This window comes from Micropterus salmoides, unplaced genomic scaffold (genome assembly GCF_014851395.1).
Source record: "Micropterus salmoides isolate LMB-PRFRI ecotype aquatic unplaced genomic scaffold, ASM1485139v1 Ms_hic_scaffold_5, whole genome shotgun sequence".
In the NCBI taxonomy this organism is placed as follows: Eukaryota; Metazoa; Chordata; class Actinopteri; order Centrarchiformes; family Centrarchidae; genus Micropterus; species Micropterus salmoides.
The window spans coordinates 14,488,039-14,560,127 of NW_024044237.1; the positions used below are offsets into that span (position 1 = coordinate 14,488,039).

Sequence of the window (72,089 nt, forward strand, 5' to 3'; positions counted from 1 at the left end):
CAGACTCTTGGGAGTTTTCCTCAGTTCTGTCTGTTTACCAGGCTTGTCAGTTGTCAGATCTTCTTTTGCGCTTGTTTTTTTTTTTTTTTACAGTACAGTAAAATGTCAGTAATGTAACATGTTTCCACCACTGGGGGTTCATACAAACATTCATGATTTGGTTAGCCCAATGTTTGAAACTAGTTCTTCACAGTGCAACAGTGCATGGAAGCATAATGAAATAGACTATAAAGTATGCCTCTAAAGAAAATACTATTACACCATTTAGGAGTTGTGTTACTTGCCTTTATTTTTGTAAATTAAACACTGTCATTCAAATAACTTCATCCTCCACTGATTGACTGACACTTTCATTAGGATAGATGGAGCTGGCCACAGCAATTGCAAGACACTCCCTGCTGCTGCCCAGTTACAAACATTTTTTAGCACGTTTTGTCGAGGTTGTTTGTACATCCCACTGTATATGACTGCAATATGGAGGCTTCTTCAAAACAATAAAAATGTGTTTATTTCCCTTCACAATGTAAAGGGGCTGAATGGGCAATTCAAGGACAAAGATGAATATTTCTTTGAAAAACTTTATCAAGTGTATATTATTTTGCAGAAAGCTTCATTTTTGTCTCTGCCAGATACAGTCAAACGTCCTTGCTCCTAGCACATTATCCAGTATATACCATGAGGTCTTATCTTGCCATTTTCCATAGTGTTGCGGGAAGCTTTATGGCTGTTGCCACTAGAAAAGATTAGTCACAGCAGAGGTGTTGCAGTGGCACTGAGCTGCTGGCATCACTAGGGAGATCCACAATGTAATGCCTATTAGCACTGTGCAGTTAATTTGATCTTCTCTTTACTCCATGAATTAAAGTTTAGAAATATTGTTTGCTTGAAATTTTTTGCATATGAAAACCCTCAAGTCTCAAATTCACGTTACCGACTTATCCTTGCTGCTTCCATGCATGTTTATTAATGCACAGTAAACTATTTAAGCTGGACCAATATTTAAATTTGTAAATGAGATATTTGTTTTTTTCTCCATATTTTTTAAATGATTTGCATGAGTGAGTACAGATTTATAATCCAATGAATATCTTCCCCAACATATGCATAAAGGCGGGAAATTTAATTGAAGAATTCCTATCAAAAAATATTTCTTTCTGTGTATGCTTAGTCTCATTTCTGCACTCCAACTGCAGTCACCAAAAATCACTTCATGTTGATGCCCACCCTAAAGGATTTCGGCTATCAAATAAAGCTAAACTAGGTACTTGTGAATGAACAAATGCACATTTCAGATACATACATAATAGACATGGCAAATAATAAAATGATAAAATATTGTGCTAAAATGTTTGCGGTGGGGCTGCCAAAGCGGAACATCAGATTATGGGTTTTTGTTCTCTCAAGTGTTAATAATGACAGGAAGTAGATGCACTACTTTAACTGGCCTATGTGGCCCAAGCTAGCTAATGTAAAAAAAAAGAAAAAACATCGGCATTAAACATTGTTTTAAAGTTCTCAAGACCAAAAGTCTACATCGGTGGGGAGAATATATGCTGCAGCTCCTGAGGGAACAGGTGTCTGTTGGGTGCAACAAGTGAAACAAATCAGTCAAGTTCCGAGGCAGAGATGCTAACACTTCAGCGGCTAGCGTTGGTCAGGTGCAGCAACCGCACCTCCTCCTCACCTCACCTCCAGGCCGTTTCTCTCCCCGGGACTGTTGAACACCACAGCCTCCATCCTACTGACGCCAGACCAGGTCTATTTACAACAAGCCCGTTTAAAAGAAAAGTTAAAAAGGCACTTGAAGTGAGTGCATTATATTGGGAGAAAGACTAGCTGGAGTAACGTTACAGCCCCGAGGAACGTTTTGACACAGAACATCAGGGAGCCGTACTTCTCAGAGGGAAGGGCCCAATAAGTGCAGCTGACCTTTGAGACACATGTTGGATGTTATCCTGAAACACTTCAATATTGACACCCACCAGCACTCATCTTTTTTAATAGTGAGTAAATCTTTATCTTCTAACTTACACGTTATTTTGTGAATTGTGCACACGTCCTTCTGACCGCTTTGTATGACTTGGCAGCATAATGTCGCTGTCCATGGTGTTGTTACTGTAAGAAGCCAGTGGTGCTTTGAGGCGACAGGAGGCCTGCTGTATTTGGTGTGTTGATGCTTGACTTCGATGTGTATTTAATACTTAGTTGTGTTGGTCTGAGTCCCGTTGATTGCCCAGTGATTTGGTTGTTGCAGTTGATGTGTGTGGAAGGCCCATCAACCGATCTGTTGTTGACCTAAAGCTAATGTTAGCCTGATGCAAGCTGTTATTGAAACTTGTGCTGAAACAGTTGTATTGCCAACAATTGTCTCATTCTATCAATAATTTAACAAACAAAATTTCAAAATATTTACTGCTCCCACCACTGAAATGTGATGATTTCCAGCTTTTTCCCACAATTTATATTTTTGTTAAATGAATATCTCATCTCAGATAAAGAAAGCAAGATGAGGATGTCACCTCGGATTTGGGATCTTGTGATGGTAAATTTTTTATAAATAATTAGGCTAGATGTTGCTGCACTGGACACATGGGTGATATACGAATTGTATGTTCTTGTCTGTTGGGTAAAAAGATCCACAATGATATTTGGTATCCTGTCCTACCAGTGGGAAGTGACACAGATCTGCTGTGTTTATATATTCCAGATATTCCAGTAAGAACAAAACTAACTCAGTCATTGCACCAGGGAGATCTCAACAGCATACACTATCTTATATTTAGGGATCCAAGCAGCGAAGCCCTATTGTTTTGTGTTTCCAAGATTAAAAGTTTAAGGTGCACAAACACTTTTAAGCAGAGAAACATAAGAAGAAAGTGACATGGGATCCAAATAAAATAGAGAACATAGACTTAATATGAACTGAACTTGTCACCAAGTCTGACTTGGTCACCTGGGGATTTGAACCCTGGAACTTCAGATCTCGAGAGTAGGTGACTTACTAACTGCCTAACTGTTTCTTTCTTTCTTTCTTTTTCTACTACTGAACAAACAAAATTGGCAGGTAGATTGCAAATTCCACCCACTACTCAGGCAAAAAAAAAAAAAAAATTGTATTATATTATATACTATTGTAACCAAACTTGACGCGTCTGTTCAGTTGCTTCGAGATGGTCCGAGCTTCGCTGACCAGTCCTGGGATATTCTTCCACTATGGGGTACTACACTTGAAGAAAGTTTATACCTCATAATTCGCTGCATGGATTCGTACAAAATTCGGTTTGTTCGATCTAATCTCAGTTGATGCATAAAATCCGGTAATGATTGCTCAAAGTGGCTTATTACAAGGAATGTAAATTTCTAGACATTTCTCAGTGCAAACTTCAAAAAATTTAAGAAAATCATCCGTACATCCTAGAGAGCAGAAATATTTTCAGCACATCCACTGATTGACTCACTGCAACCTATGGTCAATTCAGAAGTCAGTCACTCTCTATTTTTCAGAATATGCTAAATCAATTAACATCTTTATCTCCACAAGTCTTTCTTCAAACGCTACTAAAATCAACACAGACATTGTCTAGATGGCTGATATCAAGTGTTTCAAAGGGTTTTTAGATCCGTCAAACGGTGAGTCTGCAGTTATGTTCAGTATCTTGCTAAAACTTGTACAGTATGCACAACATTTTCTTTATTGCTCAGTTTTGGATCAAATGTCATCAACCAACATCTTGACTCTTGTAAGTGTTTTAAATTCAAATTGACAAAAATAGCCGGGTCTGGCACATGTGACGTCACTACCTCACCTTGTGAGAAGTTGTGTGGAAGCAGCCTCTGGTGGCCCAGTTAATAAGTCACCTACTCTGGAGATCTGAAGTCCCAGGGTTCAAATCCCTAGGTGACCAAGTCAGACTTGGGGACAAGTTCAGTTCATAGTAAGTCTATGTTCTCTATTTTATTTGGATCCATGACACTTTCTTCTTATGTTTCTCTGCTTAAAAGTGTTTGCGCACCTTAAACTTTAAATGTTGGACACACAAAATGTCACAGGTGAGTTGAACATGTCACCCAGCTATATTTCAAATTAAAGCTGCACCAATAGGCCTATAGCAATGCTGTGTAACGAGAATGGTCAGTGGATATTGTACAGGAAATATGTGAACACAGAAATAAGTTGAATGATACATTGCTATACTGCATTTTCTGTTTGCAGCAAAGCACTGTCCGAGAATACATCATTCAGGCAAAATATCTATATTTACTCAGAAGCATGTTATCGACATCAAAGCCTACAACATCCTGCTCTTAAAATAAGCCCCATTTTAAAGTGCAGAATTCATGTGTCTGAGCAAACATATGGTAGTTTCACACAGTTATTCACTCTGAAGCTGCAGTGCCTTGCAGCTCTGGGTAAAAATCTCCCAAGTAGAACATACTGACATGATTTCAAATAGTCCTTCTCTCTTGCTCTCTCCGGCTGCTGCCGTCCTCGCTGCGAGCAGCTTAGAATGTGAATGTGTTTTGTGTTTGTTTTGCCAAGGGAGAAAACGCATGCACTCCACAGTATGATCTGAAGGAAAGGAGACTAAGACGGGTCCAGCACAGATCTATAATTGGGATCTGTTCTTGGATGTTCGAATGCCTATCCTCCAAAACCCTTTCCCTTCCTAATGGGAAAAGAGATCATGGATACATGTTTTTAGATTCCGCAATGCAGAATTCCTCCTAGTAATACCACAAAAAGCTTTTATTTTTATGACTGCATATGCACTATCCTGTGTATTAAAAAGTCTATCACACATTTATAGTGTGAAAATATACAGCCCGACAGGATTGGACGGACATCAGTAATGCTTACAATTCCTCGTTTTTGTGCTGTCGAGTCCTGGTTCCTGCGCTTCCATTGATTATCCCATTATTGGAGACACCAACATGGAGCAGCCTGTGGTGCTAATGGCATGCTCCCTCATTCATACGGACACTGAGAAATGGTAAACCATTACAACATGCAGCTCCTCAGCATAGCCTATCACTGCAGCCACATATTTGGCATCCATCCTCACCAGTAGACGCATAATTGTAGTCGAGGGAAAATGATAGGGCTTGTTAACATTTTTTAGAGGAATGCCCATGAAAAACAATAGTAGTTGTGATAAATATCTCAAATAAGGTCACCATTAAAAATGAATGAGTCTGATGGGATGCCCCTTTGTAATGTATATCCTTGTCGTGGCTAAAACCAAGGCTGACATTTATCACCTCAGAGAGGATAAAAAGTTGGGATCTCAGAGGTCCGTCTTACACTCTAATCGGTTTGGATTTCCAGAGATCCCCAGGCTTTGGCTGACTACACTCAGCAAGGCTGCAGAAGTGTGTAGAAAGCAAATGCAGAGGAGTGAAGGAGGCACAGAGAGAACAAGAAAGGTTGAGACAAATAAATGAAATGATGATAGATGACAAGGTCAGATCATTATTGGAGTAAGCCAGAAAAGGTTAGAGGAAAAGAGGTAAGAGAAGGAAAGAGAGAACTTGTGATTTAAATATATTTTTCTTCATTTAGTTGTTATTGTGTGTTTCAGAATTCCTCCCTTGTTGGAAATCAAACATTCAACAAGCGAAATGAAATTTCATGGTCCACAGATATTTCAAGTTTAATACCATCTCATCACTTTGTTATTGACAGTTGAAAAGTTCCCCTTCCTTGACCTTCACTGTGTAGAATTATGCTTCTGCAGTGTTTCACACATGAAGACAGTTTTATAATTAATTAATTGAATTCAGTTCTGGACGATGAATCAAATTTTATTTACAATTACAATTTTGGCTTCCAACAACGATTAGGAAAACAAGATAATCGAGATAAAACCATTCACAGTGATGCTTGTGTTATAAATCCAACTTTTCCTTTACAGCGGTGGCTCTCGCCCTTCCCTAAGAGCCCAAACTCACTCTCAGCTAAGCTGTGATGTTTAGTTCAACTCGAACCAAGATGACGGTGGTTATAACTGCTATAACTTGCAAGTCACCATTATATGCTTAAGCCTGAAGCATTTTACACTGCATAAATTAGCATAATGGATAGCAGACTTTTTCTACTAATAGCTTAACAAATTACAAATGTATTCTTATTTATATTTTTGTTACTCTCCATTGGTTTAAGTAATTGCAACTCCCGACAGACCACCATGGTTGAATTTCAGTGTTATGTAATGTAATGAGTTGTCATCTACTCAAGTAGTTCACCTGTCCCTCCTTTGCTGTGTTAGTAAATGCATTCTGTTTCCACAGTCAGTGAGTTTTGTGTTAATTAATCGTGATCTCAATATTGACCACAATAATGGTGATTATGATTTTTGCCAATAGTCAAGCAGACCTACTTAAATCTGTGTTTACTATGCTTCACACAAAACTATTGTGGGATTGTTGATTTTTTGGATAGTTCGCATACTTCACCTAGTTTTTCCAATGTGAGTATTTTGAAAATGCTAAATAGACTTAGACTGCTTTTTGTGGCCAATAATGACATATTTAAAAATTTTTTTAAAATAACTTAAATTTAGTTATAAATGAAATGTGACCAAGAGATAAAGAGACAGGTGAAAAATAAACTTGTGACACTGTTTTTAAATTACCTCACTGCTCACTGGAACTGCTCTACTGCAATGGCTGTTACCTATCGGCTGACATACACGGTGATATATCTATGTCCCCCTTTACACCCGTGTTTTGGGTTACTAGATTGCAATATAGTTTGGTAGCAACAAATTGGCTAGTGCTTGACCACATGAAAGTACAGGTGTGAATGCACTCAATCTGTAAACTACTAAAAAACTTAACTTCACTTTCCGGCTGAGCTCTTCAGCGCACCGCTAAAGAAAGTGGAAAACATGGGTGGATAATCGATGGAGGAAAACAAATAAGTGGAAAGCCCACTCAGAGACTGTTCAGAAAGTTACTGTACAGTAGAGCGATAGAGGATTATATAGGATAAGTCCGATGCCGATTTCGATATTTGAGGATTTTAAAATCCGATATGCCGATATTCCCCCCCCCCCTTATTTTAAGAAACGCATAACATAAACAAAGATTATCCCTAATATTTGTTATGTTGAGACCCTACCAAGATACCATGACATAATGCAGTATAAAAAGAAACTTTTTTATTGTTATAAATAGTACTTTGAACAAAAGCACAACAAAATATGTTAAAGTTTTAATAAATAAGAGTCAAATGTATAAAACTACAGAAAACATTTTACAAATATCTGATTTGTTACAAATTATTGAGTACTACTACAAATTAACATTAAATCAAATAGTGTATGTATTGTGGTGGCCAGAGAAAAAATACCAATCTACTACTACTACTACTACTACTACTACTACTACCATATATCAAATCTCATGTCACTGCTATAATATTAAGGGTAAACAGGGCTCTCCGGAATAGGCAAAAAGTTATTTATATATATATATATATATACATATATGTGTATATGTATATATATGTGTGTGTGTGTGTGTGTATATATATATGTATGTGTGTGTATATGTATATATATATATATATATTTGTTTTTGTCATGAAATAGTTATTACCTTGCATATAATCTGTCACAATTACTACTTTCTACTATGTAGCATATTCACATCTAATTTGTCCCTTTAACAGCACTGTTAATTCTAGCCAAAGCTGCGAGAAACCATTTCCTAACCACCACCTAGCTCTAAAACATGTCATCTATGATACGGTGACCCAGAGGAAACGCTGCCTTTAAATTCATCTAATACTACATGACTATCTACAACGAAGACCTGCAACTTTGAGATTTCATACTAACGTTTCACATTCAAAAGGGCAGCTAGCTAACTTTGTTTGGCTGGAAGCCGTGTTAGATAGGCCTACTTGTTCAAGCTCATGTTTATTTACATATCCCCTCTCTTTTCTGACGTACCGACTGTAATACAAGCGGCTCGCAGATACAGTCCCCTCCAAAAGTATTGGAACGGTAAGGCAAATTCCTTTGTTTTTGTTGTTCACTGAAGACATTTTGGTTTAAGATCAAAAGAAGAGTCTGAGAGGAGTTCAGAATTTCAGCTCTCATTTCGTGGTATTCACATCTAGATGTGTTAAACAACTTAGAACATATCACCGTTTGTATTAGACCACAAAGGAATTTGCCTTACCGTTCCAATACTTTTGGAGGGGACTGTATATTTAGAATACGTTAAACAATATAGTTAGTTTAACCACTCATTAAAGTTATCACTCCCCTACTGATAAAAAATGCATTAGCCAGCTAATGGCCAATTTAGCAACGTTAGCTGCTGTTAGTGAAGAAAATAAAGTAATGAATTAGAGAGAAATAAGAGGACCATTCGCTAGAACTGTTTCAGAAATAAATCTACAATCACGTTTGTCAGCGGCATGACCGCCACTCACCTATTGTTACTGTAACATTAAACACACTGCTGTGAGCCTGGAGGGGGAAGTGAAAAACGGGAGGGTTAGGAGGTATGGTAAGAGGAAAAGCGATGAGGGCTACTTATATTATTATTTAAGTCATGTAATTGACGTGACAAATGACTAACTCAACTGGAACACTGAGTGTGAGACCAGGAGCTGCTCTTTGTGGCTCCGGTAGACTGCGGCAGAGACATTTTGGAGGAGACATGCCACTCAATCGCATCCTCAATACAACTCTATGGGGAAACCCGTAACGACAAAGATGGCGGTTATCCCGCCCCTCCCGCTAGAAAGCCAATCGTCTGCTTTTAACAGCCAAAGCGGGAATCATATTTCAGCCAATCGTGTGGTTCCACTGACGTAAGGGTCTGTTTTACTTCTGCTGCACACAAGCGGAACAGAACGTTTTGTACTATTTTCTGACGTTATTTCATCACTAAATCCACTACTGAGAAGGTTTGAGGCAAGAAATCAACTGTGTAGATGTCGAATATTGGCAGTTTTACAAAAAATGATGGCGGATCTAGAATGTGCTCAAATATTTTGTTGGAGTTGTGACACTCCGCAACCGTCAGCGGGGGGAGCTAGCAAACCAGCCTTCAGGGGGAAGCTAACGAGCCGGCCAGCCACATCAGCTCACATAGCCCTCAGACACGCAGACCACTGCAGCCAACACAGCAGAGTCCAGAAACAACGGCAGAGTAAAGACCCACAGCTGTATGATAGTTTTCATTACATTCTGAGTAATTTTGTAAGATTTTAACTTAAATCAAGAAACATCTTGATGATGTATAGAAAAATGGTGATGTACAAAAAAATCTGGTCTTGTGAAACTTCGGAAAAAATTATCAGAAATATTAATATTATTATATAGTTATAATAATTAGAGCAGGTGGCATCTGTGCTGGGGGTATTGCACAATACCAGCAAGAACGCATCGTCTCAAACCGTCAGCAGTGTTTTGTGCGCTCGTGACATTGCAAGTTCATTATTCCAAGAACGACTAGCAAGAACGTTCTCCCCAAGAACACAAGTCCATTCTTTGCATTCTTGGTTTTGATAAACATTACATTTATTCTTTTATCCAAAGCGACTTACAATTGCTATTTATGTTGGAGGTCGCACGCCTCTGGACTAGGTCAGGGACACATTGAACCCGGGTCTATCCACTGTCCCATCATCACCCCACCCCAGAAAAACCCTTTGACTGCAGTCAGCAGATGTTTTGTTCTGTGGTGCTGCAGTATTGTTAACAGAGGAGCTGCAGAGCGCCCTCTGGTGGACAAACTATGCAACACTGACATGAGGGAAGGATCCAACTCTCTGTTTCTCTTTCTAATAGTCAGTTAAACGCTGATGCAGATATATCTGCAAGTAGCTTATACCAGCAGATGATATCTGCAAAACGATAAATCTGTCGGGCTCTACTATACAGTCTATAGTTGTAGTGCAGCTTTTGGAGCTGTGCAAACGAGATTAGGATGTGACATTCGGTTGTTTGAGCTTGTCAGAGCGATCAGATCTCAGTTGGATCTTAATGTGGACACAAGAGACACTTATTAATACCAGTTGTAAATGTAATCAGGTAAAAATCATATCTACATACAGTCTGGATATAAGTCTTATTTTAATGCAAGGTGTAAAGGGGGCCTGTGATAGCATAAAATCGGCTAATATATCTGGCTGGGGTTGTGGTTAAGCGAAACGCATTTACATCATTGTTGCATTTTTTAAAATAGGCTGCAACTAACACTTATTTTTTATCATTGATTAATCTGATAATTATTCTCAAATTGATAAATCATTTTGCCTTTTAAAAAGGTTAGAAAACAGAAAATGTCACCATTTTTTTACAGCTGAAATTAATCAAAAAAGCGCCAGTCCATTTTCAGTTGATCAACTAATCGATCATTCTAGCTGTAATACTGTTAAAATTTCTTTGTAACTAAGTATGTATAAAATAAGGTCATTACATATTTAAGTTTAGTTTATCCCGTGTGTGAGGTACAGTAATCTGGGAATGAGAAACACAGACAGAACACAGATTGAGCTGGCTCACAGATGAAAAGAGAAGCACTTCAGTGTTTGTGTGCCTATTTACCATTTTACTGTAAAAACTCCAGAGTGGCCAGTGACAGCGATGGAAAAGCTGTCACAGTATAAAGGCACCAACCCTTCTTCCGCAGCACTATTTATAGCTGAGCGCGTGCAAATGTCAATAATTTATGCTGACATGTATAAACACTGCTGTCACATTAATAATTGTGTTGCTAAAATAGTCACAGAAAAATTGCAAAGAGTAAAATGTCGTAAACATGGAATGCTTTTCATAAGTGTAAATCATATAATCTTGTGACGGTTGATGTAAGGCTGAGACGCATAAAAAAGCATTCTCCAAAACAGTTTCAGCTTAATAAACATGAAACTGGTGACTCTGGTAAATTATTTTAAATGCATGTAGTGGTATTGGTCAAAACCAACAACTGACATGCTGTGTATCAATGACAAATTCTTATAAAGAAATTTAGATGCCATAGTAGATACCTAACCGACCTTCTATGTGCTTGGAGCTCTGCGTGTCCTGTTTTACAATGGGCACATGAAGAAAAGCATAGCAATCAATATTTCCTGCGCTAATTGAAGTGCTTTTTATCTTGTTGGCCTTGCAGTGCGGTGTGTTTGTGTGCATGTGTGTTTGTGGGGCACTTATACATATCTATATTCATCCGCATAGCTGTCCATTTCTCTTTGTCTGCCCTGTCCTGCCTTTAAACTCTGTCAGCTTGTGGAAGTGCCTGCCTCTTTGATCAATATTTATACCAGACAGCAATTTGGACCCAGGTCACGAGGTTCTGCACTAGTTACAGTCAACTGGCGGTGAAGGCAACTCATGGATCACATCACAATAAATAAAAAATTTAAAATAACGAATCATCCTCTTCTACCTCTTTTTGATTTCCCCTGAGAGAAATCTAAGTATATAGAGATAACCATGTCAGAAGTTGGTAAATGTATCCCAGATGACTAAGAGACACTTTGGTTTTCTCAGGCAGAGACGCAATCTGTCGCAGTGTCTCGAAACAAAATTCAAAAATCAATACAGGGAGACACTGCAAAAGGATATTGCTGTTTGACAGTCTAATTCCTTTTATCAAGAGAAAGAGCAGGCCTGAATCTTAACAATTAATTTAACAAACGGGGCCTCGAGAGATTTGAAATCTCTAGGGTCTGATCAAATGTCTGTGGTGAAGAAAATGACAAGGACATAAATGGAGACACTCGTATTTTATTTAAATGTCATTAACTGCTGATGTGTCCACTCCTAAATGACAAAACAAGTAAGGGCACTGAGATTTAAAACTTCATCAAGCCCCCGCTCCCTGGGTCTCGATATGGCATTAAACGCGGCTGTGACTGTCTGCTGTGAATTCAAATAAGTCTACAGTATGTGAGTGGAGTTTCACACGAACCTCTCTGTAGATGTTCTGTCCAACAATCACAACTTTCTCTGCTAAATCTTCAAAACCTTCAAGGCAGTTGCATAGCAAATATCAAGTTTGCCAACCGGGAAATTTCGTGTGAGGCTATGCTTATGTGTGGTAATCTTCCAGACTTTCAAGTGCAATCACTCTCCACTGGAAAGTCCTGCTACTTCATTTGACACGGAGTGTTACACTGGACCCGCTGCTAATTATGTTGGCCCAATGATTAACATTTAAAGGAAACACCATCTTCTTCAGTCAGGGCAATAGTTGCATCACAATAGAGCAGAAGGAGTTGCCAAGATGTTTTATTTTCTGTTATGTGGTTTCTCTGTGATGTATAATTGTGTGTTTTGTGTGTGTGTATTTCTGTTCTTAAATGCGAGCAGTATTACACTACCTGGAGCAAAGCTGATGTTGGTCCACCTCCAAGAACACAGTAAGAAATGTATGCTTTATCTAAGACAGGCTTATCGTTTACAGCTGTAGCATTTTTATTTCTTATAAAACTGAGAAAAAAATATAATTGATATATAAATTCTCATGGAGCAGCCATGCTACCAAGTGTCTTCTGAAGAAAGGTTATTCTGTGTGGAAAAATTTTCTTGCTTGCACCTGATTTAATAACTATAATTAGGATATTATAATGTAATAATGTAATGTAAATGCTTGAATGTGCGTATTTAGAGTGAAGTAAGCCTAATCCATCATTTTAGCTTTACAATCATAGACTCTAAAGCATGGGAAGCTGAAACAGTTAAACCCTTTCTGACTATTTCACGTCACAATATATTTGTCTTATGATCTCATCCAAGGATTTCCAGTTTATTTTTTGCCACCATATTATAAGGTTGTAACAATGGATGCACATAAGCAGAGCATGCTGAATCTCTCTTTGTGGATCAAGATGGAGCTAATGAGTATTGTCAAGATAAAGAACACTGTGACAATAACATAATGACCACAGTTCACAGAATAAATAACTGTAAATCTACAATTTGCAACACTAGTAATTATTCTGTGCGATAAAGGCATTGCAGTGCTTTGGCAAGGCAAAAGATCGACATCACATTTTAGGTAGGCTCATATGGCGTAATCAGGACTGGACAAGACAGCATACAATTACATGCATAAATTATATGTCTCAACTTAGTTTTATGTGTAGCTGCTGTGCTGAAACCATTGTTTCTAGAGGTCCATTGTTTTCCAGAGTTAAACTGGCATTCACAGTTTCAAGAAAGGACCTGTAAAATTCTGATTCACATTATCTTTGTTTCCACATGCAGCAAGTGGAGAATTCCGTCTCCAGTGCTGTGCTTTCACCACATATTTCTTTTTGATGCTAAAGGAATGAGAATCTCCATTGTAAGTTTGTGTTTTTAATTTGCCAAAAGGTTCATACATGGAAGAGGTACACTGAGGTTACACGGAGCGACAGAGTTTCAAAATATTCCAACTCTAAACTCAACTTTGCAGAAGCCCCCCAAAAAATAAAAATTAAAAACTGGCTGCATTAGTTTCAAGGCAGCTCTGTGATGCATGAAATAATGTCCTATGGCATGTTGCTGAGCTCCATCCCCAATGGGAACAAGTACTGAAATAGCCACCGAGCTCCAGTGTTCAGGCACCCATCGTCTCTAAGACTGGGCAACCCGGTCGCAACTCACATCTCCGTGTTTCTTCATCTCATGCCATCATACAATGTCTCTTTCATACCACCCTTTTATGTTTGTTATGTAACACATCTGTACAATGCTTTTCACTTTACAGCAGCTCCTCTGGGTCTCCCCGTTCGCTTTGCTAACTCTACTTCTTCTGCTACTCTGAACCCACATGCTGTCTGTTTTTAATTGCTGATGTTTGAGCAGGTTGGAGGGTTACATTGAGTAATAGATTCTGGGCTATTAAGTTGACCAGACTGTCACAAGGTGACAGGTCTTGTTTGAAGTAGGTACAAACATTCATATTATAAGTAAATGCCCACTCTCAATGGCTACATTCTGCTCTTTGGTGTACTGCCATTTATTTACTGCTAGAAGAGGTCTGCAGCCTAACAAATGCCTTTACTATGAAATCTGTACCGACTAGTTTCACATCAGACATGACACAAAGATCCAATTCTCACTGCACTGTGTGAGTGTGAGACAAACAATGGCTTATACGTTATACTGTGTGAACCTCCAGAATTTTATTCTGTGTATGCTCAGGTTCTTAACATCTGTGAGACAGTTTATGTCACTATAATTGAAAGTAACTTGGTCACATGAAAGCCTAACCATACACATCTAGCATAGCCCTACTATCATTTATGGCAGTTGTAAAATAGCAAAATGCCTTTTTTTAGGGAAAATGTAAGCATCGTGGTTTAACTGAATTGTACTCCAGCATCTCACTGCCACATATATTGCAAACCCAAAGACAAATCTATAGTAGGAATGGATTATCGTTCACACATGGCTCCTTAAGTAATTTGGTTACTTCCTAGCTCATTCTGTTTGCTGGAATTCAATGGTGACCAACAAACAACAAAAGCAGACTCACTCTGCTTTGTGTGTGTGTGTGTTTGTGTTATATGAGTTGATTTATTCTTTGATAGAGACAGGTTATATTGTAGATCAGAACAAAATGTTTTTCCTTTGCTCTGTTTAGGTGGCAACATCACCTGCATTTTCTTTGGTGTCTATGATAACTAATTGGGGGGAAAAATCTGAGACCTGTCCATTGAGATCCCTTTTGATATCTCTTAGCTAGACGAGATGAGCCCTAGGCAGCAATTAAGTTGTAAACTTAGCTTACCTTGGGAGGAACAAGGCGGAGTACACGGTTTGAACTCTACACCAACAATTGACATATGGGAGATGAGTTTAAACAATTTTAAACCCTGCTGACAGCCTTTCAAAACATTTCTGTCTGTGCTTTACTTCATCACCTCAGGCATGTGCATGCCAGCTACTGGATGGGGGTCATTGCTTGAATTCATCTATTCAAGCTAGTGAGACAGTGAGGCACACCAATGAGGGCTCTGCCTGCTAAAAGAGAAAAGGGCTCCTATACATATTAAACACAGCCCTGAAGAACGCTGTGTTAATGTCAGGTGTTCCCTGCGGTGCAGCAATGTCAAGAGCATCTGGCTCATTTCAGGGAAGAGGGGCAAAATTTTTCTTAACATGCAGTGTGGCACAATGTCACAAATTAAAGGGATAACATGTGCATTTTTACCTCAGGTATGAGGAAATAGCACTAGTTCTTTGGTACCCATATGCAAGATGGATCCTGATGAATAGCAGAAAGTAGACTTTGCAGCAAGAGTGAAGAATTGTCTTGTGCATGTATTTCACAGGAAATCAGGCTCTTGCCATTATTTAATGTTAAATTCTCAGCGTGCTTATTTCAATTGACCTGAAGTATATTGTTGTTAGAGTAGACTGCATTTTTACATTGATTTTTGTGAGGGTTAAGACAGCATATGATGGAAATCATCTTCAGAGACTGGATTTTCTAAGACGGATGCTACTAACAGGTTATTTTCTTGACTGATCGATACTAATACTAGTATACTAATACTAATAGATTAATTGTAGTGTCTATAACATGTCAGAAAACAGTGAAACATTCCAATTATAATTTCCCAGACGGCAATTGGTGTCTTCAGTCTCTTTGTTCTGTCTGATCAACAGTCCAACACTATATGATATACGTATGATGGCCATGTTGATTATTGCTACGGTAAGAAGTATGCACGTCACATCATAACCACGTACTGAAGATTATAATAGGAGATTTTAAAGAGATATGGACTGGTTTAAAAAAGACAAGCATAAAATGATGGAGGTTAAAATGGCTTTGCGTAATTTATGCAAATAAAGATTTCTAGGCCTTTTGTCAGCCCCCATTAATAAGTTACTATTTGGTGTAATAATGATATCCCTGTGAAGGATAAGGCCCGCAGTTGTCTTATGGAAACACAGAAAATCCCTCGAAACCTCAAATGGTTGTCTTCAGCTGACAGCTCTTCCCGATTAATCAACTGATAAGGACGTGGCAAAATGACAGTGACATGATGAAATTGCTCAAGGTTTTATCAAAAAAAGGTTTTTGAAAGAATCTTTTTTTTTTCTTGATTACAGTCACAGTCAGCAATCCCCAGCTTGGAGACAAAACAAAGCGATTCTTAATTTCCAGCAGTTACAAATGCCAGAACCCAAGGCGCATGGAGGAGGCAGATAAAGTTGTTATTGGCAAATGTCCTTGGTGCAAGCAGAGTGAGCGCTCAGTAATCCCACTGTGTTATTAGTCTCCCAGGACCCTGGGACTCTGCGTTACTATCACAGGCTGGTCCCATGTAGATAACACCAGCTCCTTTCACCCTCACATCTACTCATAGCTAAATTGACTGCAATTATCAGGACTAGGGAGCTTATTATTGCCCTCTTTTATTTACACACACACACACACTCCCTACACAAGCCCCAAAGTTTTTAATGGTGGGAGATGTTGGACATTTCCTAACATGCCTTAATTCTCCATTAAATCCTCTGGAAGAACTACATTGATCTCATCTGCCTTTCCCCTAAGCCTTAATTGACCATGAAGCAATCAGGTATTGTATAGTTTGCATTTTCAATTCCTTGTTGACCAATCAAGAAAGTTACTTGGATGAACTTGAGGTTAATTCACATATGTCTCAGTGTTAAACATAAGATAATATTCTATAGTATATGCACAATTGTTCACACTGTTTTTTTCAAATTATAAATGTATTAAGAAGTTTCAGTTTATAGTAACACCTGCATGTTTTATGTTGACATTTGCTTCTAATATTTACAGCATCTGCTACTTCTGTGTTTATTCAGTCACTTAAAGATTTCACTTAAAGGTTAAGTGTGTAAAATTTAGTGGCATTTAGAGTTGGGCTGAAACGATCATCGATTAAATCGTTTAATAAAATGCATCGACACAAATTCTTGGCGTCGATGCTTCGTTTAATCCATATAACTATTTAGCACAGTGTTTCGCACGGACATTTATTACTGTCGCACATCACGCTTACGCTGTGAACAGGACGTGATTATAATGGAGCTGTTTGCAAAGTGGAGGAAGAAAGAGAAAATAGCGAGGGACAAAGAAGAAAGTGTCCAAAATATCAGATTATTTCAAGCTAAAGAAAACAACAACTCTGCAACAGCCTCGGCAACAGCACAGCAAATGATCAGAAAGCACCCGGTGTTCTGCCAGTGGACCACAGACAAGGTAACATTAACACTAACAGCAACTTTAACATTTAACTGAAATCAAGATTGATTGTTGAGTTGAAGGCTAGCCAAAGTAATCCGCAGTCCTCAGCTGTAAATGTACACACGTGCATTTGTTGTTCTTCTTTTTGAGTTGTACCAATTTTAGTACACGTGCTACCTCACAGTCATGAGTTAACTGGGTGTCGGGGAACTGCACCTTTTTACTCACCTGCAGCTCTCTCTGTAGCTCAGACAATCCCTGCTACATGCGTGTACTAATCCATACTTTCATCCCTTTTTCTTTGTCTTTATAATTGCCATCTTTATAATAACAAACAACAGCTGTTTCGTTTGCAGGATCGCTCATTTCAGAATCAGAATCAGAATCGCTGCCAAGCAAAAGTACTTCTTAAACGACTCATCGATGAATTGTTGAAATAATCTATTGAAGCTCCGAATACTAAAAGCATCGTTAGCTGCAGCCCTAATCTAGAGGTGAGGTTGCGAATTGCAACCAATTGTCCAGTCTACCACTACCCCTACCTTTTCAAAGAGTGTAGGGCAGCTACGGTGGCTGACACAGCACAAAAGGTGTTGTCTTCTGAGACAGCAGAGAGTAGCCAGTCAAGAAATGAGGTTTCTTGAGGTATATATTAAGAAATTATATTTACTTAATTATTCAGTTATTGCGACTTGGCCACTGACAGGTAACATGGAAAATGTAAGCCAAGAGTGTGGAACACTATCACTGTTTCTGCACCACAGTCCAGTCCTGATGTCTATTATTACTTCTTCTTCTTCGGAAATATGAATTCAGCGTGTGTCTACACTGCCTGAATTCAACCAGTAGAACAAGAACGTAGTGGCAAAGCACCTCTGTAGCGCTGTCTGTTTTTAGCTACTATAGAAACATGACTACGCAGCGTGGCGATGTCCATGGAAGGGAGGACCTGCGTTATGTAGATATAAACGGCTCATTCTAAGTTAGTAAAAACATAACGGTTCATTATGTAAGGTCTTTATACACCACTGAAAAGTGATCAAAGGGATGTTACCTTTGGTCACCTTCTGTAGGCGAGGCCTGTAACCTTGCTCTCACTCAAAAGCTGAAAATATGAAGTGGCCTGTCAGTAATCTGAAGTCTAGGAGGGCATCAGGAAACCAGAAGGGAAAAATATTAAAACTTATCATTTGTGACACGGCATGTGTCGAAGCATTTTCAGTCTCATTTGTATTCTGATTTCCCAGAGGCTTTTCTTTCCATTCATCCAAGCATGGCAGCTGAAAGGCTAAATAAAAATGAGGCTTATCCATATGGGTAAACTGACATACCATTGGACCTAAAGCAAAGTACACTGGAAAATAATTTGTTGAAGAAATGGTAAACATCAATATCCTCAGGGGAATATCACATAGTGCACTGTAAAAAGTAAGTCATATTGATAAACATTACTTAATAACCAAAAAATGTTCAATCAAGTCTGTCACCATATAATCGTACTGACTTGCTAGATAGTCGTCTGTTATATCGAAGAAAAACAGACATATATTATGTATGAGCTTTGTCATGATTAGTGACCAATCTGGCATGCAAGTTCAAGACAAAGCACAAAATAATCTCTGTTTCAGTATTGCTGAAATAGAGTGCCATCCCGCTTTACTACACTAGGAGCCGGCTGACTGTGGGATGCAATCGGTCTCAAAGCCGTCCAGCTGAAAAATGGGCACTGTTGAATTCTAGCCAAAAAACATTCAAAACACTGACATTCTATTTGCATAAAAGCGTTATCTCAGTAATGGGATATTCATCAAAGACATCACTGAATTGGGATATATTTTAATGAAACAGCGTGCATTCATACATTATTAAACATAGACCCTCCTGAAAAGGTGGGTCTCAAGTTTGCCGTTGGCTGTGTTATTCAAGCTGACCTTTTGAAAATTTAATCTCTGATTACTTTGAATGGAAATATATTGAAAACAGTGTATAGGTCTAATCTGCAGATCGCATTTGAACTCACAGCTTTACATTTGGTGTATGGAAATGTGACATATTGTGTTTCTCATATTCCATGTTGTTGTTTATTTGGCCAAATAGGCAATTTGAAAATAAGTCTAATACACACATCTTCTGCTGACCTGTGAGAGTAAATATCTGTGCATGGCCCATACGCAGGACTCTTTATTTGTATGGCTACTGTGTCATGTTTTACAAAGAAATAGAGAAAAGAGATCAACTTCATTGATAGAATTTGGAAAACATGAGATATTAATACCCATTGGTCTGTTTTCTGGCTTTCCAATATCTGAGCACAGCATAAAACAGAGAAGATTGTGCAAAATTGTGGGTTAAAATGAATTATTCAACTGGATGTCTAAAAACTTGCGATCTTGCTGATACAACATGTGAAAGGACTTTCCGTAACTGTTGAAATATTCATGCAATTAAACACTACATGCGGAGTACAGGGTTGAGAGGAAGTTAAGCCTCATATGCATCAGTGACACTTGTCCACAGAAATCTTCCTATTTATTTATTTATTAGTTTATTTGACAGGGACATTGTACATTAATTAACATTGCTGCAAATGCACCAGAATTAGCCTAGAAGGCTATTTTTCATCCGTTGTCCCTGGAACGTCCTATAGGAGATGTTACTCACCGCAGAATACATTTCTAAGCATGACACATGCACATTGTGTATTTTTATTAAAATAAATGCTCAGTCATTGCTCTGGGCATACAAGGGCTGTTAATTGCCCAGTCTGAGCATAAATTGGACCATTCTGATATCCAAGACATTCTCCCCATAGGTGTAATTAGATGTGCAGCTGCCAAAGCATCCCCTATAGAGAACCTGCCATGGGTAACGTTTCTTCCCATTGGATGCCTGACGAAAGATAATTGGTATAATGTTCATGCCCAGTGTTGTGAGCTAATTAAAGCTAGGGGCATTGGCTATCAGATCTCACAAACTCCATAGCAGATGTCCACTGGTCTACGAAATGTTCTAAAGTGACATATTACTTTTATTTACAATGTATGATTCATTCTTTCTGGCTGTCTCTTGTTGGTAACTCTTGGTCAGGATGATTTGGCGATTGTAACAGTGTGATTATTAATTAATGTAGTTGTTGAATTTTTATGGTTGCTTTGTAACATCCAAAATCAACATTATATTGTCAGTGGTGGGTGTTCTTTGAATCACAGGATTTCATTGTGTTTTGTGTGAGGACAAGTTGCTCTACAGAGCTCATTTCGTCACTATGTTGAATACATACAAAGAAGATGAAAGAAGAAGTAGTAGTAGTTGTTGTCTGGTTAATTATAAGTAAGACAAAAAGTGCAATTTGGACAAACAGAGGACCACACGTTTTAATTAGCACAAGAGACGACAGAATGTGTCAGCCACCGTAGCTTCTACGTGCTTGTAAAGGAACGAGTGGGCAGCGACATCGGCCAATTCGCAATCCTGACCACTAGATGGCACTAAAATTTACACACTGAACCTTTAAGCAAATACATATTACATCACATTTTATAATGAAGGTATTGTTTTAAACATATAAATTTCAGCAATAAATTGTCAACAATGTTGCAGTGGATAAAACCCAGGCCGTTGGTGTTAGAGATTCGAGAGTTAATTCCCACTCCAACACATACACCATTGGGTCCCTGAGCAAGACACTTAACCCAGAGTTGCTCCAGAGGTTTGCGACCTCTGACATATAAAGCAATTGTAAGTCGCTTTGATAAAAACGTCAGCTAAATGAGTAAATGTAATAAATTGTCCTTTCAGTATACATTTTTTACTTAATTACAAAATAAATATTGTTGGAAGGGCACAGAATTTCATTTTGGCATTTCCGATATGGCACCCCCCAATGGTACCAACCCTCTTTTGATTTTAGATGCCATCCACTTTGATCACATGTATTTTAGTCAGTGGTCAGAAATTTAACAGATATAACTCCAGCACCTCCCCTTGTGAACTGATTTGCTTTAGTACAAGCATAGTGAGCTGTGTTTCTAGAGTTTGATTAAAGTTAATGCTTTTGTATCCTCGTTTAAGAAATGATTCACAGAAATGAAAATAAAAACAATAGAGAGTGAATTCAGTTTAACCTCCGTGGTATATTTAGAAGACCATTCAGGAAAACGAGGTGCTAGGTTGTAATTGTGTGAGAGTGATTATAGCTTTTATTTTGAGGCATGTTTCGCAGAGAATGAAAACGAAACACCATTACCCGGCCACGACTGGACTCTTGTCATCAGCTGGATAATTGTCCACGGGTTCATGATCTCTCCACAGTGCTGACGGAATTAATTCTGGAAATGAAAATCGCTGCACCTCCCACATAGCACCCTTCTACTGAACCACCTCAGCATTAATTCTGAGTTTGAGCTCTCCTACCCAGAAAGACCTTTCCACTCACATCTGTTCATCATTTTAAGTGGAGTTTCTTCCAAACACACACAGCAGCGTATATCCAGGTATGATTTACACTGATCAAACACATATTTCTCTCGCTACATGAATGCTAAATCTTATCATAGGAGCTGTTGTGATGGTAAATTAAAAACAGGGAAAGGGGAACATATAACGTATATATTATGATACAAAGATAGAATGTCTGTTTGGTGTCTTATTTACTGCTAAGTAACACTTTGCAGTGTCTTTGCTATAATTGTACATTTTCATGTACACTGTTTATAAATCTTTCTTCCAGGAAATAATACAGCATTAGTGTCACAACCTAAAATGGCTCATAAATATTTCTGTTTTCACCTTTAAAGGTGAAGAAAGTCTCCTTGTCTGCTCTCCCCATTATTGAGGTGATGGTAAAGTCTTAGGGGACGGAGAAGAAGGTCTAGGACTGATACCTGATGGGGGTCAACTCCAACAGTCCAGCCTGATAGCAGGACTGATGAGTACAGCAGACTGAATACTGCAGCAATCTGGCCTCCTCCAGACGGGCTCCATGGACATCTGCAATGAGATCTCCATTACTCCGTTAAACTGTGTCTGAGAACGCAACCTCACTATTATGTCAATGTCAGGGGCTTAATGCTGATTCATACAGCCGCACAAATCCCGGCTTAACCTCCAAGCTGGAAGACCACTTTCAGCGGCAAACTGCATGGGCAACTTTATGTCTAGAAGGAGAGGCAATATGATTTTGTTTTGATAGCAGAGACAAGCAGACATCCAGATACCTGTGTTGACGTACACAAACAGACAAGCACACAGACTCGTAGGTACAGAATGGTGACCATGCATCTTTCCGCGCTTCTTAAAATATGAGTACTGTACCCAACTGTCCATGATTAAAATATACCAAGAAATAATGGAGGCAACATTTATCATGGGACTTTAATTCAGCTGTCAAATTATTATTTAATATGTTCAGTGCTACAGAGTTTCATACACTATCCAATGTCGAAGAAAAAGCCTGAAACAAAATCATCGTCCTTCCTCTAAGATAATAGAGGGAAATCTGAGTCACCATTGTTGAAGTGAGCCTTATGTGCTGCAGTGCACCCCCACCCTGGCCTGGCTGGTTGGGCACTAAGAGCCGCAGTGTTCCTGTAAGAATGAGTATTAAGCCATAGTGGGGCGGAGGAACTGGCAGTGGGGGTGTGGGGGGTGTTCAGCTGCAAGACCTTGTGTGCCGCCCAGTGGTATCAGCCTTCTTTTACAAAAACAAGCCAAGCAAAAGTGGTCAGTTACATTTTTTAGGAATTAGCAGGCGTAAAAGTAAAACAGATTCATCAGCTCCTTTTGCAGGAGCTCTTCTGACTTTGTATTGACTTTTCCTAATTTCCTCATTTGGAACAGAAAATGCTTTACAAATGAGATGTGATGTACATACATAAAGTGTTAATGCTGCCATGGTTTGACATTTTGTTTATCATACAGCGCTATCAACATGCCAGGGCAGGTGGTGTAGATTTTGGTGTTACCTGTGACGTTGCAGAGCTGGTTTGACGGGTTTTGTCGCAGTGTCTTTGAGGCATGGTGCAGGAAATTGCATCATATCTTCTGTGAATCAACAGGCTACAATCTCGCTGAAAGAGTGTGTGTGGAAATGGGTAGGTGGTGAGAGAAGTGCAGTACAATAATCAAAAACCCAAAGGTGGTCGATTGTCTCTGGACAATGTCTAGTGGGGTTTATTTGAAGAAATTGCAGTTTGGTGAATGAAGTGTTCTCCTTGAAAGACTTGGCCTCTTCATCATAACAGCCACTTCCTCAACCCAGGGCATGAGATAAGCATCAAACTTTGAAATGTGATTTAGCTTTTGGAATTCATTATAAATCTGTGATAAGGACTCTGGGTGGCCCAGTTGCTGAGCAGTTGTGTATCATCAACAGCTTCCTCTGCTCCTCAGTCACTACCCCTTTGCCCTTGGGGACGTTCTGGTCTGGATCGGTCTTCTTTGATGGAGATGAAAATAAGAAAAAAAACCTGCACACTGCATTCTCTTTCCCAGTTGCTCTTGTATTACACAGACATGACAATGTTTCAACCACAAACTGTCTTCCTCAGGTGTTGGTCGTAACGTTTTCATGTTCATGTGGAATAAAAAAAGAACTGGAAACAAAATTCAGTTCGTCTCCTCATGCATATCATTATTAACCCTCAGCACCTATGGCTAAAAACTTTTGAGTCAACTGTGATTTGAAGAGCCCAGATCTAAACATTAATTTTCCACGCTGCAGTTGAAATCATTAGTCGATTAATCAATTAGTCGACTGACGGAAAATTTTATTTTATCTATTTAGATTATTGCAAAGCTGAAAGCAAAAATGCCGTCTTTACCTGGCCAAACCTTTTTTATTTCTTGGTATTGTATACACTTTGTCTTGTGGAGGATGGAAATCAAGTCAGGATTGTTGGAGACAAAGTGACCAACCAAGTTTTAGACCTCTAGTAGCTCTATGGAGTTATTTCTCTATGAGTGAGCACCTCTTTTGTTTGTCTTGTGCAGGCACACAAGTACACATGTGCGTGGATGCAGGTGATGCAATACATAGTCCCACTAATCTACGTGTGGCGGTAAAACGCCGAGATATTGTGCAATATGGCAACAAAGACAGGGAAGAAGACTGCAAGCTGATAAACATGGATGTTAGCAATGCTGGATTTGAAATACTTACAATATCAGCTTTGCAATTTTTATTTGAGGACGGACATGCACTTTGCACACGTGTTTGTTACTTTGTTGGTGTTGGCAAGAAATCTCAGCAGAGCCCCTTTTAAAGAGTGATTCCAGTTATTTTGAAAACATATTATTTTCAGTTATTTTCAAGACGTTTTATGGGTTTTTTGTTACCACAACGATTGTTTTCTGTATTGCATCGGCTTTATGCAGCTCTAGTTTGCCAGGTGCAGTGCTTTCAAACACACAGCTGAGACAATCTTCAAACACTGTCTGATTAAGTAATTAAAGCATGTTCTTTGAACACAATGAAACACTGACTTTGGAGTTCCACAGCTTTGAATATCTGTGATTGAACTATTATCACATTTAAGTTATAATGGTTTAAGTGTTGCACACCCACTTCATTGTCTACTTTGACTACCTGCTTACCGACACATTCACATCAAAGAAGAATGAGATTTTGTTGTTTCAACTTTAAAGTGTACTTTCATTGCAACCCCCACACCAAAACACACTGTGTATAATATTAGTGTGAATATTAATCACAATTTTGCTTTTTAATATATTTCTCTGCCATCATTTCACATTGGCTGTTAACATGAATGTGGAACAAGCTGGTGTTTAGCATGTAACATTTAGCATGTTAGCATACCAACATTAGCATGTTAAAATGTTAGTGTTGGCATTGGGATGTTGTATTTGCATTGGCTAACCTGATATAGGCAGGCCAGGTTGCTGCGCAACCTTCATGTTGGAAGAATATGTGTTAATAACTTCTGGGGTTCAGCTGTTAGAGAGAGTAGTATTGCTTTGACCCTGTACGTGGAGAGCAACACTCCCAGTGAACTGGAGCTGTGAAAAACACAATTCTTCTTTCTGTTCCCTAATTGCTATAGCCCTTACCTCAACCCTTTAAATGACCCACAAATAGCATAATCATAACAATGTTTCAGCCCCCCCTCCCCCCTTATTTTAATACATTAACTGAGTATGGCAGTCCCTTAGTAGTCTCAGTGATCACACATCTATAATTGTGTCTGTTAGCTACTTTATTTCCTCTTACTATAAGCAGCCCGCCAGTATCTGGACACAGAAGTCGGATCAGAATTAACATTCATCGCTTTATATCCAGGATAAATTTAAACCAAGAGCAGATGCACCTTGGGAATACCAGCTCTCACTTACCATGACTTAATTTCTTAACAGGTAATACTGAGGGATGTAATTTCTTTGAAATGATTTTCAGATTTATTATGACACACTCTTCCTCAGATAAGAGTTCAAGAACGTGGTGTAAAATGACTGCCTGTTGGTCTATTACTGATGTCTATCTACAAAGCTCAAATTGCAGAATCAAAGACAATGAAAGATGGCCTCCCTAGATAGCGTGGGACGTGAGTTGAACTAATCTGCTTTGACAAAAAAGATTGGTAATATTTTCTGACATGAATGTTGGCATGCACATTTTGATTACTTTACATTTCCAGGATGCATTAATGAGAGCTAAACCATTGTCATTTGATTTATTGGTTTGATTTCCAGTTTCTACTTGAAGGGATAACCACATAGCATAGAGAAAAATCTCCTATGCATTGCATGCATTGTATAAGGCCACTAAGAGCAGCAGCTATCCTCTTAACAGAGTGTCAAATGAACCCATAAGAAGTGGCTCAGCAAGCACAATTGGCACTAAGACATGGTTTATCATAGGGCATGTGCTGCAAGGTGATGGGGGTCTTGGTATTGGCATAAGCAAACCAGAATGGAACAAAGAAGCATCCACGCAAAAAAATGAAAATTGGCAGTGATTCCACTACAGTGAAGGAAACAGTGAGAGGTGCCAAAACAGCTTCCTAAGCTAAGCAGGGATGTATGAAGTGGGAATGAGTGGAAAGAAAGATGTTTAGTTGAAAATAGATGTGATTTTTTTGTTAATTTATGCAAGATTAAATTAGTTGGTATTGCAGTTGGAATAATAGCATCCTGAAAACCCCAGATGTCCTTCGTACTTGCTGAACCTACCAATACATGTTTACATGGTCAAGTGAAATATTGTACACCCCTCCTGATGCAATACATGTACTTTTGTACTTCCATATATTGTGACTTTCTGTGCTGCTGAGCAGGTCACTTCATGCAAAATATTCCCCCAGCCTCTGTTAATTCTGTTTTTGAACTATTGAATGGCTGTATTTCAGAACAAGCCATCTGTTCCATTAATGTGTGATTGGCAGTAAAATACTGTTTCTGAAGTTTTGAGTTCAAGCCAGGAGGGTTTGCCGACCCATTAAAATGTGATTGCTCGTTCACTACAATGGCGTTTTGGAACAGCTGAATGGAAACTTGAAAAGCAGCAGGATCAGCCATTTTATTGGCTGTTCGGACATGAGACTGACATTGTGTTTGAAATGAAGAATCACAATCCTGTGGACTCTAGCTGTAAGTAATTGTGGTGTGCTGTAGGTGCTGTAAGTATTGTTTTGATCGGTGCCATGAGCTGGTATAGTAGCTGAGTATGTGATTTCAGGTACTTCACGTTGAGCCTTCTGCATACTCCTGTCCTTGCTTCTCTCAGCAAAGCTAACGCAGGTGTGTACGCAGGTTTCTTACTCTTGATAAAGGGAAAAGGGACTGTTACACCAAACTCTATATAAGGGTATATTTGAAGTGCATTTTCTACAATATTACACTACCTCTTGAGTTTTTATTCATAGCCTTTCACTTGTTTCTTCTTGTTCAATGTTCTTTAGGGGACGTGTTACTTATTGATGTGGCTTCATTTGTTATTACAAGGTTCATGGGATTGTAAAGATGACTACACATATGCAGAATCTACTGACTGTGAGCTTCTGGTGCTTATTAATGAGCAGATAGTTATATTATCAATTCCTTCTGTTAAATATCATCTCCAGTGCATGCTCTGTTGCTGCAAAACATCTTGCCCTATGCTGGAAATTAAATGTTTGATATGTTGAAATACAGTAAGGATTACAACGCTGAGGATTAGACTTAACCAGCTAAGCTCGCCTAATCACTACATGTTAAACAGGATTGGTGAGTGTGTGCAGGTGAGTCTGTTTATTAACATTCATTTCAACCCTAAAAAATATCCTACAGGACCTCGGGTCTATACAAGCTTCACCTGATGCACCGGAGAGATGATAGTACTATAGGGTCCAGCAAAATCCAGCCATTTATCACTTGCCACTTCACTAATGTGCAGTTTCACCAGCTAGATTGCTAGAAGACTTTGGAATGGATGTGCAGACTTTGGTTGTTAGTTATTGAAAGGCCATAGGTTATACGCACTAAAAAGCTCTTTTTGCTCTCCTGTCTCTGGCCTGTTTGTATTGTGTGTTTGTGGTGGCGGACACAATGATAATACAGAAGAATGGCACGCTGGGCTTCTCTTGGCTGTTTGCTGAAGATGACTTGTACAGACAGAGTCACAGGACAGACAAACTTAGCTGCATTGATTTTCTTGGCTGATACCAGATATTCTAAAAAAATGTGTGTACAGAAATGTTACAAAATTACCAGTGTTGTGTAACATACTGGGTAAAAATAATATTGTGATCACCTGGAGTAGGTCTGAACGATTTTGGAAAATAATCTAATTGCGATTTTTTTTTTTACCAATATTGCGATTGCGATTTAATATGCAATTAATTTCTAAGCTCTTTATCTTCTGTATTATTCAAAACAGACAAGCAGTAAATCAGTGTATGGTATGACCAACACAATATTAGATAGATTAGACATGCACTGTTCTTTCTTGTGGGTCAGACCTGTGTTATGAGGAAATTAGGTGATGCATGAAAAAAAGTGGCGCCGATCGGCACAATACGCTTACCTTACTACATGTATCTTTTTCCTGTCTGTCAAAGCGAGGGATGACCTGGCGATTTCACTCACCACCACCACCACCAACTTACCTGTGGGTGGCAGGTGCTACTTTCATTCCCTGTGTGACACTAAAGTTTCTGTAGTGTCAGCCTCTGTCAAGCTTAAGGCCATTGTACAACAAGTCAAGGTACAGGTTTTTCTGGAAATTTGGACAGATAGGCCTACTGCTATGATGCAGCATAATACCAGGACTACAGCTTACAATGGAGGAAGGAACCGCTGCATAACTCTGACTGCTGATTTTATTTTATATATTTATATTTGTTTTTATATTTGCTGATCTTTCATTTTAAAGTTAAGTGCATTCATTTGGTGCACTTTAATAGCAAAATAAAGAGGCTACATCTATGAAGAACTTTGCACTCTTGTTAACAATTTTGTGCCCTAGTAAACAATTTGATCATAAACACATTATATAGATATAAATGGTGATGAACTGAATTAGTATCGGATAATGTAAGACAGATTGGCCCCGGTCACCGGTCATGGTTGATCAAGCTGAACAGCGGCCGATTCCAGTCATAAGCAAATAGTAATAAACAATAATAATAAGATTCAGTAAAAAGAAAGAAAATATGTTCATGTCCCAAAATGTGAGGCACCAAGTTACAGTAAGTGATTTTACACTAATAAAGGAAATACTGAGTATCAAGTGTAGATAAACAAATCTCAGTTTGACGATTAGTTATCTGTTCCTCTGCAGAAGGGCTAAATAATTAAAGTAAGGACTGGAGTGTATTGCAAATCAAATTGGCATGTATATGGAATGAAAAAGCACATCCAATTTTGCCAGAATGACAATGATGAAAATATTGAAGGCCTATAAAAGCAGTATCATAGTCACTTAACAGTAGACGTACATAGTATTTAAATAAGCAAATAGTTTATAATACTATGACTACTACTACTATTACCAGAATTTATACTATACTATACTATACTACTATAACAAGGATTAAACAGTTCCCATATGATGCAGCCAAGTGAGTTAAACGGGTAGGAGTTTTGGATGGTGTAGGTCCCCAAATGTTAGTGTCGATCCGTTAGCTTTAACATATCCGCTTTGGTGATGGAAGGGTGCATAATGCTTTGTGACAACTATGAAATAAAGTAAACCCAACCCCGCTGTGAGCAAGTATTTATCTATAAAGCCTTACATTTTGATGGCACAAACATTCAGAAATGATGACAAGTGCTCTCTTTTTTCATCTTGAACAAAATATAATTTCATGCTGGATTAACTACATATTGACCAGGAGTAAAGAAGAATAATCTATGGGCACAATTGAAGCCCCTGGGCTTGAAGATCTTCATCAGTTCACCATGTTTCAACGCATTACTGAAAAAGAAAAGAGAGAGAGAGAGAGAAAGAGAGAGCTGAAGGAAAGTGAGTCTGATTTTGACTTACCTGAGGGGTATCGCATGCTTAATCTGGAGACATTACTTCTGACATGGCAGTCTACATTGCCTCGCGCATCTATGATTATATTCCACTATTTTACATTTTAATTGCTTTATTAGCATGATAAGAGTGTAGGAAAGACTTATAGGTCTACGATGGTAAGACATACCTGCAAAAGCTGCATTATAAGAGCTACTACCGTGGCATGAACAGAAACCTGCAATCATTCACCCATTTTGAGTCAGGTTATCAAATCATCTACTGTTGTTTCTTTTGTCTTTCATTGCACATATTATTTAAACCAGAGCTGGATACTGGACTTGAGACTTGGACTTGTCAGACTTGCCTTGCCCATTGACATGTGGCTTACACTTACATACTTACACACAGGACTTGACTGCCCAAACACTTAACTTAAGACTTTAAGCCACAAAGCTGAACAGATTTTGTAGCCCAGAGCACTAAATAGTGCTGCAGATGCAGTTTTGCTGTTATGAACACTGCATGAAAAATTTATACTGTAATGGAGATGGGCATACCAGTGTTTCCAACCAACCAAATGGTACTCAATGTTAGTTGCTGCAGCCACAGTGAAATCTGATGCACAGATTCCTTCTTTATGTGGTACATCTGGCTTTTGTGGGTTCATGGAGGGTTTTTGTGTGTCTGTTGCCAAAAAAGCGCAACTGCTGTTTTGTTTTTCTTCAACCGCAACCACAGCAGCAGGTGAGCCGAGTGTGGAGGAGGCTTGTTGTTAATGACATCGCCTATCGACATTTTCGAGGCCACCATGGTACCGAATGACAATATACTTGGCCTTACCGGTATTACAAATTGAGAGTGTTGTCTTCATTGCTTTAGAGCATAACCCTCAAACATCAAGAAAGGGAGGTAGAAAAATATGTGCCGATTGACAACTTTCTGACTCATGACAGTATATTTACAAAGTTCCCAACCCCTGTATCAAGGATTATTAGAAATAATGTATATTTAATGATGTATGCCTGGTTTTAATCAAGTTGACAGAATGTGTGGCTGCCTATTGTGTTAAGAATTGGTGATAGATTGTCTAATACATATTTTTGTACAGATGGTCTCACAGCTAAGCAATATAAATGATCTGCTGAAGGCATCATTGGATTTTCACCTATGACAAATAATCTATGATGTCTATGTGTCAAATAATCATGTGATGTGATGACATTTATTCTATTTTTCTTATTGTCAACAAATCCCATGAAAAGGCCAACAATGAAGTGATTCTACTACCCTGACACCACCAAGGCTTACAAATATTAAGGTATTATTATTTATTCGTGTTGCTCAGCACTACCCGTGTGTTTTATTCAGCTGGAAATGAGCCATGAAGTTGATATGCACACACACGCTGCAGGCCTAGATGGGTTTCGTGCTTGTTTATTTTTATGGGTGTGCAGGAAAGACCAGGCAGGGATGTGTTGGGGTGTAAACCCAAGAGCAATGACGTATACACGCTGCTGTGTTCCAAACAGACAGAAACACAGCACCAGGCTTTTTGCACCATTAAACAGAATTAAACATTTGCTTACTGTGTTCTCAGAAAAAATTCTTGACATGTAAAAAAACAAAACAATATGATTCGTCACTTGCAACATGATGTTCAATGCACCACTGTTAACCTCAAAAAAGAAGTATTTGGTGAGTTTGTGAATTTTGCTAGGCAACATTGGTAAAGTCAACATTCAAAGATCCATACAAATTGCTTTTTAACGGACAATATGATAATGAAGACTTGAGATTTGTCCTACATGACTTTAGACTTGACTTGGGTTTGGTTAAAGAAATAAAAAGTGCTCTGATATAATGTCTGCATATGTTTCGCCAGTGATATCCTGTAGGTACTAAGAATGAAATCTAATGGGCTTTGACTTCACTATATTGGGATTTTGGCAAGTGTATGGCAGCTGCCATGCAGGGTGGCATTGTCTTGGTTTGGAGCTGCCTGTCAGTGTTTTGTCTAGAGAGCTCTGGCTCCCGGCCCAGAGATGCTCAGCACAACCTGAGCAGTGATCTTTGGGGCTCTGGGGGGTGACTGATTGACTACAGATTGTATTTATATTCTACCACAGAATATACAGCAACTGATGTTTCAGCAACTGCAGGAGATGGACAAAATTTGATTTTTCATTATTGAAGCCAACAACCAGTGCCATGTTTCCGTAACAAGAAATCAATTTTGATGAAAAACATTTTTTAAGACATGGAAAGCAGACAGACTTGGTTCTTTGAAATGCAACATCTGTATTATTACTTCTACTCAAGCAATTTTGAATAATTCATGTTTAAATTTCAGGTCGCGCAAGCTGAGAGCACAGTCTGTCTGTTAGCTGACTGCATGATGCTGCTATTCTGATTAAGCTTTGTTTCTCCTAGTGTTGTTGATTTTAATGAAAGACAATATGACTATCACTAAGGGAAATTAAATACATAAATTCCACCGCTTTTTTTTTTTACAAGGGCCTCCCCTGGATTTTTCAAAATGGTCCAAATATGACGGCAAAAAGCAGTTGAATCATTTCATACAAGCAAAGCACACATTTTTTAAAAGATCCTTATTTAATGTGCATGGGCCTCTGCTAGGGCTGGGCGATTGATCAAATTTTATTCTCAATGTCGCTTCCATTGTTTATAAAAACAAGATAATCGAGATAAAACGATTATTGTGCTGGGTTTCTTTGTTGTTGTTTTCAGTTGAATTATATTTAAAGTTCAAGGAAATCCACTGTTACGTTGTTATGTTCAATAAATGCATAATGTTTCCAAAATCAATGAGCAATCATGTTAAACAATCGTGATGTCAATATTGACCAAAATAATAGTGATTATGATTCTGTGCCATAATTGAGCAGCCCTAGCCTCTGCTAAATAATTGTGAGAGTCGATCAGGCTGATTGGAGTGCTACAGTCAATGCTTCACTGTGATTTGAGCAATTTGGAGTTCATAATTGCTTCACTATGGAAACTGAATTCATCACTTCTTCGTTGACATGTTCTGTCGTGCTTCTCTTTATTCCCTTGCATCTGTGTTCACGTACAATCCTGTTGAGAGCTTGAAAGCTACAGACATGGTGCACAGTAACAGATCATGACTGGTGATGGCACCCTGCAAAGAGAGGAAGAATATGAATAATTAGCATACCTCTGCCATCGCGGCGAACAATTTCCATGATCACCACCTGCTGCCCGCTAGCGTGTACACCTGTCTCGCTAAGTCACATGCATGGTGTAAGCAACAGTGGCGGTCCGTGGCTCGGTGCCCTCTGATTGCTCCTAGTTATCCTCCAGTTTCTGCTGAGCTGACAGGCAATACACACAGGCCAGATGGTCAGGGCCCTGGTTCAGGGCTTAGAGTTTACAAGGCCACTTCCAGAGCTATTTTACAATGATAATAAAATGGATGATTTATTAGAAGCTGTCCGTCTTGCATCACATTAACGTCCAATCAGTCCCTGACACTTCAACGACACTGCAAAATGTTCTGTCAACTTTACCTACTCCTATTTTAATAATCTTGTAAAACTATTTATTGTGTAAGCTCATTGTTACAGGCTTGAGTGCACCGGTATGTAATCAGATACATTGTTATAGATTATAAGATAAATGTAGTTAGCTGTTATTAGGATCAAGTCGAGCTGTTATTCTGGTCTGTAGTCACCCTTCTGTTGTAAACTTCTCTAATGGGTCATAATGGGAGAAGATGGTTGTCCATTGGAATTTATGACAGTATTAAATGGGGGTTATGACAGAGTTCAACTAATAACCAGTTCATTAAGGGGCAGTTAAAGGTTGAGTCCTCTATTGGCTTTACATCACCATGCTCGTTGCTAATACTAGTTTCCTTTCTGCATGAAAAAACATCCCCTTTAGTGCATGCCACGTGATAAACCATAGGAAAAGAAATGTCAGAAATAATTTAAACATAGTTAATGGCTCATATATTTTGTTTTAAAATAGAAGGTGCTCAGTAGTGAGGATATTGATGGAGCCATAAGTTATTCATTAAATTTCATGTGGGCATAATTTGGCAAACCTTCACCTCACTATACAAGCTTGAAAACAGACTTTTACTCTTAAATGTATCAATAATGGAAGAACCGCATCTCTCTTTCCTGACTACAGAGACTTAAGTCTGCTTTCCTTGAGAAATGAAGGAAATCTTTGGCATCTACCAGCACCGGGTCAAACTCATCAACACGTCTTACATTGATGAAGGGGAATCTGAATGCTAATGAAGGTGTCCTTGACACGCTCACATCTTGTTGGGTTATCTATCGTTAAGATCATTTAAGAGCAGTCTGACAGCCCACTTGCCAATTCAGTGCAGCTTTCTTTGTAAAGCATTTTTACTGCCCTGTTTTTCTCTCTTTTTATTTTTTTTTACATCCCATGCTACATTTGCTCCAATTTCCCTGTTAATGTTTCTGCTGTGTAACTCAGTGGCAAGAGCTAAACTCTTGGATCATACAAAACACTGTTCCCTAATGTTTTAGCCACAAAATTGCAGTCTGATATTCAATTACACACAACACATGGTTGAAACAGATTCATACAGTTTGCGTTCAAACTGGATTGTATTTGAGCACTGTAATATTTTCAGCCATGTATTGTAAAGGTTTTTAGCATTGCTAGCTGTGTGGCTCCATTAGGACTGAAAATATCTAATTGCCATTATTTTGGCTAATATTACAAATGCAATATGATTTGCAATAGTAGAGGGAATGATCATTTTCACTCAGAAACATGATTAATGATGATAAATGATTATGCTGTGATTTTTGCAAGGATCTGTACCAAATAAACATGTTTTCCCAAGTCTGTAGAATAGGATGTGTAGGCCAGGACATATATTAAATTTAAAATTATATTTTGACACACAGATTTTAATAGATTTTAGGCTCTGTAGATGGCAAAGTTGGATGGTCAGTTGGTTTACTACCTGATTTTTTTCTCTTGTGCCACCATGATGTTGACATTTTTGGTTTGTAGTTTAAATAACTATTCGGTGGGCTGCCATGCCATTTAGTACAGCTGTCCACGGTGCTGAGAGAATGAATCTTAAAGACTTTAATTGTCCCTTTCTTCTAGCACCATCCTTCTAGCAGATCAAAATGTTCACTTATTCAATAAAATATCATGAGATCAGCTATATGGATTGACACAAAATGTTGTAGACATTGATGATTCCCAGAAAATGACGCCTATTGACTAACGATCCCCTGAAGTTTCTTTGAACACAACCTTGAATTTAAGATGACATATCTATGCAACTATTGGACTGATTGCTGTTCCTCTTTTGACAACTTTTCTTGTGGCGCCATCATCAGGTCAAAACTTTGTTGTACTTTGGTTTACGACTAAAACTAATGACATTCCCATCAGCCTCAGTGTACTTTCTGTTCAGTGTTTATTAGCAAATGTTAGCGTGCTAGCATGCTAAACTAAGATGGTGAACATGGTAAACATTTTACCTGCTAAACATCAGCATGTTAGCATTGTCATTGTGAGCATACTGATGTTAGCATTTTGCTCAAAGTATCGCTGTGTACAGCCTCACAGAGCTGCTAGCGTGGCTGTAGACTCTTTTCACTCTTTCAAAACCTAAATATCATTTCAGCTCTTTAGGTAATATAGTAGATGTGTGGAAGGTTTTACACATCTGAAGCTTCTTCATAGGTGCGTGCTTACAGTATATTTCTACAAAGTCAACTCTTCACACTTGCCATGAACTGCACTCATGCACACTCAACTCGCCAACACTCCCACCAACCTACACCCCATTCACAACTGTCCACACATGGGTGCACCTCTCCGTTAGCTTGCCTGGTGACGGGCAGTCAGCCATGATGCTGTGTTTAGACGAGAAAAGGCCAGCATCCTCCCTACAGGCGACAGGGCTTGTATTTCCTCAGAATTTTAAGAGGCTGTTCAACATAGAGTGGGGATAATACGGCGTAATATATTAACAGAATTATCAGGTCTATAATTGTAACCATGTCAGTCTAATTTACTGTATTTTTTATTGGACAGTAAGTTACTGATACCTCTCAGGTTATTAAACATTTGTGGATCTGATATCATCAGTCAGACTGATGGGACGGTGCGTGTATCTCTTGAAATAGGGATGTCTACTAAAACATCCCCTTTGATCACTTCTGTGTCTCCCAGTTCACATATTGGTATGCAGCCCACATCAAGTGGTAAAGCAGGGAAAAAAACTGATGACATATTCCCTTTTCTCACAGTTTGTATAGTTCCCCTCAGGCAGGCAATATAGTGTGTCAAGAGCCACTAAGGCAATCAAGGTCTTCGTCCAAAATGCAGTGGAGTTTTTGAATTCACAATACTTGCAATGCAATGTGCCGTATGGCTGCCTATACATCCTTGCTGGACAATTCATACTTTTATTTTTATCGTTTTATTTTTGATGTATTGTGTTTTCATACAGTGCAGACAGATATATGCGATGCCTGTGTGATTTATGTCTGTTATGTGTTATGAGTACGATGTCTATGTTTAACATCTGTTATGTGTTTTTATATACCACAAGTAGCCAAAGGCAAAGCTCCACATGTGTGGGTCATAAACTTTTAATCTATTGATGCAACCATGTTATTAAGTTATTTCCATTCCACCTATTTACTCACAACACCTTGACAGAGCTGCCTAAGTAAATGTTTCTCTTTAGTCACTACAACCATAGAAAATAATAATAATATTAATAATAATAGCCCTGCGATGGACTGGCAACCTGTCCAGGGTGTATCCCGCCTTTCGCCCGATGTCAGCTGGGATTGGCTCCAGCCCCCCTCGACCCTGTACGCAGGATAAGCGGTTGACGGTGGATGGATAATAATAATAATAATAATAATAATAGCATAGAAACTGATGAAATAATGAACGTTTTTTACAAACAATTTCTTTGGGAATCCCCCTCCTCTCAATGCAAACTAAACCCTCTTGTGGTCAGAAAATTGTGGAAATCACATGATAAAACATGATCATACCATGAGAAAGAATGGATCCATGAGGGGAATTACTGCAAACAGGCAGAGGGACAAAGGCAGAAAGTGAAACAGGAGGGAGGATTAATCACTGTTGCCTTGCAGCCTTTTCTCCAAAGCGGAGCAGAGTTAACTCCCCCGCCTCTGTCCTCCTGGACCCAAGCTAAGATTGGAGCGCTCTGTTTGCATTTCACCTACCAAAACCCACGCAACATCACTAACTTCAGCCTAAAGCGCATCAAGGTCAGTCTATAAAGGCTTTTAGCATCTCTTCAGTGTTTTTCCATACCTAAGTAAAACAAAACTGACCTTCATCAGAATGTATATAATATGCCAGTAAATATCAGCCGTGCTATCATAGCTGTCTTACCTGGATGTACCTTCAAAAACACAACAAATGTCACTCAGTGTCATCTTCTTACTAAGTTAATTTATACGAGCGTTACATTTCCATTATGTAAATGTCTGTTGTGCTTTGTAAGAAAATTCTTCCATTAAACCAGAATTGATTGGATGTCGCCTCCATTACCACCTGGCCTTTTAGTTATCAGTGGACATAAGACTGATAATCTGTGAAGTGGTATTCGACTGTCGACTGACTCCTTCCCAGACTTATTATAGTAGCGCAATAATTTATCAGCAAATTATTGGTAATGCGTTTAGGAATTTTAATCTATTAAATCCAGCGTTTGTGCATTTCCATAATGTTGCATTACATTCAAGTGTGTGTATCAAAACTGACATAGAGGTAAACACTACATCACTCTCCTATCAGACATGGGCAGTACTACAGTAGGTTGAAATCGTTAGGTTGTGCATTAAACTGCAGATGAAGAGGACCTGCAGGAGCTGTAGGTTCAGTCATCACTCCTTTTCTTTGCAGTAGTGCAGTATATTACTTTCTTTACTTTGGAAATGCATTAACATATGTTGAGCTAGTATGTGATTTTGTCTTGCCTGGAGGCCCCTGGTAACTCTGTGCCAACTCAAGTCCTTAAACTACCTTCGGCTGAATCCAAATTTAATTTAGCAAATTCTGGCCCTGTTTCACGTGAAATCATGTAATCTCATATGGGACACACCGTTGTTTATGCCAGTGCCAAAAGCAATTACTGCTGCTTTTCAAAGGCAAACTATGTCTTCTTAAGGAAATCATAAAATCAGTTGTGATGCCGATCCAAGTTAGAGGAGGATGTGAAGTTATATAAGTTTGTCTTTCCATGAACGATCTACATGAGTGCATATTATCTGAATACTGATAATTCATTACAGTGATCCCAGGGAGCCCAATGCAATATGCCTCCTTGCTGATGTCAGTCCACATGATGATAAAAACCAACGACTCAATAATTAAGTATATCATTAACAATAAATTTAGAAATATAATTAGAATAGTACAACCATCAGTTGATCATTGCATAGGCTAAGGTTAGCTTGATTTTTTCACTGAGAATCTGTCAGTAATGACAATTCTAACCTTAATGTGATCTTCTTGAAGCCCAATTAAGTCTGTGTGATTGCTCATATTGTTGCTGCATGTAAATCAATCGGCGCTCTCTCGTCTTCCGTTGTGGTTAAGGACTTTGTAATGACAATCATACTGTATTGGCTCACACTTGGGTTTCATTACAAAACATAATATCTCAATCATTTTTAGTGTGTTGTTGACTTTGCTTCAACATTTGCCTGGATGTTTGTGCTCCGCAGCTCAGGTCAAGTGCTTTCTAAATTATATTGTCACATATATTAAGGGGAGGGACACTCCTTAACCTTGCCACTGTAGTCATAGTCGTATTCTAGTTTGTTTTGGTTGGACTTGACTGCTCTTCTGAATGACACTGTTAACAGCCATGTTGCCATAATAAGCCACAATCTACCTGCGTATTCTGCCTCAGAAAGAGCTGGTGGCCTGGCACCTGTCTGCCTATCGATCTGTGTCCTAGGAGATGTCAATCAATCACACACCTGCAGCGCACACACCCAGGGCCTATTGGAGGTACCGTTAAGATTCAAACAAGTCAAGCAAGAAGCATGGACTGCGTTTAATAATGTCGCCACTTTGAAAATCAGTGCCTTCACAGGTTTTGTGACATTAACCAAGTCACTGTAAACAACTGATGTCAAGAAATAATGTGATAAGACTCTTTCACAAAGTCATACCATCTCATGTGAAGCAGAGTTAAACGCGTAGTCCAGCAATTTAGTTTTGCACTTCCATAAAGCTGGGGGAAACAGATTTATTTTTTTAAAAGGGTCAAAATTGAATCAGCAGGGGTTGCAGCGCATGAACACTACACTTCCCATAATGCATTATCATGACCATCATTAGACCCTCGCTGTTTGGTGAATCATCTTTTATACTACACACAGTATGTAACACAGAATAATTTGAAACTTTCAATTCCGACCCTGATGACGGCACTATGGCATCGTCAAGGTCATTTTCTTAGGCTTGACAAAGCTCCTCCAGAGTCACAGAAGACATAATAACACTGTCTACATAGGTTTGATTGTGCTATCAGGTGTAGGCTGTGTGAAAGGACATAACTTTGTTCTTGACCATGTAGAAGGACAGTCTTATGTACTCATAATCACTATTCTCCAGCTTAGAGTAACATAGTGGACTTTCAGTTTGTATGTGTGTGTGTGTGACCTACTGTGAAGATGCAGTAGATGACTAGCATAGGCCAGAATGCGAAGCTGTGACAATCTCAATTACTTTTCTTTGTAATCCAATAAAAAGCAAGCACTCTATCAAGGATAAAATGAAAGACGAATACGAAAAATTTTGAAACTGTGGAAAGGGTTTCACGAATAGCAGGGTTGACATGGGGCATCAATTTCAGAACAGACCCTGTTATTTTCATTTATGTCTAAAGAGGGCAGATTGGTAGGCGTGTAATGGGAAGGCACACGGCGGCTTCATGCACGTTTCCATTCCCGTCGCTCTGTCACGCTCGTTTCATGACAGACTGAGGCTCAAACCCATCAGCGCATTATCATTCAAGTATAGCTGCTGTCTGAATCAAGGACATGGGTATTATCATGGGAATGAATTGACACCTGACATCAATGAAACACATATCTTTCACCACCTGCACATGACCTTTCTCAGTTTTCCCTTTTGAAAAAGTGTGTCATGAGGTTTGCTTTTTATACTGTGATTTCACAATGGAGATGGGGATAGCTGTACCATGTGACATGACATGCACTTACTGGAGAACAACATGTAAGTTATTCAATCACATGTGCAGTAATGTAATCTATTCTACATTAAGATGGATGCAGCTGTGGTAATGCTATGTAGCATCATTTTACTGAAGAGAGGCGGTTTGATGTAAAATGTATATTGGGCACACTGGTATTCCAGCTCTGTGGGTGGGAAATGCTCTCCTAAGCTCTCAAGCAGTTTCACTCTGAGAGAAGGCACCCCTGTGCTGTTAGACATGTAAATGGAAATTGCAGGTAGGTGGTTATGCTTCTCTGCCTGTAGAAGCTACACACACTCCAGATTAGGAGGCCAGTGCCACCTAGTGGTCTGAGTCAGTGCCAAAGTCTAACTTGTGTAAATCAGCATGAGCATTTCACTTCATTAAAGCTCAGTTGATACATCACTATCACGTTATTAAAGCAGTCCAATTAAAACTACACTGTGCATTGGTTTAATACAGTATTTTACATGTACAGTGTAGTAGTGTACAATGTACATTACAGTCATTTTAAATGATCTGCTGTGTTTTGTTAATCCATAGTACAATAAAGAGCACTGTAATTCATTGATGTGTCAAGCACTAATAATGTTAGGCCTCTCTACCGTAGGTTTATTCCTTTAAACAGCCCTGGTACTGCAGTAACAGGTTTTATTACAGGGTATAGTATATAAACAATAATGTATGGGGTCAGTGCTTCAGGTTTCTTATCCATTCTGCCTTTATCTCTGTTTAGACGTGAAATAAATAACTTGGTGTGGTGTTCATGATTCTCCAAATTTGTGAACTCAGGAAATCACTCAGCCATTCAGTGTTCATCAGTAATTATGTTTTGTTGTGTCCACAGAAGTGACTCACAAAAGAACAGCTGCATGTGTTGTAATTTCAGGCACACACAAGACAAGGGCACATCTGTGCTCCGTCCACATGATATCAGGTCAAACAAAGTGTAAAGCCATTAGCAAACTAATAGCGCTAATGGAAATTGAAGTTAAGAAGTATGGAATAATGTATACAAACTTCAAATAGCTTGATCCTCATTCATCGCTGTGTAGAAAAAATTTAAAGTAAATAAAAGTATGCAGCAAGGGTGTAGAATTTTGTAGGGATGGGAATTGACTACTGAATTGCAATCATTTTGATCAAAACAATTAAATATAACTACGTCAATCTTCTTTGTCAACATCTAGTCAATATACACTGAACAAAATTATCAGCTCAACACTTTGCATGGGTATTGCACAGCTGGCCACAATAAAAGGCCACTTGAAAATGTGCAGTTCCATTACACAGCACAATGCCACAAATGTCGCAAGTTTTGAGGGAGCGTGCAATTGGCATACTGACGGCAGGAATGTCCACCAGAGCTGTTGCCCATGAATTGACTATTCATTTCTCTACCATAAGCCGTCTCCAAAGGCATTTCAGACAATTTGGCAGTACATCCACCCGGCCTCACAACCGTAGACCATATGTAACCACACCAGCCCAGGACCTCCACATCCAGCATCTTCACCTCCAAGATTGTCTGAAATCAGCCACCCGGACAGCTGCTGCAACAATCTGTTTGCATAACCAAAGAATTTCTGCATAAACTGTCGGAAACTGTCTCAAGGTAGCTCATCGGCATGCTCGTTGTCCTCATCGGGGTCTTGACTTGACTGCAGTTCGTCATTGTAACCGACTTGGGCAAGTGCTCACATTCCCTTTGGTCTGGCACTTTGGAGAGGCGTTCTCTTCACGGATGAATCCCGGTTTTCACTGTACAGGGCAGGAGGCAGACAGTAACTCTATTTCTAAAAATCCTCCTCTGGGAGATGTTTTTAGTGTCCCCACCAACAGTGACATGAAATATGTGCTTTTGGTTTGTTTTGGTCAAAGGTAAAATGAGAATGCAGATCAGGTCCATCTGGAAATGAGGAAGCCGCTGCTTGTAGTGAATCAACAAATACAGTATGTCTATACAGCAAGGCAATAACATTAAAGTGTCTAATAACAACAAAACATATATGAGCATGCAAATATGTACAAAAACACACAGGAATCCTTTCACACACTGAGGCAGGTGCTCCAGGAAAACAAGAAGCAATACAATTTTGCAAAGACACGACTCATAAATTATACATGACAGGTTATTTCCCTTTTATATTTTAAGTACTTTGTTGACACTTTGCAAGGTGCAGTAGCAATGAGTTGGTTCAGTGGCTGGTAACAGATCTCAACTAAAAATTGTTTTGGAGTGCAAATTTGTTTGATGATTACATTTCCAACTATTGAACATTGTTCAGTAAAGTGCATCTGCTCAATAGCAGAAAAATATTTGTCAGCAAAAGCTTAATAGACGGAAGCAGCGAATTAGAGACTTAAACTGGTGCACATTTGACTTCTTAGTGAAAAATTATTAAAGGTGCAGAAGAGTTTCTGTGAGCAAGGGCAAAGCTTTTACATGTTGCTGAAATGAGTATTCTAAATGAGGAATTGATTGGCCATTATGAGGAACTAGCACTCTTAATTTGCTTGTAGAAATGTGTCAGAAAATACATTTGCATATATATTACAAAAGCTTCGAGATATAAGTGGCTTGGGCAGAATTCAAACCAGTGTAGCTACAAGATTGAATTACATACTAATTGATTCTATCAGTTATTTTCGAATACATGAAAGATTGAATTGTGTGTCTGAGTGGCCAAAAAGTTTATCAAAGAACCAATTTTAGATCTTCTCTGGCAGTCTTTGGAGCTTCCAAGACATCTTTATTATTTGTAGTAGTATTTGTAACAGTAGTTATTTGTATTTTATTTTTATTAAGGATATAATAACAGATTTAGCATCTGAGATTCCTTACTTTTGACAGAAACCATCTCTCTCTGACGCCTTCCCCTTCTCTTTCCATGTTTCTTATCATGCTTTCCACCACACACCATATTGTTCAGCTGATGATGAATGACCGTGGTGCTGGAAGCCAGAATGAGCTCTCTCTGAGACCACACAAATGCCACACTTTCAATACCTCTCCAGAAAGATTCATTACAGTAATTAAAGTTCTGTTTTCTCACATTCTTCCACAGAAGTCACTCCTCGCAATCATTCCAGATTCTCAGCAGAAACAGAGCCTGCTATTGGCATTAGAAGTGGGTGGCTATTTTTATCGAGGTGGACATCACCAGCTTGGATAATCAACTCCAACAGATTGCGCTCTGAGAAACAAATTGCTTCATTTAAGCATGAAAATGATTGAGCAAAAGAACGACAAACACAGTGGAGTGCATTTATCAAAGCTGTTGACACGAGACACAAATCATGGCTGCTGGATCCACTTGAAAAATTGCTTTGTTATATTTACAATTTGTCATTGACATGTTGTATTTACTGAAAAACAAATCTGTCAGATGGTAGTCAAGATATATTCAATATGTCAGTTATTATCACCAAAAAGAATTACAAAGAGGTCTCATGTCAGTGCTGCACAACATACTTTGCATTATAGTTCAGTGGATAAGTTCTCCACACATTATCATCTAAAATTTGTGAAACAAAAGGTTTGAGAGACGGGTGCAATGGTTTGATGACAGTGAAAAAAATGTGAGTCATTTACTATGGCCTTCACAGTCACCAGATCGTAGCTGAGCACTTTGGAGCAACTTGTTAGACAGCACTGTCCACCTCCATCATGAAATCGCCAAATGAGGGAATACCTTTAGGAAGAATGTTGTGTAGATGTCCAAAATGGCCAGTTTGTAGTTGTGTTGCAGTTAAGATATGTTTTTTTCTTTTTCTTTTGAATTGAAAACTGAAAACTGTAAAACATGAATTTATTAACATTATCTGTAATGATTGATCAGGGATTAGTGTCCTTGTGAGCTTGCCAGTGTCACTGTAGACAGATTCCCCCTACAGGTAAAATCTTTTAGCCTAATAAATAAAATAAAAATAATGCTGTTAGTCTCGCTGGTGAAGACAGTTTGGCTGGTCATGAGCTGCTGCTGAGGACAGAGACTGCCAAACGAAGGTCGGAGTCATGTGGATTCAATGGAAATAAGGGCTTACATGTCACTCAGGTCTTGCTTTTGATTTGGATTCCCAGTTAAGAGTTTAGTTATACTGCTGAGTTGCTATTTTTTTAGCCATTAGTTTTCATGGATGTAACCCGGTAGCTAGCAAGCTTTGCCCACAAATGTCTGGAACCAGCCTACAGTTTCACTACTGGAACTTAACACAGGCTAATAAGCAGTGTTTCAAAACCTTCACCTCCATCTACACCCAGCATCACTGCTGGTTTGATCAGAAGTGTGCTTTTGTACACCTGTAATCACACCTAACAGTGACGTCACAGTGGCCTGGAGTGTGAAGTTAAACCACTGGAAGTTAGCAACAGCAAGATTTTCGGGTGGAGGTGTTCAGATACTGTTTAAAGCGACTATCTTCAGAACATCATTGGTCGTTTGTTCAGATGCTCCAAACCACATCTGCATCCACCATTTTCTAAACAGTGACCTTTTGTGGATACCGACTGTTCTCTCTAGAAAACCAGCAACTTTGGATTATTGACATATGTTTACATTTGGTCACAAAGGCAGAAGTGGCATGTCATTGCTACCACAAAACTCTTGGACAGGGGTTCAGGGGTGATGGTTTGGTCAACGATGCGTGTGAATGATTTGATTAGACTGTGCTTTCTGTCCCATTTCCTACCCACAGTCAACAAATGGCTTTTAACCATGAGGATATTTTCCTAACCTTTACCACAAAGGGTTAGTTATGTAAACTTAACCACAGAGTCAACAGATCCTAAAACGCTCTTTCCAGTAAATCATTTTTGGAACAGTCATATACTGTAGCTCATTTTGGAAGGCACTGACAATCCATCTATTTCTATCATTTAGGCATGCAGATTTCATTGAACTAAAAAACTAACACACAAAATTCAAACATCGGAAGACCTTTCAGTTCAGATCGTACAGTTGCACAGCTCTTATATCATTTAAGAAAGGCGAATGAGATAACCCCTCGCACATACAAACACAAAGCTGGACAGATCATTGAGCTATTCCTTTGCTTTGAAAGGAGGCTTAACACCATGACAAGCCCAATGTGATTGTTTTCCCATTATCCCAGCTGCGTTAAGAGCCATTAACCACACAGCATTATAGTCTCACAGTATATAGTAACCATAACAATCGCCGGGGACCATCTCAAATCAGAGATGATGGTTTAATCAGAGGAGAGTTTAGCCTGCTGCTTCCCGTTTGTCTTTGACCTGATCTTCACGGCATAAAACTCTCTATCTACACTTGGCAAGTTCGAGAGATGATTATTAAAATGTTTAAGAGGTCTTGGTTTCTTCTACCTGCCTTTTGTCCTTGAGATTTTCTGCAGGCTTTTAACGCCAGCCCACACAGGCAGACACCCCAGAGCCTGAATCCATAAGAGTTTACATGCCAGGCTTAGGCGAGTGTGGAGACACTGATGAAAATAGACTGAAGGTCGAACGAGAGCCATGCTGCAGTGAATCTGCTTTGGGGGTAGAGTTGCCAGATAGTTCTAAACATTTCACCCAGTGGTGAAATCTACAGTTTGCAACAGCTCCAGTACACGTTACTGACTGTGGTAATTGCTGTCAGACAAAGACTCTTCTGTCTGATAATTAGTTCTTCCATTGGGACAGAAGATCAGGACTGAGAGGAAAGAGTATCTGGCTCCAGTGCAGGGGGCGAAAAACAACTATTTAGTTTATACTGTACTGTACAATATATTCCAAGAATTCAGTTTTGTGTATTTCTCATAAAAATCCACGCAGCATCATATCATGTTGTCCACTTACTTAAAACAGTTTGATGCAGTTAACTTTCTTGTTTATCAGCTTTCTTGAGAGTTTACTACCATTTTCTGCTCGAAACGAAGTTGTCTGTTTTCAAAACAAAAGCTTAGGAAATTGGCAAGAAGATCAAAGAATGAAGTCTGTGATTTGGAAAGTGGTGTGTATGCTTGAGAGATTTCTGCACAAGTCTCTTCATTTCCCTGGAAGCAACATTAAATCCTATTCAGAAGGGCAAGCCATATTTTTTGGATTTTCGTCCAAACAAGAATTTGGAGCAAGCCCAGTTGTAACCCTCATCAGGATTTATTGCCTCACCGCAAGTCAGCTTTTAGGGTGCAAGATGATAATCTTCTCATCAAAATTAGATTCATCATTCCAACCACCCCAGATGGCATTAATGCATACAGTACCAGTTTCTTACATTAGAAATGCATACTGGTTTTCTTACAGCCTGTTTTGCCTTTTAGAATGTGAGTCTGTTGGGCTGATTTAGGGTAAGGATTCATTCAGGAGATATACTCAGCAGCACTCTGGTTATAACCTTCATGTTCAGTTTACTGTAACTATACAACACAGCAGTAATACTGTATGATAGTAACCTCTTTGCCTGTGATTAATGAACTTGTGCTGTTTAAAATATTTTTCCTGAAGAAGAGTAATTAAAAGAGCCTGTGGGTATAGTGACTGTTGTCTTCAAGCATTTCTTTAAAGCTGTTTGACTTCAAGCATTTCTTTATAGCTGTTTGCGTACATTTGAACTTGAACCTCTTATGCAAGTGGAATGTTTTCAGCAGTGTTATGGGCCTCAGGTAGAAATCTACAGACCTGACACAGCACAATATGTTGCAGAAAAACATTTGACACTCTGCAAGACTCTATCTCTCAGACCTCCGTTGGCTTAGCTATAAATTGCTTTTTGTGAGACAAGACCCAAGCTCCATTACCCTCGGTGGAAAACCATCTCATGGAAGGAGTTGTCACCTTGAGACTGATCTGTTCTCACGAATGACTGACTGACAGAGCTCCCTCTCTCCGTCTCCCTCCCTCTTTCTGTTTGTCTCTGTTCCTCTATCTCCCTTTACTATCACTCCAACCCCTTGCTCTGCAGTCTGTTTAGATCAAAGTGCTCCTGCCTCTGATTTTCAATCAATTTCAAGAACAGCACCATTCACTGTTGTCTGCCTGTCTGTCAGTCGTCAGAGCACCCACTGCTGGAGAGAGTGGAAGCTGAATCCATCAGGGACACAAACTGATCATTGAGCATTCACCATTTACATACACGTCTGAACAACACTCAAGGAACACTGCCATCCCTCCTCCCCCTCAATGCTATTTTAAGTGTTTTTCCAACTTGGTTGTAAGGTTGAAAAAACAACTACAGCAACAGCAAAGCAGGTGATATCATAGTGTCATTTTATAAGAGAAATTCATCTTAGTGTGTCTTCAGCATGTATCCACATATCACGGCATGTGATTTGAAGTTGCAGCAGTGTCCAGCCCTGTCTGCTCAGTGATCACATCTCTCCTGCAGCCTGAGTAGATGTCATGTGAAGAGCACAGTTGCCCTCGATGCATTAGACAGGCCTGTTCATGCTGGCCAATTATACCAGATCGCCCGCTGGAATCACTCAGGAAGCAATGACAAACAAACAAACAAACAAACAAACCCTGAGAAGACCTGAAAATAAAAAGCCCTTTGAGGTTAGCAGGTTCATAAATTGTACTCGTACAAAATAATTTAAGAGTGCAAATTTCATTCAAGTTAGGGACAGATTGATTACTGGTTTAATGATTAACCACAGTAAAATTCCAGACGTTACCATATAATAAAATTCAGGATAAAACTCACGGTAGGTAAATACTGTCCTGTAAGATTGCTGATGGAAACTTGATCGAAAAAAATCAGTCCAACTTTGAATCTTATGAGTCATCTTTGTGACCACCACACACTACTTTAAGGTATGCAAGGTAAGTTAGCTTTTAGCTCAGTGCATGATGTGTTGGAGTACTTTTTTGAACCCAAACCATGATGTTTCCCTAACCCTAACCATTGTTGCAATTATCACTTTCTTCTGAACACTCATTTGACTTTATGTAAATGTTGTCCTTGCATATACTTTATAACTTCTATAATATCTAATGTTAAAGGGCCGTGTGTAGTTTTCACTGGCATCTAGCGGTGCGGTTTCAGATTGCAACCGCTACAAGTGTGTGTTTATGCGTGTGTTGAACGAATGAGCGAGGCTAATCAGGGACCAACACACAGAGACAGCGTCACACAATGTTACAGTAATATTTTTTATCAGCTTGATAAAAATGCTTGTTGCATGACAATGTTACATTGACTACATTTAGCTGAAAGCTTTGTAATAGCTATTTGTGTATCGTTATCGGATAGGTTCAGCAATGTCAGCATAGCTAAATGTATTGGGTGATAACAAAAAGACTGAACGTTATAGAAGGAATATCATTTGAAATCCACACATTGACATAATACCAGTACATAGAATAGTAAAATGGATCACGTTAGCTGGTGAAGTAATGTGGCAAGCCATACAACTGTATTTTGCAACGAATAACGTTAACAATTGGTTGGCGTTTGCTGGAGAGCTAACATTATCTAACCAGAGCCAACTAAAGCACAAAATCACAATATATTTCACATGATTTACAGTAATGTTTGTTACCTGTCCAGTAGGATGAAAGCCAACTCTGGGTTGGTTATGAAAACATAGCTCAAGTCTTTCGCCTTACCGATGTCAACCTGTGTTATTGCCCTACGTCGATCTGATTTTCGCTTGGAATGATGGGTTTCAGCACATAAGTTCTTTGTTGTTTTTTACCTTTATGTGGCATTTGTGTTGGAGTCTGTGATGTGCTGGGAGACAGTCGTTTTTTTTGGTGTTAGCGGGCTCCATTTTGTTAGCTACAGTGTGTCGGATGAAAAAATATTAAAATGTACTTATACACACACTGAAGCCATTTCAACAAGTTTTATATTGAAAACTACAAATCCAATTGCCATTTTGTTTGCATAGAAAATAAAATAACAGCAAATACCTTTTGTAAACATATGAAAATCATCTAAGTGTGCATTATCAAGATTTTATATTTTATAGGTAATACAATGACCCCGTGCACAATTACATGAAAACAAATAAGTCTTTAGAAGACAGTGATAGCAACTGCAATGAGCCCAAAAACTGACATAAATACAGAGCAGTCTGTAGCGTTTCTAGATATGCTGGTTAGTTGACTAAACTGTCTAAACTGTGTGGTTAATTTTTATGTGAGGTTACAACCCTTCACAAATAAGCAATACAAAATGTATTAATTGATGAGTGATTTCAATTTTAAAATTTTTGTTTGAATAAGGTATATAAGGCATACGGTATGTTATTATGTCATTTCAATATAAAACTTGGTAAAATGGTTTTAATGTGTGGATCAGTACTTTTTTTAATGTTTTCATTTCTCTAATAAAGAGGGGAATCTGTGTTTGTATGTGTTTGGATTTTGATTATGTATGACCCGAATAGTCGAAGCTTCGAAGCTCAAAAAATTACATTTGGGCCAGCCCAAGTAACCATTCATCCAGTCGACTTCAAACTTGACAGGTGTGTTGCTGCAGACACAAGGGAGCACAGTGTCGTGTTTGTCGCAATTTTAACACACAACAGAATTAATAATTAGCCTGTACTCACAACAGCGCTGAGCTCTACTCTGCAGCAGCAACGGCAGGGAACGCTCGGGTGCACAGCGGAACTGCTAATGCGGGCAGAGCTTATGCCGCTCAGCTCTGCAACAGCGAGAGCGGGATACGTTTGCTGGGACGTTGTTAAAAATGAATGTGTTGAAACAAGTTGTAAGAGTTTGTTTTTTATGTTAAGTTCTAAGCAAGCGTTGAGTATCTATAGGGCTAGACAATAAAACAATAAATAATTATTGTGATATAATTCTTTTCAATAACAATATAACAAATGTTTAATAAATATTCAATAAATGTTTGATTTTATTCACTTATATCATGCACGAATTAGGACTTATTTTTTTTAGTAAGATATTTAGGAAGTTGAGGAAAAAGGACTGAAAAAAAAACAGCTTTTACTGTTTGGAATCAAGTGTTGCCCATAAAGAAAAGTTTGATACTTATCTTGATAATTATAGATATTGAAAGATATGAAACCTTTTATCGTGATAACAGTTATTATATTATCATATATTATCATAGGCCATATTGTCCAGCCCTAAATATCTAGCATTACTTCCGCCATTGTTGTATTGTTTCAGTCTTATTAATGCTGTGTTATTAATGCTGTAGGTCAGGGGTTAGGGATTATTCCGACCACTGGTGAAAGCAATGTGAGAAGCACATTTTGAACTAAAAAGGGCAGGGAGGTATCACATCCTTGCACAGCCCTGTGAACAGGCACTGCACTAGTTTTAAGAATACCGTGATAATACATGATAACATTGGTCACAGTAATCTTGATATAAAATTTCATCTCAAATGATCTATGTGTAACTTCAACAACGCAAGTGTTACCAAGGATGGATGACATTATATAGCTTGAAAAGGCCTAATCAAACATTCAGATACTGAATTAAAAGAGATGAAAATGCTGATTGTAAATAGAATTTGAACAAGCTGCTGCAGTTTGTATTATGGATTACCCTCGTCACCTGTGCCTGAGTCTGCAAGAGCATCAAAAGTGATAAGTAAATACACACCTACTCACACACTTGACAGTAACCTCATGTTGTGTAAATGCATTCAATCCATCACTGAATCACACATTTAAATTTCACTGTGCTCTTGTAATGGAAACCATTTTTATATGTTGCTTTTAGGTAATGTCAGAGTGGTTAGCTACTTAATCAACCAGACTCTGTGTCACATTAATAAAGCCCCAGAGAAGTAAACAAATACGTTTTCCACTCTCATTAGGACTATTTCCGCACTAGTAGAGCAGGAGGAAGCTGCTTGGTAATGACGTGCAAATCACAATGTAATAAATTAGACATAGGCTGGAATTAACAAACCTTGATATTTAATGGACAGAATGTTATGACTAAAGCGTTAATGCCAGTCTCATCAGGGTACGTGAGCAAAATCACCTTGTATGTATTAAGGTATGAACAAGAAGAAGGGTGATAAGGGCTGGGATGAATTATTACTAGTAAAACCATAAATGCCCTCTGAGGTTCGAGAAAGCGTAAATATTAAATATAACAAATAAAAGGTGTTTTGTGGTTGCCATCGACGTCTGATAAAAGCAGATGAAAGATCTGTAAAATCACTGGGAAAGAAGAAGAGGAACACAAGGTCACGCCCCATCCACTTGTCAAGTTGGTGCACAGTAGCTAAAGATTTTCAGTTTTATTAGAGGCTTATAACTAGAGGAAGGGGATTATGAACTGAATCCTTTGTAATTAGGTCCACTGGGTGAAAGTCTTAAAAACAATAAACTTCAGAGGAAGTAGAAGTCAAGGTGATTGGATGTAGAGGTAAGACAGGGGAAGAAAACATGTTTACATGATGGAGGGATGAGTTTGCATTACACATGTTGCACAAACCATTATTTCTGTCCTTGTTACCCAAGAGAAACTTACAGGCTTATCTTTTATAGTATTTTGTAACTCAGAGGAAAAGCAGTCCTCCCCTCTACCTTTGGAGACACTGCTGTCTTTATTACCCGTCTGCCATGAATGAGACATCCTCCTCCCTGTGCGCTATCTCCGTCTACCTGAACCTTTGTGCCTCCTCTAAAGTCTTGCTTCTGGTCCCTGGCTTCGGCTTGAACATCTTCATCCTGGTCTCCCTGGTGTCCTGTCTGCTCAGCCAGCGAAGCAAGATAAGGAGCAACGTGGCGATGTTCATCCTCGGAAGCACCAGCTGCAACCTTGTCAACCTGAGCCTCTGGCCCATGACCATTCATTGGAGGCAGCACGGCCGCTGGCTGCTGGGCTCTCGCTTGTGCGAAGTCATGGTGAGCGCCAAACACCTGACAAGCTCCGCTTCCTTCCACTACGTCTCCTTCATTACTTTCTCTATTTACCTGACAGTGGTGTGCGGCTGCAGGCACCTGGTAAACAGCAGGGTTTTCCTGGCCCTGCAGCTTCTGTTCCCACTCCTTCCTGTGGGTTTGAAGGAGCTGACCATGTGGTTCTTGGGAAGCCATGTGGATCATCTGGATCCTGTCAACCTCACTTGCTTTTCCTTCATTAACGATAAAATAATGAGGATCCTTTTGCTGGTGAAGACTCTTGTGTGTTTGCCATTAAGCCTGTATTTCTATGCTCACGTTCTGCACACTATCGTCCAGAGCGCTAAGCTGATGCAAAGGAGCCAGAGAGTCAATGTGCGCCTGGCAAAAGTGTTCAGCCTCATATCTCTCATTACCTTCACAGCACATATACCTGGTGAGTAAATTTTTACAGGGTTTTTTTGTGTTGCGTTGACTCACTAGTTAGACTTAAAGGGATGGGTTCACATTTCCAAGGCTGTCTTACACTAAAGCTATATTCACATGCCACATGTACATTGAAAGAGTTTTAGTTGTTGTAGTCGTTTTTCCTGTCTGTGCTGGCCGTGAAGCGTTCCCTTTTTACCATGAAGTGGCAGGAGAAATATCTGCACTGCTTTCCAATGCTTAAAACAGTAGGCTATGTGAGTTATTTATATACAAAAGCTATACACAGACACATAGGCCTATACACCCAGAACATTCCAGTGTATTTTCTGAATTTGTATCTGTGAATGTTAACAGCAGGCAATGAGATGATGATATGGTTTTCATCTTCACATAAAAAAGTCTGACATTTGGGAAACAGTGTCCATCCTGACTGTGTTTGAGCACCAAGCATCAACGATGTAAAACACAGGGTCTACCTCCTCTCATGTTGCTGGAGTCTTGCACTGACAGGTTGCACCCGCCGAGTGCTTCATCCGGGATGTTAATGGGGCAGGTCTCTGTAAAGACAGTCTCTGATTTCTGTTGCTTGGCCAACATGAGTCCCATTTTGTTCAGACTGGACCTTTAGGAGCAGCCTTAAGTCAAAGCTGAGCCAACATGGCTCCCATACCTGCTCTCTTTCCTCTCCTCTGAGTTATCACTGCACTGCTGTGGTGCCTGGTCCAGTTGTGTAGATGGTAGTCCACTGCCCTTTAATCCAAAAACCTTTCTTTTCTGATGACTGTATTTCTGTCATACGTGAAACACTTGTTTTAGCAATAAAGCCAGAAAAAAACAGATAAAAAACATGTATAGCTGAGTTTGAGGGAGCTACTGGCTGCTGCCTCTATAAGAGCTGCCAATTGCCATAGCAAGTATACAGTACAGCCAATTTTTTTATTATTAAAATAAATATTATTTTTATTTTTTATAAACATAATTCCACAAACGACACTTTTTCTACATTTAACTTGTTGAACGGTGTTGGAAGTAACTACACTGTAGGTCTAGTAATACACTTCAGAGCTTTGTGTGTACAGTGTAGTGGCATTACAAAATTATAAGGCTATTTTCTTGTTTATTATCAGTTTAGATTTGTGTTTCTATAAATTGGGTTCTGTTTAATAGAACCTAGAATTTGAACAGCTAGGACTTTATAAATACTTTCAAAAGGGTACATTTTACTCTTAACAGAACACACATTTGAATTACCTACAAATGTCTCATTCAAAGCATGAATATTGATGAATATAATACTTATTTATGATTTTGAATAAACACAGTTTCTTCCTCTTTTTCTGGCTGGGTAAAGCTCAAGTGGGCTATGCTTTTTGGCTATAACATACCTTAACTTTTATTTGTTTCGCTTTAAAAAAAGCTCAATGTATATTTACACACATACACATTTATAATCTTAATATTAAAATGTTCTGCTTACACTGACTATACTACTTTTGTTGTGAGACAAATAAGACAAACAAAGGCCTTTGACTTTGAGGTACTCATTTGAATATAAAAATTACTTTAAAAAAGACTTATTTGTGGTTTTATTTCACAAAATATAAATAACTAATTCAAATGCATTGTAATAATTGCAGAAAAATTGCAATTAATACCCTTTCTTATACCATACTTTATGTACTATAGGTGCTGTGTTTGCACTGATGGAGCACTCATCTGTGTGTCAGGAGATGGTCAGAGATCTGCTGCTGGACCTCCCTTTACTCTCCAGCCCAATAATCCTGCTCTGTATGAATAAGGAGCTGAGGAACCAGTGTCTGCTATTGCTGAAGCGCATCCCCTCCAACAACTACATGAATAAAAAATCTCTCAGCAAGACAGAGGAGCAGAACAAGAACCTGACTACTGTTGAAACTGACACAATTCACCTCTAATTCACAAGATTATGATTATAAGTTTATTGAGTCAAATGTTTCATGATAATGCTTAGACTGTTTGTTTACGTGTGCAACCTGAAAGAACTGCAGTGTATTCTTCGGACATGAACTGGAGCTGATTAAAAAAAGATTGCGATTTTGTTGTTTGCAATTATCTTGACTTCCAATTTGTCATTGAGGTGAATAAATGTTTAAGAAGAAAACACAAGCAAGCAGCAAATAAATATATCAAAGAACACGTAAACACAAGGTTTTGTTTTGTAGTGTCATATTTTATGCCTGTAAGTGAACATCCGTGTGTGTGTGTGTGTGTGTGTGCGCGCGTGTGTGTGTTGGCTGTGGGGTGAATGTAGGTCAGACTGTAAATTCATCACTTTCAAAGTCGCAGTGAGACCAACATTACTGCCCACTTGTCTGTGTTCAATATGTCTGAGTTACAGTGTTTCATTTGCAGCAGGACAACATTATTATTTATTCATGATTTACATCCATTGGGTTTTCCAGGCACACAGCTGAAACACTGGTCATGCTCGACCAATGGTTATGCAGTGACATCTAGTGGTGATATACTAGACTGCGTGTGTCAACACTGGAGGTGTTTTTTTCATAAATATTACGTTTAACAATTCAGTAACTTCCCTTTGTTCACCTACCATTTTTAAAACATTTTGCATATGTTTCCGGTATCTACAGCATCCTTAACTTGAATGTGACCACTTTCAATCTGTTTCAACCAGCGTGGACTTTATTTCTTTGAGGCTTTAAACATGATAAAATATAAAAATGGCAGCTAAAACCAATGTTACTACAAACAGTAAAAGGGGATGGAAACAATTCATAAAATAACCCATATATTCCTGTTAAATGACATTCCTGCTTGTAGTCAGTAGGTGGTGCTGTCTGCTCACGTTTGAATCTGCTGCTTGCAAGTAAGTCATGAATGACCGAATAATATTCATTAATCTTCATGATAGATTCAGTGAGAGGGATGCAGCACTGGATAATGAATATGCATATTTATGAGCTTCTTCACTCATGACTTAGATAATCCAAGCACACACAAGTTACGTTTTTTCCATGCAGCCTTCATTCCCTTGAAACTTCTATTGGTGACCCACAGTATTGAGCTCCCACTACTCAACCTCTAACCCCGGTAATTTCCCAGGGGTCTCTGCAGCACGGTGAAGCATATAGGAAATGGTAATTAACTGGTGTCTCATGCTACCCACATATTGTATTAACTAGATGAACCACAATGAACATTTTACTGAAAATAGTCTCATGTTTTGCTAAGTGGATTGCTGATGCAGTGCTGCAGCATTACAAGCAAAGTAATTTGACAAAAATTAACAGCTGGTGTATTAAATCATATCAGTATCGTTTTTACTGTATGGAAATGGAAATATAAATAGAACACGCATTTTAGTAACAACCCTTGTGTTGCGCCCTCCCACTGCTTTGATTTTTCTCTGACCTTTGGTACAATCTACACACACAAACTCATTACCATTTATTTCCCTTTGCATGCATTAACATAACCTATTTAAGTTATAGATTTATTGCTCGTGTAGTTAACACAAGATTCAGTCAATCATAATATATTGTTTGGTGTGTGTATTTACTATATGTTGTTTTTTAAATTTGTAATTCCCATTTATGACAGCAAAACTCCTTTACGTAAAGTAACTAGTTGGAGGGAGATACATTTCAGTTAAGACTGTGTCATGTGGAGTCAGCTCCTGCTGTTATCCAGTATGTTGTGCCAACTAACATAATATAGCATTAATTCTAATTACTAAGACAATCTTTAAGCAATTATATACAATTTCTCCCCTGTAAAGCATTATATAAGATCTTTCCTTGAATCAAAGAATAATTTCAGTCTGCAGCAAGTGTCTTCTGTTGCCTAGCAACTCCAGCCCTGGTGCGGACTAATGCTGTCTGGTGTGTGGAGGTAAATCGGGGGGCAATCTGATTTCAAAATAGGTTGCACGTAGGCGGGGGTCAAACTTTGCTGAAGCTCTAGGACAGTTTTCTCAATCGTTGCTGGATTCTTGTTGTGCTGTTTGTCTTAAAAAGATGAGGAACGTAGCTCACTAGGGGAAGTGTGCTGCAATTAAAATAAGATTAAGAGACTATAGTCCAAGGACAACGAATCAGATAGCATCTAGTGATGGGAAAGTAATGTTTAGCTGCTGACCATGGAGGCTAAAGCTTACAAGTTCTCCCAAATGGTGGAATTAACCATGCTTGCCACCTGAGCTGCAAAGTCCCCAGGCAAGCTGTGGCTCTGTTCAAAGCGTGGAAATTTACTTTGTGGATTGCAGCCATGTCCTTAACTCAGTGGTATGTATAATTGCAGCGGTGGCTCTTACATTCACATGTGAAATGCTAATGCCTATAGCGATTGTTCTTCTCCCAGGTTTCCTGCTTCCTGTCCGCTACGCTTCGCTAAAACAATTCCACATTGCCTTCGGCAAATCAGCTTCTCTTTTGCACTGCTCCCTCTATTCCTCTGTTCATTAAAGTTTCATGCCAGATTTTTACTTTGATAACATATGCATATTGTATGTCATGCTGCTGGATGCAGGTAGCATCACGGGCTGAAAAAGTCTGAAAGAAGTCCACATCCTTTATACCCAGCCTTTGTAAACTGTCATATGCTTCTGCTGTTTCCTTCGTATCTTTACAGATGTGTCACTGCAAGTTATGGAACACTTTGACAGAAAGGAGAGACCTTTTATTGTGATGTTAAAACTCATCCATCCAAGCGATCACACCGCTATGAAAGAGCCGGCATGCTTTATCGGGTATGCTATTTGAATTTCCATAGGTTGTGATGCTGCCTATCCTATCCAGTGATGACAGGCTGCATTTCCAATGTAAATGCAATCCTTGATATGCCATCTCAGAGTTTTGATAAAGAGAATAAAGTATGAGGGATTCTATATTCAGACAGATGTTCTGATTTCTAATCAAATACTTTTATGTCTAATTTTATGGGTAGACGACCATCTCCTGAAACTATTTGCACCTCCCATATGAGGATGAGGATAGTGCAGATAAGCATTTCATTCATGGTTGCCCACCATACCCCACCAGCATTGGCTTTTTTGAACTTTTTTATTGAAGTTGCAGCTGATTTACATCAACAGCACAAAGCAAAACAAATCAACACAAAAATAAAAGCAAAACCAAACAATAAAAGATATGTGCAGTGAGAGCTTTAAAAAGGTCTTTGAATGAGTTTCAGTGGTGCAGGGCTCTAGACTTACCAGTGTAAAGGAAAAGTAGAGCAGTATAGAAATGATTTATAGCTCCCCTAACGTTTAATAATTAGATAAAATATATTGGTGTTTACCAGCATATCTGAGCCGAGGCCTGACTGGGTAAGTAATTTGATACTGTTGAACTCAATGGGAGAAGTCCCATCCCCTCTCTCTCTCTCTCTCTCTCTCTCTCTCTCTCTCTCTCTCCTCTCAGTCTCCCATTTTTTTCACTCGAGCTCTCTGATGCATTTGCGCTACTCTCTTCCTGCCCCGAAAAATCACTTTGTCACATAGCGACGCATCATTTCACATGCTAAATTTTTAAAAACTGGAACTGGAAATCCTTTCTCAGCATGCAATATCCATTAGGGAGAAAATTATTCATATGATTCCCCTGCATTATTTATTGCTTAATGAAGAGAAATATGTGCACCACACGCTCTCACCATTGTTACCCGCCGATACTTTACCTCTCAGGATTACGGGTTTCGTCTTTACAGGATCCCACTGTGCCTTCGCTGGATAATCTAGAGTGAGAAACAACTTTTGATCACATAGTAATGGGATTTAAAGTGCCCTCATTCCTCCATCACCTCTGGAAGATTCACTTCGTGGAGGTCCCATAAATCTCCTCTCTAGTGGTTGTTGGGGTCCACGTTGCTGCTTTTTTTTTACTATGCATTTAGTTTATTGTGGGAGTGTGGGTAAGGTTTTTTGGTCTTTAGGGCAGACACACATGAATAACTAATACCGTACCATAACCAACACTCGCCCTCTCTCCTCCCCAGCTCTCTGTGTGCTGCACCACCTCTTACTGATGCACTGCAGACCACCAGCTTGAAGAGTTGAGATACAATATGAAGCATGGCCAGAATGTAATTTGGAAAGACAGAAAAATATCTTAAAGCACCATCGAATGCATTTATTCCGGAGACAATTGTAGCCGCTGAAAATAACTGCAAAGCATCAAGCGGATATGCCTGTGTCAAATACAACCTGTCATAGGGTATTACAGTCAAGGTTGGCTTGACTGTGTATTGGGTTATGGAGCTTTTTGTTGTTGTGCTGTGGAGGGGAAGCAGATGGAGACTTTGCAGGTGGGAGAACCAGGCTTCTGTTCTCGGTTGCTGCATGTCTGCTGCTTATATTCAGCCTCTCCGGGGTTCCTAATATCACAGTATTGAGGGTGATAAATGGATCTGCAAAGGCGACACCAACCAAGTTCATGGTTCAATGATTTGGTCACTCCTTGTACACATTTAAACAGAACAGATAATAATTCTTATAGGGATCCTTATAAAACTGAAGCGCACAACATAGAACCTGTGTTAGTATGTGGATCTTTTTTAAATTACATTTCATGGGAGCAATAACAGGGCTGTATATGTTTATAATGCATCACAGTAAATGTAATAAAGTTTGGCTGCTTGCGCACATATGCTTTACTTGTTTGCAAATTGAGGTAAATACCAGAGACATTGTAAATGTGCAGGCGCTGACCTTTTTACAACACATAAACAATGCTGCTGGTTCTCTGCACCCTGCAGTTTTTATGGGTCACAAAGAACACTTAAATCCGTATAAACATGTAGAAACACTAATGCTTTTGGCAGGAGTGTGTGGTCAAAGAAAAAAACAAAAGAAAGATGAATTTTACTCAGTTATATGAATGACTTGAAGTTTAATTTTTATGTCAGAATATTTTATAAATTCTATATATCCGTGCTGTTCTTGTGTGGTCGTGAGTGCTGGACATTGCTTTAGAGCTGGCCTCTATCCGTCCAGTCCTTTTCTGTTTCCAGCACTATCCTGTACAACCCTACCTTTGTTTACGCATCTGCCCTTGTGGTTTTTCCTGACTTTGATAAATAATTGACATGCTCTTCTCCTTTGATATGTACTTTAATGCTTTTTTCACCAACCTTGTAAAAGTCTACACACAGTGCTTCTTTTCCTGCTGAGTTTAGAGTGCATCTCAGCACGGTCACTGATTTCACGGCGACAGCCTCCTTTATTTAATATTCACATCTAGGCCGGTCATTTCAATCATACAACTCAGTAATAACAAGGTAATAGTGGGGTAAAAGACTGATAATAAAGAGGTAATAATTAAGTAATACTGCATAATTAGAAATAACCATTTAATAGTTTGGTATTAACAATGCGTATATCTGGTAATATTAGAATGAAATTTATGTAAGAGGGTAATAAGGGGACAAAAATGAAGGGTAATAATGGGGAGACATTTAAAGATGGCAACAAGGCCTTTCCTAAATTTCCCCAAGGGGATTAATGAAGAATCAATTGACCTATCGAGCTACCTGTCTAGCTATAGTATTTAGTAATATTATAGTAATATTCTGGTAACAATTGTATACATTTAAAGGATTGCATAAGTGCGTTATTTAGAAAAAAAATTATAATATGGTGACATGAATGGGGAATAACCTGATAATAATGATGTTATATAGGTTAGTGTTTTCACACTATTATATGCTACTATCAGCATAATACCCTCAAAATCACATTAAAATGCTTGGAAGCCAGAATTGGTAATTATCATATTATAATGCTGAAATTCATCCCCCCTTATGTTCCAAACGTCCCCTTTTGTTTCAAGATAATACTGTACAAATGATACGATTAATGCTGTGACTTGTTACCTGGGAACTTGCGATAATTTCTGTATAATAGCCCTGAATAAGGGCTGCAAAATGTTAAACTACTTGATTCTATTTAATGTCATGGTAATTCTGTTTGCTTGTAAAATGCAGTGTGACGTATCTCAGATACGCATGTATCACTTCAAGTTCAAGCTCAAGTTCAAGTTCATGTTGCAAGGGCAACATGTTTGCAAAAAACAAGTACACAACGCAAAACACACATAGCATAACAACATCCACAACATGCAACCGTGCAACCCAGAGCTTGAATAAAAAAATAATAAACTGCCTGTAGGTAATGGGCAATACAGCAGTGTAACTCAAAAGTATGTGCACATTTGAAACCCCAGGACACTACAGGGAGTTTATAAGTCATTAACAGTCAAAGAATATTACCTCTTTATTATCGAACTGTTACCCCACAATTAGTTATCATCGATATGTGAAGTGCTACCTCTTTTTGTTAGCCTATTTTTTAGAAAGAAAAGAATAAATATGAAAACACAAATTGTTGTGCCGGGTGTGACATGAATATTGCTAATTTGTTAAAAGAACCAATGAATTAGTACCTTTCTCTCAACTCCTGTTACCTGGTACATTGCATTATTGTCAGTACAAATGCGTTTTATGTGGTGGTTTCGTAGGATGTTGTTAAGCTACATACTGCACGTCTACAGCTCATAACATTTAGTGTATTGTTGACAAAAGTTATTGCCTGCTCACCGGAGCCTCATTTATTGTGTGCTCCAGGCAGGAAACATTTCAAAGTGAGAAATTGTCTTGCAAGTGCTGTATTTTTAATAGAATTGCTTGACATACACACGGCATACACTCAGAACAATTTCAAAACGGTATGACTGCAGCCTTTGAAATGTTTAGATTTTCTCATTTCAGCGTCTGGGGAAGAATCCGTCCTACCTATTATTCAATTAAAATCTGACTCCAGAGTTATTCATTATTACTCTGTGTGGATCCATCTGTACACACAGGCATTAGTGTATTTGTTCATGTTTATTGCGCTGTTAATTGCATTCAACTGCTCAAAGGAGAGTAACGCCTTGCTTATTTTAGGGAGCAGGCCATTTAAATGAGCTAACAATTGAAATAAGCAAAGTAATTGAGAAAGCAAAAGACCAATAAAAACAAAGTACGATTCTTTGCTTTCTTCCCCACCTGTGAGACCTCGCTTACGCTCATCTGGTGGCTGCACTGACAGGAGGAAACCTGCTAATTAGTTCCCTCTGTAAAGCTGTCATTACTACCAATGATAACGGGTGGTGGTGGTGGTGGTGGTGGTGGGTGGGGGGTGGAGGACCGCACAGGGAATACGATGCTTTAATTTGTCCTTTTTATATAAAGAGAGTTCAGAATCCATTTTGAATGGCGTGAAACATATGATTGAGTTTTTCAGTAATTCCTTGTACAGCATGAGGAGCTACATTAAACTCCATAGAGCAATGAATATTGTCTATTCATCCATGTTATCTTGTGCTCAATGAGGAATATAATGCATAAAAAACACATTGTACACTCAAGGAAATACCCACAAGAAACAAAAACACCAACTCTCAGCAAAATTCTAGGAAGTAGTATATATATTAAACAAAACACCACTGGCATATTTTTCTGCTTATTACAACTCAATGAAGACAATTTGACACAAAAGTGATTATGCATCCAGGCTAGGAAATGTGAAATAGGAGCACCAACGGGACGCAGATTCATAAACAGGTAGTGAAAAGTGATATTCTGTTGAAATGCAAATTTTTCGAGGGTTTTGTTCCAGAGGCATGCAGGGTGAAATTGGCCTTTAAACACATTGGCATACTAATGTGTTGAGGTGCCTCCACCTTAAGCCCGCTCAAAATAACCATGGCATTATACTGTAATTGACTCATAGTTCACAATGGCAATGCATACATTTGCATCCGATGGAATTAGACATTTCATTGCTGTAAGGTGCATTTGAGAGTGTGCGTTGAGTGTGTGTGTACACGTGCCTGTGTCTGCAGGTATGGGACTTGATGCATCCTTCATGCAGTGCTGAGGGTGGAACCAAGTTTACTTTGAGGATCTACTGCTGTCCTGGCGCCTGTTTGATTTACTTCTGTGTTTTTGTTCCCCATTTTCTTTCTGCTCCTTTGTTTTTCTTGTGAGATAAGGACCTATGTATTAAATGTAAACAAACCCATATATATTGTCCATAAGCATACGCACATTCTTGACACAGAGGCAGAATAATTTATATGTAGGACTGTTACTCCTAGACAGGCTTGCAGTGTGACCCCATAAAAAACTTTATCGTCAGATGCACATGTCTTCTAGGTTATGACCAGCTCAACCGAAGATGTACTTCCTTTTCCTTTTAAGAGTCCGGAAATAGTAAAATGGTTCAGTAATGAATGATTTACAAGGAAAAAAAGCAATAATTAGAGGGAAGTCAAAATGTATAAGCTTAACCTTGTAGCATAAATGTTATTTTTCTGCTAGCTTCTGTTAATCATCTCGTGAGCGCTCAAATTAATCGTTTGACACCCCTAGGCTTGGAAACACCATTGTGATTAATTAACTCATATCTTGACCACAGACATTGGTCACATGTGGGCAGTCTGCCTGAGGACATAAGACAGGTTACAACGGTACTATTATTTAAATCTCCCCTTAAAACATACTTATATCTGAGAGTTTATCCTTCCTTTACATAGTTTTTCTATTTATTTTGTTCTAGATTACTAGGTAGGTAGGTAGGTATGTAGGTTTATTGTCACAATATAATAAGTTATAGAGTGAAATTGAGTTTTGTAACTCAATAAAGAATCAGTTATAAAAAAAATGGTAAATAGAAATAAACTATAAACAATGGAGCTTCTCAAAGCACTTCATCAGAATGGGGTTGAGTGCCACAGGGCGGTAGTCGTTCAGACTAGACACTGCAGACTTTTTAGGTACAGGAACGGTGGCTGTCTTGAAGCAGGTGGGAACCCTCTCCTGAGACAGTGAGATGTTGAAAATGCCAGGAATGTTATCAGGCCCAGCTGATTTGCTCATATTCACTTTCAGCAGGACTCTCCTCACATCTGCTGTGGATACTGACAGTGGCTGGTCGTCTGGAGATGCAATCGACTTTACAGCTGACTCCTTGATGAGGAGATCAGAGCGAGCCTAAAAGGTGTTAAGTTCATGTGGTAATGTGGTCCCAAACATAATGGTGGAGCTCCTGCTTTGAAGACGGGGAGGGCTTTGTAGCTGCCGGGAATATTGGTGTAGACGTGGTCCAGGGTGTTAGTTCCTCTGGTCAGCATGTGGACATGCTGGTGGAATTTAGGTAATACTGTTCTGTGATTTGTTTGATTAAAATCACCAGCAACAATAAAAACACCATCAGGTTGTTTTGTCATGTGACTGCTCATGTACTCATATGGTTCCTCTAGTGCATTTTTTGCATCTGGAGGAATGTGAACAGCAACGACAAAAACACTGGAGAATTCTCTGGGCAGATAGTATGGCTGACATCTCAACATTAAAAATTCCACATCTAGTAAACATTGTCCATCCACTTTATGTGCGTTTGAGTAAGAAACATTATTTATGTAGATATAGGTGTCCTCCTCCCCTCGTCTTACCGGACACTGGTGTCCTGTCTGCGTGGAAGATGAGGGCACAGGATGTTCGATCCAGAGGGCAAGATGGCGGCCGCACCGGACAGTTTCACTCCTGGCTGAAGAAATTTATTTGATTGTCACACCTGATAACAGTCTTCCGCTTATCTCCTGATGATAAACAGTAATGTAATACTGCGTAAAAATAGAAAATACAAGAGCCACTGTTTTTTGGCTTTTATTTTTGGCCAGAGATACTTTTGGCTAACGCTATCTTGGACTAGCTAGCTAGCTGGCCTAGTGTTACTGTTTTTCACAGCTACAAGCGAGAAAACGGCAATGTCTGAAAAAAAGAGGAAGAAATTTGGGAAAGGACAAAACATACAAGCCAGATAAGAACCGTCTTTAGGTCCCAAGTAATACTATCCCTCTTGGTCCAGAAATGGAAGTAACCACTGTAGATTTGCATTGTTATGCTTCCCAAGAAAGTCCTGAACATGTGCCGATTCCTGACTGCACCGAGTTCTCCTGCTCCTAAGAAAGGTAAACCTGAGCCAACCCTTGCCGAAATGCAAGACAACATTGTAATGCTGCTGGCAGAAAAAATAAGTGAGAGAGCTGACAGTTTAGAAAGCTGATGAACTGGAGAAGTTGATCAAACAAAATTCAGAAAGTATTAACGCCTTGAAAGAAAACTCAGTTTCTCTTCAAAGAGCTCCAAGATATGAAAGCAGATGTCACAACAGTGAAGACAGCAACCATGGACCATTAGAAGAGGATCGCCGAGCTTGAAGCCAAGGTATGAGGCTCAGAGCTATCAGAGAAAATGGAACCTGAGGCTCTGTGGATTACAAGAACAGGAAGGTGAAGATGTCAATCCGCGTATGATAGATATCTGCTGTGCCATCGTTCCAGAAATTGGTGACAATCTTCGCTTCCATGTTGATGTCAGCCACAGAGTTGGAAGAAAGAACGGAGATAAAATTCGACCAGTGATCAGAAGATTCATCTCCAGATCAACCAAAGAAATGCTATGGAAGAATGCAAAGTGATCCCAGTATCTTCTGTCCAGGAAGTTAAGGTTTGGTGAAGATCTGATGGCAAAAGACAAAGAAACTCACAACAAGTTGCGGCCCCAAATTGAGGCGGCACACAAAAAAGGAACAAAAGCTTTCTTTGTTGGAGTCAAAGCAATAATTGATGGGAAAGAGCTGCGGTATTAAAAGATGTAACAGTGCAACCTAATAGAACGCAACCTAATAGAACGGAACATCATAAACCATCGCTTATGAACAGCGTGAATATGGTCACGTATAGTTCTGGAGACGTTTCTTTTTGTTGACAGGTGTTGATAATCTTCTCCTTACTCTACTGTTGAGAGTAAGAAATTATCTTTATCAATAGACTATGTCTTTATTAATATGGTCATTCAATGTGAGGGGTATCAGAGACTTGTTGAAAAGAAAGGCTGTTTTTTATTTTGTAAGAAATTTAAAGCTGACTTTTATTTTATGCAAGAAACCCATGCTTCAAATTCTGATTATAATTTCTGGAAGAACCAATAGAGAGACAATATTTGGATTTCTTATGGTAGTAATAAGTCTGCACGTGTTGCCATAATGAAAGAATCCTGAAGCGTAAAGCTCATCTTTTTGGTAGATGGTTATTGTTAGAGTTGTTGTGAGTTAAATGATGTTCTTTTCATTTTAGGTAATATTTATGCCACAAATATTAGTTCTAGGAGTACAAGTCTTTTCCAAGATTTTGAAGTGGAAATTTCTACATTCCTGAGATCCTTTCCTAATGCAAAGTTAATTGTGAGAGGAGATTGGAATTCCATTAAAGACCCACTATTGGACTGTAGTCCTACATGACCAACAAGAGTGAATAACACTGCAGAGTTTGACCATTTATGCTTATGTCTAAATTTTTTCGATATATGGAGATACAGGAATCCTGACAAAATATATTTTACGGGGTGCACCAAAGATATGACTAAACAGTCTAGAAAAGATTTCTGGTTAATATCTGAAGAATTAGAAAAACAGATTATGGATGTTTATATCAAGCCCTCTGACCACAAACTTATATACCTTTCAGTAAGTCTTAATAACACAACAGAAGGAAGGAAACCTAATGTGAGTTATTGAAAATGAAACAATAACATTTTAAAAGATGAACAGGTTATGGACGCTGCTAAATTAATTATCAATGAATGTTGGATTAAGGCTAAAACATTGAAATCGTATGGCGTCCACTGGCAATATATGAAATATAAAACTAGAAGATTGGCTATCGAAAGAGGGAAGGATATAGCACAGGCCAAACATATAAAAGAAGATAGTTATCGTTTCCAGATCCCCTGCACTCTGGTCGCTGTGTCTACACGCGCTGTCGTTGCCATGGAGATTTACTGACATTTGTATTATAAAATTTAATATTTGTTGATTTAATTTGCTGCCTTGTGTGAAGCACTTTTTAACTTTTTTTTTACATTTTAAAAAGTGCACTATATAATAAATAGAATATATATTTCTATTAATAAATAGAAAAACAAATCATTATTATTGTGGTTGTCTGTTAACAGCAGCCACTGGGATTTATCACTTTCAGTACTGACACAGTGAGCTACTTACACTATAGCATTTAGCTTGAAAAGGTAGATTTTAATCAATCAAGCGTCGTACAGTACGCGGTCTGTGTTGTAATGTGAAGGCTGCAGATGCATATTTGTTTCAGTGAGTCAGCTCTACGATTGGCATTCAGTTGAACTCCCTGCAGGATTTCAGGCAATAAATATGGAAATCTGAGCATGAGAGCCAAGCTCTTGTCTAGCTGCTTTTTGCCTATTGCACAGTTTAGTCAAGTATCACTTCAGCATAAACAGACTGATAGCAAACAGTAAGATTGGAGCTTTCTCTACTGGCAACTATTTACCTCAACATGATTAATCTGAGAACATTTTACCCATCAAAATTAAACATTTCCAATTTGCTCAATCCTGGTTACCTCCACTACTTTGTTTTTCAGTAACTATACCTAGCAGATGTGGTAATGGTTACATGAGGCGGTGAAATTATCTGTGCACAATAGATTTTGCATGTTAGATTTAGCTTGTGTTAGGGAAAGAGCAGCCAGAGCCCTGGGCGCTTGGCACAAAAATATCCTTAAATCCTCTCTCCCACCCTGGGCAGTGACACATGCTGTGACTAACCCTTTTCCGTGATAATGCTGTTAAGATTATTGTACAGAGAAGCGTGTCCTAATAAATACAGTGTGGTAGAAAACATTAAACCAGTTAAAAGTGTGTCTGATGGAAACATTAGTATTAAGAGCATGCATCAACGGCTTGATTAAAACTCTTTGTTTCCTCAACTATAGGGGTCCCGGGGAGATCTCCTGATTTTCGAGGCTACCTGGGAAAGTGTCTGATGTGGGATGCTGTAATCAGCCTCTGCCTGAGACCCAATCACTGTGAGAGACGACTGTCTCAAAATACCATAAATGTGTTCTGAAACCACAAAAAGCAGTTCAACCAAGCTGAAAATGGATGTTTAAGATGAGAAACGCTGAAAGGGTATGTACAATTTACAGGGGGATTAACGTGAGTTGACTGTGGACAAACTGTGAAAGTATTACAATGCCATCAAGATTCCTTCCCTCTTTCAGTCTGAGGACTGAAAAGCTGATTTGACTCTTTATCCAGTTTGCAAAGGAGAAAACAGCCATTTTAGCATTCAATTGCATTCATTTAGCCAGTGTTTATTCTTTGTTTTGACCTTGATATCGTTACGATAATTTGGGGTTATATTTTGAATTGTGCACTGTTTTCTCTGTGTGTGTGTGTGTGTATACTCTGGGCTGTTTGACAGCCGTTGAGGTAAGCAAACAGGAAAACAACAAACCGAATGAGAAAGTAATAAATTACAAGGTCATTCCATCACATTTTCAGCCCCTACTAAGAAGAAGAGAAGATTGTCTATTAAAGTGGAAATCTTATTTTAATACTTGTCTTTATATACAGCTGGCATCATTTCACCGCGAGTTCTGTGCGTTCAGATTCATGCCACAGTTACATCTCTTCACTTTTTATTTTTAATATTAAATCTGCAAACCAAAGGTTGAAGGGCATAAAAGGTGCTGAGTAGGTTGGTCCAGCACTGACGGAGATTACAGTGTTGGTATCTGGGGTAATGCTACTATAAGGGAAATAAACAGGCTGCAAATGACAGTAAGTATTTTATACTGGCCATTTGATCACTGTGTGATGCACTGGACATCTGTTACAGATGACTAACAAAAGCAATCTGTTTTATACTGAACAACTGAACATATCAGGAGATCCTGATTCATTTGTAACAGGTTCAGCTAAAAGTGCATCCAGTCAACTTTTAATCCCAAATGTCAAAAGCCTCTGACTTTTTTATTTTATGAAATTACATACAGTGTGTTTTTATGATTTCATAAAGTTGTCCTAGTATCATAGTACTTAATAATATTTGTTGCTCATCTTTGTTCAATGTTGATGTTGTGTGCTTGGAGTATGTTGCATAACCTTCTTTTAAATAAAAAGAAAAAGCTGATGATAAATCCTTATTATTAGTTAAGTTTAAGTTTAGTTCCTTATCCTAATTCTTAGTTTATGAGTGAAATTATGCCTGCAGCATACAAAGAGTCTTCATCTTTTATTGTTTTTACAACATTGAATCAAAGTAGATGTAATGTGGCTTTTTGGACACTGATCAACAAAGTACACTTTATTGTCAAAGTGGAAACACATCTTTACAAATGGATCTGAATTTAGTACAAATAAATAATAATAAAATACAAACTACAAACGTTTGCATAAGTATAATAGGACACAACTAAATCATCACCAGCGCAGCCAATTTAGCTGTGCCCCATCCCCCAAATAATATCACTGTACATTCTTGAAGTTCATGAAAACAAGGTTGAGAGCCATTAATGGACAAAGTGTCATGGGGTAGAAAGGGCTGTTTTTGGCAATGCGCCCCACAGGCTCTGTCTGTGGCCTGGCTTGTCTTGCTGTTATCTGATTGTTTCTTACATCTGTGATAAAAAGAAATCACATGTGTGGATAAGACTAGACAGTGTGACTGTGCCTTGCTGAGGAGGGAGTGAGCTGCGGATCCGTTTTACTCACACAGGCTACAAAAGTGACAACATATATAGACATAAAGCAGTGATTTGCCACTATCAGGTCGTGGTCACTTTGTTTTAGCATTAAAAGTGGTGTATAAGCTCCAGATTCCTGTCTCTCTTCTGCGCTTTCGTCCACACACAGAGCCTCTCTTCGTCTTTGGGGATCCCAAAGATATTACTGTAATTTTGAGAACACATTTGTCCAAGTCCTTTGAGAGCACCTGACCACACATCCGCAGGAGCCAACGGCTTTATCTGTGATTACTGGCAATTTGAAGTTGCATTATCCTGCTCATTATGAGCGTACATATCAATCATATTCATCATTCATCACCAGATATTGATTTTAATGATTTTATTACAAGCTGAAATAAATGGGCTTCTGGGAAAAAGGAGTTTCACAGAATTTAAACCACTGACTCACCAGAAGCTTCCATCCTTTTTTACCATTTCTGATATCGTATTTCTGAATGCTACTGTAAAGGCCATTTTTGACTTGTTGTGCATGAAAGATGAAAGTCTTATGACTGTATTAACAATTCAGTTAAATATCAGGAATGTTGTGTGAGGTTTATTGAAAGCCAAGGCATCACAAGACCCAGGCACAAGGCAGAGCTTGAAACAAAAAACTCTGTTGCTAGATTAGCAGGTTAAAGTCAGCATAAACTTTCTACAGGCCAGTATATGCAACACAATAACACAAGTGTCTAAATGCTAACAGTGATTCTATGATCAAACAAACAAACAGAGGGGGTCAAATAGTCTAAACTAAAACACGTAGGAATACCTAATCACAAGCATAACTTAAGACAAGGAGATTAACCGGATAGCAGTCTAATAAACAGAATTTAGTTAGCCAGATCATTTTGGGTTAATCTCAAATTTTATTTTGGCGTCAAGAAAGATAGCTCACTTTCAAAAGGGGTCAATCTCCATGGTAACCTATGCAGCCTGGCTAACCTGCTTCCGGGTAGAACAGAGATCAAAATATAGGAAAAGCCTGCTTCTGACCAATCTGTTCTGTAGAAAAACTGTCACAATTCCCGCAGGACTCTGATATGGATGAAGGCCCGGCATTCACATTAAAGTGACAAGAAGCCTGCAGCACTGGGCATTGTAAAATACAGCATTAGAATCACTTTGCTTTCCATGATAATTCATCAGGGATGTAATAAATGTCAGACGAACAGGCCCACTCTTACTATAAAACATGCTTCTAACAAATGGCAGATACTTGACCACAGCCTGTGATAATTGTACTAAAGTTTTTCATAATTTTCTCCACACTAATTGGTTCACTGAAGAGGCAACTGGTGATTGCGTTTTGCCCGCTGTGCCCTAATGATGGGCTGTAGAAAAGGGGGAAATAATCTGCAGACTGAAGCGCCAAGTTTTGGTCACATATATAGGGTGTTGATGGCACAATGGATAAGACCTGGGTTCAATCCCCATCTGTGACCCATCCACCATTGTGTCACTGAGCAAGACACTTGACACTCTAGTTGCTCCAGAGGCGTGCGACCTCTGACATATATAGCAATTGTAAGTCGCTTTGGATAAAAGTGTCAGATAAATGTAATATATGAACATGTTTCCTAGAAGTATGTATGATGTAGATTAAATATAGCCTATCACAGGGGGGTTTGTGTTGTTACTCCTGTGTTTTCCCACTTCGTAGATGTTCCCCCTTCAGTGATGTTTTCCCTTCACGTTCAGCTTAGGCAGACTCTCTCTTGACACACTGTGACACTGTGACCCCAGCAGCCAGGGCTCTCTGGACTCACAGATCCAGCTCTAAGGCTGTTTATGTGAAAGAGACTGGGGAGTGTAACAATCACTGCAGCATTCACAAATTGAATTATTGATCCTCTTGTGAAAAGAATTATTGCTCCGGCAGCTAAATAAATAATATGACTGGGTAAAAGACAACAGAACCACAGTAATAGTTAAACTTAATAGCATTACTGATGAAGAACTGGAGCACTGTTGCAGATTGGGTAAATGTGTAGGTTAAATAAAAAGGCCTGAAAGCTCCGTGTTTTGTGCAGTACTTTTAGTTTCTTTTTCTTCAGAGGACAATGAAAGGGGATGGTGGCCTTTAGAAGACACAAGGTGCCTCACAAATGAAATAATAGTATTTTAAGTGCTAGTATGACAAATTGTTAAAAAATACTTAATAATCCTATTCAGTGCAGCTGAAATGATTCTTTATTGATTTACAGTCGTGGACATCACAATGTCAGTTCTCCTCTTCACTGTTCTGCTGACTCTCTTGTCCTGCTTTCATGTTTATTTATCTTTTCCTTCTTGCATCTCCTGCTTGACATTTTTTTCTCCCTAATCTTGACTGTACCATTTTTGACAGATCTGAGCTTTGTTGTTTGTGTGCATGTTGTTGTTTTTTTCTTCTTCTTGGGATTCTGCTTTTCTGTGCATCCTGTAGCCTGTGTTGATATTTACCTTACTAGCGCTGTTATCGTTTTTAACACACATCATTTTAATGTACTTATTAACATCTGGCCAGAGAAAACTGAAAAGATTTGCCATTTGGGTCTTACAGTAGGTATCTCATTTACATGTTTATTGTTCATTAATGGCCATTGTTCCTAATTAAAAAAAGCAAAGCAATTCTAATAAGTCGTATCCAAATATGGAATTCTTCTATAATTCTTGTAACAAAATTATTTTCCAAGCAGTGTGTTCTTGTTTTGTGCACACATGATCATGGGATAAAAGTACTATAAGAGACTAAATCCTTTTCAACTATACTCAGTATTGCACCTTCTTGTGATAATTCCACCTGTTTTGTATGATCCATCCTCACAGGTGTTGTGTGCAGTAAATAGACTGATTGAACATTATCAAGCAGGCTATTTCTTTTGCTCAGAGAACCCTGCCCTCCCTTTTCATGTAATAGTTTTCTGATCCTGAGATGTAACTGTTTCCGTGACAAAATGTTGTAGATGGTGAGATGGTGGGCTTCATGCAGCAAATTTAGGAAAAATATAATTTTCGACAAAATTCGGTGTTGTGAAACTCTTGATTTTCTAAAAAACTAGATCTCAACATATACTATAGATTTGTCCAAGAAAGGTTGTGGGACCGTGAATGGAGATCTGACAGCCCTGCATTTTGACGTTGTAATGCTCACACTGCCTCCTAAGGCATAAATATTATTCTCCAGCATGCTTTTGAACTAACCCATCCAGTCGCCTCAGGCACAACATTCATCTGTTTGCCACTGAGTTGACACTCAGTGAGAGATAGATTGTCCTTGTCAGTATGAATGACTTGCCTGTACCCACCTGTAAAACCTTAG

At 38.8% G+C, this 72,089-nt stretch overlaps 1 long non-coding RNA gene across 1 annotated transcript; it reads left to right on the forward strand.

Moving 5' to 3' along the window:
- The first annotated feature begins 282 nt into the window (after positions 1-282).
- Positions 283-54,316, forward strand: LOC119888171. The gene is made up of 2 exons (XR_005441858.1): positions 283-2,003; positions 53,826-54,316. It is a non-coding gene; the product is annotated as an uncharacterized LOC119888171 (long non-coding RNA).
- Positions 54,317-72,089: the final 17,773 nt, after the last annotated feature.